This window comes from Lactuca virosa, chromosome 7 (assembly GCF_052849685.1).
Source record: "Lactuca virosa cultivar CGN04683 chromosome 7, Lactuca_virosa_CGN04683_v6, whole genome shotgun sequence".
In the NCBI taxonomy this organism is placed as follows: domain Eukaryota; kingdom Viridiplantae; phylum Streptophyta; class Magnoliopsida; order Asterales; family Asteraceae; genus Lactuca; species Lactuca virosa.
Window position 1 is genome coordinate 114,102,564 of NC_136432.1, and position 72,089 is coordinate 114,174,652.

At 38.8% G+C, this 72,089-nt stretch overlaps 1 protein-coding gene, 1 long non-coding RNA gene and 1 pseudogene across 5 annotated transcripts in view; 2 read left to right on the top strand and 1 right to left on the bottom strand.

Moving 5' to 3' along the window:
• Positions 1–10,078: 10,078 nt before the first annotated feature.
• Positions 10,079–12,098, bottom strand: LOC145125266 (S-adenosyl-L-methionine:benzoic acid/salicylic acid carboxyl methyltransferase 3-like; annotated as a pseudogene). The gene is made up of 4 exons (XR_013715904.1): positions 11,807–12,098; positions 11,272–11,694; positions 10,597–10,851; positions 10,079–10,521 (listed from the first exon to the last, which is right to left on the bottom strand). The product of XR_013715904.1 is annotated as an S-adenosyl-L-methionine:benzoic acid/salicylic acid carboxyl methyltransferase 3-like (transcript).
• Positions 12,099–28,827: 16,729 nt separating this feature from the next.
• LOC145125975 (uncharacterized) lies at positions 28,828–36,532 on the top strand. Of its 3 annotated transcripts, XR_013716237.1 has the most exons (7): positions 28,828–29,142; positions 29,728–30,369; positions 30,482–30,778; positions 34,435–34,504; positions 34,589–34,642; positions 35,698–35,832; positions 36,345–36,532. It is a non-coding gene; the product is annotated as an uncharacterized LOC145125975 (long non-coding RNA). The 3 variants fall into 3 exon arrangements; XR_013716236.1 differs by lacking the exons at positions 29,728–30,369; positions 30,482–30,778 and having other exon boundaries at positions 28,830–29,142; XR_013716235.1 differs by lacking the exons at positions 29,728–30,369; positions 30,482–30,778; positions 34,435–34,504 and having other exon boundaries at positions 28,831–29,142.
• Positions 36,533–68,803: 32,271 nt separating this feature from the next.
• LOC145124218 (Tetratricopeptide repeat (TPR)-like superfamily protein) overlaps positions 68,804–72,089 on the top strand; it is a 3,858-nt gene continuing 572 nt past the window's right edge. Inside the window, exon 1 of the mRNA XM_079059480.1 lies at positions 68,804–71,745. Within this exon, the coding sequence (XP_078915606.1) occupies positions 69,048–71,600 (2,553 nt within the window). The 5' untranslated portion in view covers positions 68,804–69,047 and the 3' untranslated portion in view covers positions 71,601–71,745. The remainder of the gene's footprint in view (positions 71,746–72,089) is intronic.

Sequence of the window (72,089 nt, forward strand, 5' to 3'; positions counted from 1 at the left end):
CCAATTGTAAAATATTTGAAGGTAGGTAAATGACGATTTACCAATTTTCACCATGAAAAACGAAAATGAAGATTAGGTTTAAATGAATTGAAATTCCTAGATTCTTTGAGATTCATTGAATCTTTTCAATGGCATGTTTAAATCTCGATTATGCCCTTCAAGTTTGTGACTGGGATACCGAGGATCACAAACAAGGTGTGAATAACCATGTAAATGTGCTTGGTACTCTTAATGTTACATATCACTTGATCAATGTACTGGTTAACCACACACGCTCCATTGATCCATGATTAACATCAAGCTACCCTTTGCCACCCTTGCTAGTCCCAAATTAGTGTGCCGGTTAACCACACACGCTCCACTAACGACTTAGCAAGGTGCAAAGTGCAATTTCCATGGACTAGCACCATTTTCACATTTTTCCTAAAGTAACTAAGATTGAGAATTTATAAAAGTTTAGTTACTTTATAATATCATTATACTTATTAATGAGGATTAATGTCCTATCCTACCCGTTCGACTAATGACCCTTCACTAGTCAAGAGTGCGGTGGGTAAGAGTGGATACCCAATGGCGGTCATATTATAGGCCGCTTCCTTAAACACCCCTTATAGACTAGCTTCGTGAATGAGGCCTACTAACGGTAAGACTGACTTTTCTTATATATATATATATATATATATATATATATATATATATATATATATATATATATATATATATATATAAGAATTAAACTTTAATATTATAATACTATAGGGTTGAATTTTAAACTTTTAAAATTCTAGGGTTTGAAATTAAAGTTTCATAAATGAGACTTTTCAAATTCCAAAACTTGAGGGCAAGTTTTGAAACTCTTCAAAACCTCTTGAGTTTTAGGATTTATGTTACATAAATGAGACTTTCCAAGTTCCATAACTTGAGGACAAGTTATGAAACTCTTCAAGACCTTTGGAATTCTATAACTTAAAAAGTTAATGTTTCATGAATGAGATTTTTCATATTCTATAACTTGAGGACAAGTTATGAAACTTTTCAAGAAACATTTAGATCAAATTTTAACTAATACAATTATCATATAATTTATCATTTACCAGTTTGACCTAATACTAGTCTTATAGCAAGATAATTTCAAATTTTACAAATAATTAGTTTTTCATATAAACTATCAATTATCTTAAAATTTTAACAATTATCTTTTAATTAAGATGAGGATAATTATTTTCACAACACAAAAAACGAATTTTTTTTACCAACAAAACAATTTATAGTAATTATCCAAATCCAAATTAAGCCAAGAAGTCCGAAATCTGCCATCAGATGCATCACCACGTCGTGGCAAGCATTGCCACGTCGTGGTGATCATGCAGTTGCGAAATTGACAAATTTTCCAGCTTTGAAAATAATACCAGTGCATCAATATAATAGAAAACACCCATGGCTCTGATACCACAGATGAGTTTTATGTACTCTAACATTCCTATGGTGCATATACAACCCTAATGCCTTGGATCTAAGTTTTCTCTAATTATACATGCAATATTCATTTTCCAGAGCATGAATCCTAACTAGCATGCAAAGGTGATATATGAATCATAAAAACTAGTTAGAAGATTACCTTGTGTAGTAGCTTGTAGAATCTTGGCCTTAAAAGAGCTTAGCACCTCAAGTGTGATGCCTCAAACAAGTCACAAACACCAATAAACAACTAGATGAATATGAGAGAGGTTTTGGAGACACAAAATCGGTTATACTCTTCTTGGAATACAAAGGGTAACCGATTTTAGAGCTTAGGGTATACATTTATAGTGTAGAATTCCAAGAGTCATATGTAACCCTAATTCTTACACTTAAGCTTATGATTCAACACTTTGATTTGGACTAACACTTCATGGGCTATCTCATAAGATTAGTCCATCACAAATCAATCATGGATCATTAGCCCAAACCATATGTATCACCGATTTACATAATCAGTCCCTGTTAATTTAATTAGTCTTCTTTGATCATTAAATTAATTCCAAATTAATTCTTGATCAATACCAATTAAATAATATGATTTCTCAATTAATATATTATTCTTATAATATATTAATAAATCACAAATAACCTCTTTCTCAAATATCCATCCTATCAGATTGTTCTGGTGAAGGCAACCCGAAATGGACCATGCTACTATCGGGTCAAGTACATACCAATTATAGTTATGGGCTTAGACACCTAATCCAATAGTTAAGACATAAAGGTGCAAACTTTATGCCATTGGAGCCTCATGCAAGCCTTAAGGATGTTATTATGGTCTTTTAAGCCCCAAAAGGCCATGCATGGAAGTAAAGTCTGAGACTTTACGTGTTCATTGGGTGTCTAGGGCCTAGATCTTGATTTTCATGCTTTGGGTTGGAGTAATAAGGCTTGTGGACAAAGATCTATGTCTTAATGAACTAGGGTTTTAGCTAAACCGATTAAGGAGGATTATTAGTGGGTAAAGTTTGAAACTTTACCCTTAAAGGGGCATTTACAGTGTGTAGAGGAAGTATGGACCTTTGATTTGGAGAGTAGAGGCTTAATCTGTTAAGATGGCCAAGCAGACATAGGAACTCGTCGAGTCCATAGAGGAACTCGACGAGTTGGATTGTGTTGTCTCGTTTTAGCTTAAGGTAGTACTCGACGATTAGGTGAAAGGACTCGACGAGTTGATTCGATAAATCGCGACTATGAGTAGCCTGGGAACTCGGCGAGTCGGGGGGAGACTCGACGAGTTAGATCGCGATTTCAGGATTCTAGGACTCGACGGGTTGATGGAGCAACTCGACAAGTTGGGTCAACCAGAAGATTGACTTTGACCAGGGGGTAAATGGTCATTTTACCCTAAGGAGAATTATCAGGTTTTGACTAAGTGTTATTGTGATAATAATAGTCGGGGAGTATTGGGAGCAGCCGTCAGAGATTCCTCACTCGATATTTCAGCAGTCAACTTTGCGAGGTGAGTTTCCTTCAGTAGGAACGGGTCTACGACACCAAGGTCGGCCCGTATATGTGATATGTTAGTAGATGAGTATGGGCGGGGCCTGAATCTCATAGTAGCCGAGTGTGGGCGGGGCCCGAATCTCGTAGTATTATTTGAGTATAGATATGTGACTGATTGATAGGAATAGATATACTTGTTGTCTTTGTGATAATTGTATGCATGTTAGTAGCGGAGTGTGGTCGAGGCCCGAATCTCCTAGACAACGGAGTGTGGGCGGGGCCCGAATCTCCTAGACAGCGAAGTGTGGGCGGGGCCCGAATCTCCATGAGAGTGGGCGGGTCCCGTATCTCCTAGTTGCATGTTATGTGTATGGTATGTGGTAGTTTGGGGAGACTCACTAAGCTTCATGCTTACGGTTTTCAGTTTTGGTTTCAGGTACTTCCACTAGCAAGGGGAAGAGGTCGAGATGACTGCATGACACACACCACAATTTATAGCCTGGGATGTTTTAGACTCTGATGTTTTGACACATGGTTTTGATATAGGATTTTGATATGATGTTTTGGGAATACATAACTTGTGATTTTATTATGATGTTGATGAATTATGGTTTTCTTAAATGATTTTAAAACGGAATTTTTGGACCGTATTTTTGGGATGTTTCACATTACGTGTAAATTCATGTAAAAGGTAATATAACTTATTAAGACCTGATTCAACTTTTTTTCCCCTAAAAGATATTATATCTTAATACAATATAAAGAACAATTATTATTTCGGGGCATATTAACCGAATCTGTTTTCAACACTTAACACTTAAATGAAAATTTGTTATCATCATTTGAATTTCATTCCTTGATAAGAAAAGCATTATTTCTTTGTTTTTCAATAATTGTGTTATTGTAATTTAATACATAAATGACATTAACACAAAACAATAGATGCATCTGATTTAGTCTTTAATAATTAGTTTGAATGTTTTTTTTATATAATATATAGTCTAGACATGATATGATATGATTATTTTAGTCATTTAATTTACTAAATACAATTTAAATATTATAATCTTATTTAATTTAGTTTGATAAGTATCAATTGAGTGTCATGAAAAAACCTCTTTTGTGGTAGTGGTTTATTTCTAACTTTAATTGGAATTTGAAAAGTTAGAATATTAAAAAAACTTCAATGTAATTAATAATTTTTCATCACATTAGTATGGTTAAAAATATATATTTTAATTACTCTTACCAATACTCACTTAAATAATCACCATTTATATGACCCTTATACAAATAATCTTATATAAATAATACACATAGAATATTGGATGCACATAATTAATTATTTAATAAAAGGTTATGATGTTTTTGGTAGAATATTTGATATACACATTAGATGGTCATCTTATTCTTTTAATTGACGAAACACAATTTCAATATTATTTAACTAATTCTTATAAGTATCGAGCCACCCTTTTTCTATTTAGAGATGAACGAAAATTGTCTTTTGATGTCTTTTTCATGGCTTCTGTAGATTAACACAAATTGTTTTTTTATGGCTTTTGTTGACATTGTTATTCAGTCGTCTTGCTCATCAAAACAAAATCGAAGTTCAAATAAGAAGCATATGCTTAGGCATCGATAACGTTAGACCATCTCCAACCCACCTCTATTTTTTCCCAAAAAAATGGAGTAAAAAATAGGGTAAATAGTGTTTCATCTCCAACCCTACTTCATTTTACCCTATTTTTTACCCCAAAAAATATATTCCTAGTATATTCCATTCTTCCAACTTACATAAATTGTCAAACATACTATTTCTACTAATTTAGTTTTTAACAAAAATATAATCTATATATTTTTCATTACAATAATATTAAATAAACAAGATTATATTTATAATACACTTATAAATAAATATTATACATGCATTTATAAAAATAAATATTATACATGCTTTTGTAAATACGTTATGGTGTTTCATGATTTTAATATGTATTTAAATTTTTATATGAATTTGATAAATAAAAAAAAATTATATTTATGATTAATTAATATAATTTATTATATAACAAAATATTATAAATATTAAATATTATATTTAAATTAAAATTAATAGATAAAATAACCTAGAAATGTATAAATATATAAAACAAGGGATTAAACCCGACAACTGAAAATTCATCATCATATTTTGAGAAACGAATAGTATTACTCTATATATATGGGGTAATACTATTCATATCTCCAAATATAGGGGAGGAAATGAGGTAGGGTTTGAGAAGAATGAGGGAGGAAATGAAGGAAAAAATGTCATTTGGAGGTGGATTGGAGATACCCTTAAAGAACTAAGATTTCAAAATAAAAAGAGTGTACTCATCGGTGAATTGATTTAAAGGGTATGTGGGATTCAGGATTGTTAATTAAATCAAATGTATCGAATAGTATAAATAAGAAATTTTAGAAATCTTTCAATTATGTTCAAATTTTCACAAATATGGATTTTCTTTTTTACTTCTCAAATTAGGCTTAACCAGCAGGAAACACCTATTTTGACAATCTTTGTTTATTTTATTTAATTTATAATTATCATTTTATAATTTAATAATTTAACTCATTTTTATATCATAGATTTTAATATATAAAGTTTGGTATATCGGAATATGTTGTTAAGACCATTTAATTTTTATCAATCTTCTATTACAATCTAACATAAACAAACGACATATTCAAAATTTCTTGTTGTATCCCTTCTGACCAAGGGCCTGTTTTGGTAAGTCATCATTCACTATGGGCTCAAATTTATGGACCATTATATTATTTTCTAATTTCTATATATGGTTCACAACAAGAAATAAGTCATTTAATGACGACAGCTTTAGCGACGACGACTGACTTTAGCGGCGACATTAGAAAATGTCGTCGCTAAAAGATGTTGTCGTCGCTAAAGGGATTCCACTGGCGATCATCTTGTGCCACACGCCATTTAATCATGACCGTAGGCTGCTATAGTGATTCATCGGTTAGGGTTTCATCTGGTGGGAAGTAATAGCGGCGACACCAATTGCGACGACATGTTGCCGCTATTGATAGCAATCCACGTGAATGTCATCGTGACCCTTCAATTGTTTTTAGATCGGACGGCTACTAGGCACCAAAGAATGGCGCATGTTCTTCCCTCCAGCTTGTAGCCGCAATTGGTCGGGCGTCGCCGCTAAAGGGGTCGCCACTAAAGGGATCGTCCTTTTGACTACCCCTTCGTCCCAGACGACTCACTTTTCTGCCTACCACTCCCTCTCGCAAACTTCGGCGACCATCGTATTCTGTTGCGTTTTTCCGTCAATTTCCGGCGTACTTCACCAACACAAACCACCACTCCTTCTAGGCTTTCATTTTCCGTCAATTTCCAGCAATTTCCGGCCATTTCCGGCGAATTCTGAGTTCTCCGGCGAGATTAAAACTCCGGTAAGGTGTGTTTTGCTCTTCCCTTTTATCTTTCTCTTGTTTTCTGACCTATATTTAAACATTATTTCATTTTTTTGTGATTTTAAGTAAACTCTGGTGGTGGCACCACCGTTCTCACAATTTTCCGGCGGCTAGAAGAATTTTCCGGCGACATTCCCTTTTCCGGCAACAGCAGGTTCTACTTCTTTATTATTATTATTATTATTATTTCTATTGATAATATATGTGAAATGTATATATTTTGGTATGTGAAATGTGTATATTTTGGTATGTGAAATCTAGATGAAATATATGAATGTATATGTAAAGTGTATATGCAAATATGTATGTGTGAATATGTATGAAAAAAAAATGTGTATGTATGAAAAAATGTATATGTATGTGTATTTATGAAAAAATGTATATGAAAAATGTGTGTATAAATGTATTTCTATGTGAAATATATGTGTATGTGAAAAAATATATGTATATGAAATGTAGGCATTTTTATGTGAAAAAATGTATGTGAAAATATATGTGAATAAATAGGTATTTATATGAAATGTATGAAAAATATATGTGAAAATATAGGTATTTGAAAATATAGGCATTTTTATATGAAATGTATGAAAAATGTATGTGAAAATATAGGTATTTATATAGGGTTGTCACGGGCTAACTTTAGACTTATGAAATATTTATTATTATTAGCTTGTATATTAATATTAATTATGGGTAACAATTTTGAAGATGTTATCTTCAATAAACAAATATAAACTTGTTTTTTTTTAATGAAAACTTTATTTAAAATCATCAAATAAATTATATTTTTAAATATTTAATAACATATAACGTTATAGTATCCATAAAGAAATAGTAATAGCTTACTATTTTAAATAAAACAAAATAAAAATAAAATAAAAGACATATGTAATAACTAAGAGACACTAAAAATGAAAAATGTTATATCTTAAAAATATGCAATTGGTTGATTTGATGACGTGGGTTCTTAAAAGTACCTCGAAAATCTACTAAAGTGACGGTGCTAAATATGAAAAAAAAATGATATATATAACAAATATATAATATCGTTTAAAGTACAATATTATAAGAAAAAATAAAAATGAAAAATTAAGACGCTAAATCTACTAAGTTATAATTACTCAAAATAGAAAAATAAAAACAAAAATAAGTTGGGATTAAAGATCAAAATATGGAAAAAAAGATGATATAAATAACAAATATATAATATTCGACATAAATACTAACATGCCGATTGGGGAGGTGTATGAATGTTTCATTCGGGAGGTTGGGAGTTATATGTGGCGGGACATCGGTTTTCATAAAGACACATAGAATGATGTTTCTGAAGCCGAAAGGGTTGGCATGTTCCAATATCTTTCGGTAAATTATTTATAAAGTTATATATTTAATATTGTTTAATTTGATTTATTTTTAATTTCTCAATTTTTTTTGTAAAGATGGTTTGATTTTGGAGCGATTACAATTCATCCCATGGCTCCAACTTATTGGGCGTCACTGAACAATCGGATATGTGCACGATATAGAGGCCGCAAAAATATTGCATAAAACCGTTTGACTGATTTTGCAGGGAATGTGGAGGCAGCAAGGGCTCATGCCCCTACGGGTATGGATCAGCAGCGTTGGAATGCTGCTATTGACCATTTCTTAACAGAAAAACATCAAAAACGATCCGCTCGAAACAAAGAATGCCGGAAGAAGTAAGTAGTGAAGAATCGTGGAGGGACGTGCAGCTACGGTAGTGCTTGTTTCAAGAAAGTAAGTTACAATAATGCTTATTCAGTTATAACATATTTTGTAATGTTAAACAGAATTTGAATAGACTTGAAGTATTTCATCGTGCGCATGTGAATAAAAAAGGAGAATTTGTTGATCCTTTGGTTGAAGAGCAATATGTAAGTTATTATTACTTAAAAATGAAGTAGATTGCTGGGTTTTTTTTGTGTTAGTTTTAACGTATATTAACAATCTTTGTGAAATACAGAATGCCTTAGTTGCTGAGGTTGCTTTATAGACTCATGACTCATCACATAGCCGACTCTGGTGGTGATCCAGACACCATTGATTGGATCGCAATATTTGAGAAGGTGTTGGGTACACGAAGGGGGCATGTGAGAGGCATTGGGCCTAAACCTTCTTCAGCTGCGGGTACAAGTGCTCCATCTCAATGGCAGTCACAGTCACAAGCACCGCAACCAACACAGGTACTTGTTAAATTCTTAAAGAGTTTGGTAGCTTTGTTATATTGTTAAGAACTTGACGTATTTGTAGTATTTTTTTGTAGCTAGGTAGTTTGTTAAATTGTTAAAGACTTAATTGATTTGGTCGTTTAATAGTTTGTTAAATTGTTAAATCTTAATTCAATTGGTGCTTTGATGGTTTGATAGTTTGTTGAATTGTTAATGACTTAATGTGCTTGTGACTTAATTGTAGGATGTTGATGTGAATGCTTTTCTTCAAAACCCGACATTTGTGACGGCCATTGGAGACATTATCCGCTCCTTTAAAAACCAAGTCAACAACGAGGAAAACAATTATTATTATTATTATTGTTTTTGTTATTATTATTAATATTATTACATTTTTTCGAGCGTTTTATATATTGAAAACCGTATTATTATTAAAAAAAACATATAAATCGCATAAAAATGTATTTTAACATATATATTAGGTATATATGTATTTATTTTTTATAAAAACATATCGATGCAGTTTATCTGTATGAGAAACTTTTTTATACATCTAAATATGTATAACATCGTTATTTAGATGTGAAAAATATTATTTATATGTATAAAAACATTTTTATACATATATAAACATATAGAGATATTTTTGAATGTATTTATACGTATAAAAATATTTTTTTATACATATAAAATGTATAGACATTTTAAACATATTTTATATGGTATTTTTATATATTATACATATAAATACCTATATATAGGTATTTATATTTAAAAAAGTAATTATACATTCTAATATAGATATTTATATTGAAAATAATAAATGCATGTATTTAACTACCTATGATACAAAAAAATATATGAATTTATATTGAAAATACGAAAAAAAATACGTGATAATTTAAAAAAATACCTATTTATTTTGAAAATACGAAAAAAAAATATTTATAGTGTAAATTCAAAAAAATACCTATTTATATTGAAAATAATAAATAAATAATAATAATCAAAATGAAAAGCAATTTAACTTGTTTCCGTGATATACATTATATTTATATCTTCAGGTAATAAGTCACGAAGACCAATGTAGCTCAGTGGTAAACCTTTGCATTTGTGAGTTTGAAGTGGCAGGTTCGAACCCTGCTCACCTTATTTCCTTTTTTTTAAAGAATTTTTGTGAAGCCTTTTATATAAAAACACAGTCAGCAAATGCGTGGCTGACACGTCAGCAAAAGTATCCCAATCAGCGCATACGTGGCTGCCACATTTACAAATGACCGGTTTAATATGTTAAAGGGGCAAAACTGAAAAAAAAAATTGGAAGTTTGCGGCAAAGACGAACATAAATTTCAACTTTGGGCAAAACCGAAAAAAACTTGAAAACTTAAGGGTTTTTATGACATTAACCCTATATATAAAACTTTATGAAGGTTTGATGATGCATGTATTAAAAAGATTACAACGGAAGACCTGAAAACAACCAAGAGAGCAACTTGAGCATGTTAATAGTTCACTTTCTACACAATGAGATGACTATATTATAGTATCTTGTTTTCTTCTTAGCAAGCTGTAGTGCAACATATTTTTTAAACTTATCGAATAAGATGTCTATTATGGAATTTCCAAAATGAGACGTCAACAATGGTTCCATAACAGCTCTAAGAGCTTTTGCTGCGTTTTCCCCGTGGATATGGCTAGACGCATCAAAATCTTTCGTACTTGTATAATCTGTATCATGTGGATCCCAGTTGACTTGAAAAACATTTAACATATTAAGAGAAAATGATCCCTCATTTTAAATAACGTTCCTAACTTCATCTTCACATGGATTATAGTATGGCATATTGAATGAGTTAAAGGCCGATTCTTGGATAAGTCCATGAATTAAGCAAATACTAATCATTAATCGCCAAAACAAATCTGAAACTTTCTATAATTCAAAACCTTATAATACCTCTTTGAGCATGTCGTAAAGTGACTGGGCTAGTAACTCCCAGATAATGCAACAGTCATCACTGGTTGGATCAGAAATACTTCGGCCAACGATTGTTAACACCATGCATCCACCTTGTACTAATTCCTCAGAACGCATTTGTAAAAACTTTCGAAAATCTATATCAAATTGCTTCTGATATGCTTCTAACACATTCGGTGGACTTGATTTGGACATGTATATATTATATATGTTGTTTTCAACGCCTTCAGGTACCTATAACATGTTCCAGGGACTATATATAATATAGTTTGCGAAAGAGCATGTATCAAATATATGTAGAAGTTTGAGATTACCTAAAGATATACCTTGATTGGTTAGTTGGTTTGGAGTCCGGTATATAGACACATGTACCCAAACATATTTAATTCTTGGAACTTGTTTTCTTCAATTATAAAGTGATATATATCTTGATTTGAAATGGTACAATAAGATTTATAAATACACCAACTTGAGTTTTTGCTTAGTAAATGCGCTCATGAAACTTGAATCTCACTCAAATAAGCTTGAATACTACTTATATGGTATTTAGGTGGTGTTTGATTGATTGTCTAAATATTTTTAATATATAAGGAGATTTACTTTTATAAATGTGAAAATCGTTAGAACTAGAAAGGTGGATATAATGCAAATTACCTGAGAAAGCCAATGAAGAGCGTAAAACGAGTGAAAAAGGTGCAAACTTTTGTTCGGAAAGAGTCTACTGTAAAATGAACCAGGAGTAGCTGAAACAAAACAATGGCCAAAATGTTCTCGCTTCTTCTTCTTCTTCTTCTTAAGGTTTGAATAAAATTCAGGTAGCATTTTGAACATGGTATTGAAATCATTTCCAAACAGGTCATTTAAGCACACTTCAAACTGCGGTGATTTATGCTTAGTTTCTTCACAAAGGTCGTGGACCATATCCATAATGGTAGATGCAACCAATAGTGAATTCATGCTAGAGGAGCATCGCAAATCAGCTATCTTGAAACACTGAGTACTGAAGATTACGCTATTATTAGCCATAAACTTGATTGTATGCTTTAAAATCGGAAGTGTTTTCCACATGGCTGTTTCCTGGAATAAAAATATGAGCTCAACAACTCTCCGATTCAAGTTTAACTATACATATATAGGACATATTCAGATATACTTTTAGCATGCAATAATATCAAAGAGTAAGAGAGACCTGAAGAAACGAGTTGCATGCATAGCTTGATTCCCCATCGCCAATATTCATGTGTAGGATGCTTTGTACTTCCATGGCTATCTTTTCTTTGTCTTTAGCCTTCATTTTATTTGTTTAAATAAGTGAACAAGACGTCTTAATCACTTTCTTCATGGCCTTCATTTTGTTGTTTTTAGATAGGCGTATCGGAAAATTCGCAAGTCAATAAGTACAACTTAAGTAAGCACCCTTTCCATGGTCTTCAAATTATTATTTCAAATCGGCCATTGGCATGTAAACAAAACATTTCAAACTTCACAGCTTTTTTTCCTCTGTTTGCAATAATATCTTATGGATGGATCTAGATTTTAAAAGATAATATATTAAAATCTATCATCACTTCACATTGATTATGATTATTTTATTATATCTATATTCTATATTTCCAAGATATCTTTAGGGACAGAGTAAATTACGGTTTTGGCCCTTGTGCTTTATACCTAGCTACAATTTTAGTTCAAACTTTTAATTTTTAATATGGCTTGTTCGTATGATTTTAAAAAGTTGCACTCGTGGCCTTTGAGACTTTTACCAACTTAATTACCATTTATGAGCTCTGCTTACTGCTGTAAATTTACAATATGATCCTCGAATTTTTTAATTTCTTATTTACTCTTTTTTTATTAATTTAAATTAGTTATAAAATAAAAAAAAGCCTTAGCTAGAATCATTTGAGAATTATAAGTATTCTAACAATGTAAAAATCATTGTACATTGTCAGATTGAAAGAATTAATGATCATAAACTAGTCAATACCTTCGGATTGAAAGAATCAAAATTTTTTACTATTCTCATTACAACCTAAAGTTTTCCAAATCCAACCCTCCATATTTGTTCTTTAATTCTCCCAATATATACTTATCGTTCTTATATGATCATAATTAATTAATTATATAATTAGACGTGTGTGACATTCCTAAATTTCTCGGCCAGAAAATATCGATTTAGTTTATGTTTTTAAAATAAAATCAGAATAATCTTTTAAAAGATGTTGCGGAATTTGTTCCCAAAACAAAACATGATAAAAAAATTTATCAAAACATTTCCTAAAGAAATATATATTATCATTATATATCAAAACCTCGGGATGTCATTTTCCGATAGACCAAAAGCATAAACAGTACATTATAAGTCTTACAACAGATATTTACATTTATTGGCCTATAATCCAAAAATCTCACGTCATCATTCAACTATGCTCTGAGTCCACTACCTGTAATATAAAAAGCTGAGTGAGTCAGGCTTAGGAGCCTGGTGAGCATATAAGGTTTTCAACCCACAAATAATAATAAATTTATTAAATTCATCAACCAAAAATAAATTTATTAATTTCATCAACCAACAATAACCCTGATTACCCATTTCCGTTATCCTCACTTCACGTCCCTAAACACCTATCATAAGGGACCTAGTCTAAGGATTTTCATCGGGGTGACAACACTGCTTTAAGGATTCCTCAGCAATTTATGTCAAATAAGGCAACCATGAGGGGGATGGAGTACACCAATGAACATATAGTTCACCAACACCTACAGGTTGCGAACCTGCTAGCGTTCCACTAGACTGTCTAGAAAGGTATGTGGTCGTCATCTATACTCCGCTAGATGACTACAACACAACAACAACAACATCGAGGCCTCTCATCATTTTAACACACATCAACTATTTCATCTACCCATGTTTTACCCAACATATTTGTAGATAAAAATAAATATACAGTTTAAAACATGTATAAAAAATCTATTCAACACCCATCTCAAATAAACAAATAATATAATTACACTGTGACATCCCCATTTTCACGGCCAGAAAAGACCGATTTTGTTTATGCTTTATAAAAATCAGAGTACCTCTTTTAATAAAAATGTTGCGGAATTTGTTTCCAGAAAAACATGATAAATACGTTATCAAAGCATTTCCGAATAAATGTAATTTAATCCATTTTAAAACATTTCGAATGTCTTCGTCAATACAGAAACATAAGCATAAACAGAACTTACATTCATTTACACTAGTGATCTACATCTCTTTTAAATCTCTCAGTGCAATGTAACTTCATATAGACACCTGTGATACAAATAAACTGAGTGGGTCAGGTTGGGAAACCTGGTGAGTACATAGGGTTTTCAACCCACAATAATATAATTATTATGTTTAAACATCAAACAATCAACCCAATTACTCATCCCCATTATCTTCTTTACTCTCAAGGATCTACCCTAAGAATCGACTATTCCTCGTTAATTCATTCCTAAGGATCATCCTAAGGAAACGACACGAAATCCATCGTTGCCACAGTTGTCAAGCACAGCTGCTAATATTATCACTTAGGTGCAGTTGCCAGAATTGTGACATTCTCTATGAGGCGCTTCTGCCGGTATTGTCCTTTAAACGCTACTGTCACGGTTATAATGTCCTCTATTAGGCGCAGCTGCCGATACTATCCTTAGAGCGCAGCTGCTAGGATATTTAGAGTACCTCATAGATCCAAAAACATCTACATGTTATGGCGCATCTGCCAATGCTCATCTATAGGGTACTAGGTCCATTGCTGCCAATGTCCACCTATATGGCACTATGTCCACACTACCAATGTTCCTCTATATCATCTTTCGTCCCTCATCATTCATCTACCCATGTTATACCCAACATATTTGTAGATATAAAATACATATACATTTTAAATCATTTAAAACATGTATAAAAATCTTTCACCCAGCATAGGCAACAAGTATTCAAACAATATGCACACATAGCACGTAATTTAAATACAATACTTCATATCTATATGTAAGGTGAAAGTAACTATGCACTCACCTGATAAGGTGGTGACTCGGTACTCGGACAACGCTTCGTTTACTTAAAACAGCTTCGTTCGACAAAACCTAGTATCATTGCCATTAGGGTTTAGTTTAATATTCACCGAGACTAATTAATAGTCTAGCTATTATTACTATTATATAAGCGTTAAACAACACTCTTATATAACTCATAATAATATCCCAAATAATTATTTTAAGGTCCTAATAACATTACTATATTGAATCATAAGCTATACTAAAGATAGGTTAAGCGTAGCTCACTTACAGCGGGTTTTCTCGAAAACCGGGCTTCGCCGGAGCCGAAAGGCTCTTTTCTCGGGACTCCGAGAGCCTCGAGGCTTCCTTCGGGTGCTAGGGTGGTTCCCTAGGCTTTTTTGGGGGTTTAGGGGCTAGAGAGAGGTTCTAGAGAGAGAGAGAGAAGAGGTTGGAATGGTGTGAAGAATTAGGGAACCCGGCACCTCTATTTATAGGCTGGAAAACAGCTCTACTCGTCGAGTAGGTCCTCCTACTCGTCGAGTCCATGCCACATGTCACCTTCTGGTGGCTTGCCTTGGGGAGAAAGCCTTATCCCATAATCAGTCACGTCACCCGATTTCGCACAGCACCCTGCCGACTTCTAAACCCCGTAACTTTCGCATACGAGCTCCGTTTTCGACGTTCTTTATATCCACGCGTAGGTAAAAACAAGATCTACAACTTTCATTTTGACTCTATCGGCTAATTCTCAACCGATCTTACATTTAACAGTAGGAGGAGATTAGATTGTTAAATGACCGCGAAGAATTCGTAACTCCTTCATACGGACTCCGTTTTCATCTGTCTTTTTACCGTTGAGTTCCTATTAATGAGATCTTCAACTCTCATTTAGGTCGCGTAGGCCAAAAACCGGTCGAACTAAAATTCGAGTTTCGGGTTGTGCACTGCTAAGCCAAATCTTAGAAAAATCATAACTTCCTCATACGAAGTCAGATTTGGGCGTTCTTTTTATGGATGTTATAGGTTTAACATATACTACAACTTTGGTTTAGATTACTAAGGCCAAAAAGTCTTCTATCATAAATTCACTATTTACGCTTCCCGGTGCCGTGCCGGTTTTGCCGTAAAACTTCGACGGGCCATAACTTCTTCGTTATAACTCGGATTTCGGCGTTCTTTATATGTACGGAACCCTTGTAACATATACTACCACTTGGAAAATATTAATCCTTCTAAATAATCTTCCATCAAAAACTCATTTTTGATGCTTATTGTCTCTAAATTAGTAGTCCGGATCTGCGGGCGTTACATACACATAGCACGTATTTTATTGAAAATACTTCATATCTATGTGTAAGATGAAAGTGACTACACACTGACTTGATTTAAAGATAATCGGACAGGACTTCGTTTCTTAAAACGACCGTTTCCGATGAAACCGAGAGCTTTAATGAAAACCGGGCCTTGCGAGGGTTGAGCTTCAAACCGAAAAGATAAATTTCTCGGGGTCTTCGGACACTTCGGGACGTTCTTCGGGTGTTGGATATGATACCGGGGCTTCAGGGGGTTGTAAGGAAGTTTAGGGAGGTGAAAGAAGTGAAAATGGATGAAAAATGGTGTAAAAGTGGTGTAGGAACTGGGAGGGTTCGCACCTCCTTTTATACCCTGCGAGGGTTCGGACCGAAAGGGGAAGGGAGGGCACGCGTCGGACAGGTGGCGAGGCCGAGACACGCGCCAGCAGCGAAGGCGAGGACACGCGTCAGCTTCGGACTAGACCTCGCTTCGGACGAATCAGCAGGCGGACACGGGGCACGCTCGCATGCGAGGCGGCGTGGCTGATTCCGAGCCATGCATGCGAAATTTCTCGGATTTTGTGCCCAAACTTCAAAAATTCATAACTTTCGCATATGAGCTCTGTTTTCGATGTTCTTTATATGCACGCGTAGGCGAGATTATACTCTACAACTTTCGTTTAGACTCCGTTGGCTAATTTTGACTTTATTTTTAATATTATTATTTTTAACAGACCGGGACAGGAAAATCCGTTAAAAATTCATAACTTCTTCATCCGACGTCCATTTTCGTCTGTCTTTTTACCGTTGTACTACTATTGACGAGACCTTCGATTCTTGTTTAGGTTGTGTCGGCTAAAAATCACTCGATCTAAAATTCGAGTTTTTAGTTGTCTATTGTTAAGCTGAAACTTAGAAAAATCATAACTTCCTCATACGAAGTCAGATTTGGGCATTCTTTTTATGCATGCTCTCGGTTTAACGAACACTACGACTTTCGTTTAGATCGCTAAGGCGAAAAAGTATTTTATCGAAAATTCACTTTTTACGTCACACAGCGTCATGCTGGTTCTGTCGCGAAACTTCGACAGGTCATAACTTCTTCGTTATAACTCGGATTTCGGTACTCTTTATATCTCCGGAATCCTTGTTTCAACCACTAAAACTTTCTTCATAGATATTGGGTTTATCTAAAATTTATTGTCGACGCTTATTTTTATCCTTAATTCATTAAATTATAATAATTAAGCATAAAACACATAATAATCAAATAATACATCTTATTATTTCAAAACAAATTACAAAGGTTGGCCTAGACTATTACATCATCATTAATGTCTAGCCTAGAAACACGAGCGTTACAATTCTCTCCCCCTTAGGATATTCCGTCCCCGGAATCACACATCAACAAACAAATGTGGATAGCGACTCATCGTGTCACTCTCCGTTTCCCATATGAGATTTGGCCCATTCGTATGTTTCCATCGCACAAGCACTAAATTGACCATCTTGCGTCGCAACTTCTTAGTCTTACGGTCAACGATTGCCTCCGGTTCTCCGATTAACCTCTTGTTTCATCCAACCTTAATTCAGAAATTGGAATTATGTCGGGTACATCTGTCCCACCCCCAAACCAGAACGGCGGAAACGTTCGGGGGCGGAGGACTTTAGGTAAGTATCACAACACATGCAATATAGTAATCAAAGTACAAACACCCATTGTATTAATAAGTATAAGTTTTACATAAGTGTTCAAACATTACATATTCAAACACTGAAGTAGGTACAGCAGAAGACAATAGTCGCGGTACGGTACTAGGTAGTCTTCTCAAAAGCTTCGGGAGTGTACCTGTCTACTGGATTCCTGAGAATACAAGTTATTTGAAAAGAGTAGATCATCATTTAAGCTGGTGAGTTCATAAGTATTTTAGTTCTGTTAAGTATACCCTAAGTTCTTTGAATAAGTTCACTGGTTTCTCCAGGAAATCCTATATTTCCTGAGGTGATTAACTGATAACCTCAATAGTTTCCCTCTGTAATTACTTAGTTTATACTGATTATATATAACACAATATCGAATGGACAGTCAAATGGGTGTATCTGCCCTAAGCCCACAACCAAACAAGGAACAGGAAGTAAGGTGGAAGTCACACATTTCACTGTCAATCGGATATTACTTATGTACAACTCTGATGTAATAACTAAGGAATTATAGAATTAACCACTAAAGGTTTTTTATGTTATACTAGTTTACAGAGATTGAATGACTAAGTTTCATTTGATGAGTGGTTTAAACCCATAAACCGTTTCCTTTGTATAAGTGGTTTCATCCCATAAACCGTTTCATTTGTAACAGTGGTTTAATCCCATAAACCGTTTCATTTGTAAAAGTGTTCTTAGTTATATCTGTTCTACAGTAAAAACCTTAGTATTAATCCTGGAGAGTATTGTATTATCCATAATACTGCCTTGTGGTTTTAAATGTTCAAAACCATAAGTACAATACTTGATTTCATGATACGTAGCTCTTATTGTAAGTAAAAGCTACTGAAGGTATATCTGGTCGGGATATAATTAACTTTTCTTACTGTTATAAGAGAATTATATTACTTTGTAATTTACTCGTTGTTTTATCCATGTGAGTCATACTAACCATACTAATATGACGGAAATGCATGCAGCGACGTTCTTCAGGCGTCGGAACTGGAATGATATTTGACACCCTAGGCCTGCCGGCCAAACTGTAGCGAACAGTAGAGGTGCGGGATTGTCAGTCCCATATAGATCTATACACAAATTCACGCTCTCCCTACAAGAGATTCTGGATAATAGTTCAGGACTTAAAAAGGGTCGTACTTAGATAAGTACATCGTGAAGGGTCTCACAAATTTATTGTTTCAACGAGATTTCCGATGTATTATTATTATTACCCGATGAATGCTAACTCTGGTACTTTGTATCGTACCCTTGGTTAATGCAAACCCGGTAAGATGTATTATTACCTCGAGTTTGCTAACTCGGGTACTCTGTATAGTACCTTTGCTAATGCAAACCCGGCAGAATGTATTATTACCTCGTGTTTGCTAACTCGGGTACTCTGTATAGTACCTTTGCTAATGCAAACTCGGCAGGGTGTATTATTACCTCGTGTTTGCTAACTCGGGCACTCTGTATAGTACCTTTGCTAATGCAAACCCGGCATTACCAAGTGTTTGCTAACCCTGGTACTCTGTATAGTACCTTTGTTAATGCAAACTAGGTATGATGTATCTTTACTTCTTTAATATGTTGTTCGTATATTAAAGGTATTATACATATCTTGGTATAGTTGAATGAATTTTGGTAATTTCCTTGGAAAGTATACAGTTGTGAATCATACTTGTATCTTTAGTTTTGAATCATAAATTATACCTATTATAATTTATATGTTCTATCTGATTAGCATGGTTTCTCATGGATGAACACCTTTGCTTAGCCTGATACAAAGGTGATGATACCAAAAGGAGTAACCTTTTGTACTCATATATGTATAATATATATATAATTAAGAAGGAAATGACCTTCGGACAAACAATACAACCCTAATTCTACATCCAAACAAGGAAAAGGATGTAGGATAATTCATTAGTCCTAAGCCCTTCAAATCTTATTTATATATTTATACATATATAAACATGATTTTGGCATTTATACTTTGAAATAGCTTATAAAACATTTTTCAAATAATTTTAACGGAGTTTTTACATGACTTTAAAGATTTAACATGGCTTCACGTTATTTTGAAAGTATTTGATAATTCTTAAAAGCATACGAAAACATTTGTGTGATTATTATCACATACAGTTATTAACACAATTTAATATTGTGTTAAACTTGTATTCCCCCCTAAAAAGCATTTAAAAACCATTGAAAAGGTAAATTATAGGGGTATGAACTCACCTTGATAGGCGGTGATTCGGGAAGGGTTTCGTTTCCCGGAAAGAGTTTATTTAACGAGAAACCGGCTCCAATCGGGCAGAGTTTCGTTTCCCGGAAATAGTTTGTTTGACGAAAAACCGGCTCAAATCGGGCAGCGTTTCGACAGGAGAGAGGATGAATTCTCGAGAATTCCGGGGCTCCGGGGCTTGCTTCGGGCTTTAGACGTGATACCGGGACGTTCGGGGTTGTTTGTGAAGTTATGGAAGTGAGAGGAGTGAAAAAGGGCCAAAAATGGGGTGAAAAACCCTTCCATCTGAGAAGGCTCGCACCCTTTATATAGGGGTGCGAGGATTCGGCCGAGGAGGACAGGTGGCGAGGCGAGGGGTGAGTCAGCAGGACACGCGGCAGCTCCTGCGAAGGCGGCTCGGATTCGGACCATGTGTGAGGCACGTGTTTCGGACAGGTGGGCTCTTCGGACTGGACCGGACTTCGGTCCAATGAGAGACTGACACACATGCGAAGGGGGTGTCTCTGGGGTGTCCGATGCGAGGCTGTTCGCTTCTTAGTGGACCTCGGATGCGGTCCAATCAGAAGGTGCCACGCATGGCTTCGATCCACTCAGCAGCTGCCACGTGCGAGGTGACGTGTCACATGCGAAATTGCCCGGTTTTCCTATTTTTCTTTATTTTTGTGCCAAAACTTGCGAAAATCATAACTTTCGCATACGAGCTCCGTTTTTAGCGTTCTTTATATGCACGCGTAGGTAAAATCATACTCTACGACTTTCGTTTAGACTTCGTCGGCCGGTTTTGACTTTATTTTCAATATTATTATTTTAAACAGACCGGGTCGGGAATCCGTTAAAAATTCATAACTTCTTCATCCGACGTCCGTTTTCGTCTGTCTTTTTACCGTTGTGCTACTTTTGACGAGACCTTCGATTCTCGTTTAAGTTGCGTCGGCTAAATATCGATTAATTTATATTTCGAATTTTTAGTTGTCTACTGCTAAACCGAAACTTCGAAAAATCATAACTTCCTCATACGAAGTCATATTTTTACGTTCTTTTTATGAACGTTCTCGGTTTAACATAATCTACAACTTTTATTTAGATTGTTAAGGCTAAAAAGCCTTTTATCGAAAATTCACTTTTTACACTGAACAGTGTTTTGCCGGTTTTATCGCAGATTTTCGATTGGTCATAACTTCTTCGTTATAACTCGGATTTCAGTGTTCTTTATGTTTTTTGAAACCTTGTTACAAACTCTACCACCTGGTTCATCCCAATTACGACTATTGATCAATTTATTTTTGACCAAAACTTGACTGGTGTCACAACATCTCCCGTGAACTTCCTCAAATAACACACATGGAAAGTGTTATGAATATTATCTAGTTCTTCTGGTAGTTCTAGCTTGTAAGCTTGGTTCCCAATCCTCTGAAGAACTTTAAACGGTCCAATAAACATTGGACTCAACTTTCCCCTTTTACCAAATCTTATAAGTCCCTTCCACGGCGAGAATTTAAGTAAAACCGAATCTCCAACTTCGAATGTTATCGGTTGTCTTTTCTTGTCAGCATAGCTCTTTTGACGACCATGAGCTGCTAACATCCTTTCCCTAATCACTTTCAACTTTTCAGCAGTCTGATGAACTATCTCAGGTCCCATAAACTGCTTTTCTCCAGCTTCAAGCCAACATGATGACGTTCGACACTTTTGTCCATACAAAGCTTGATAAGGTGCCATCTTGATGCTCGAGTGGAAACTATTATTGTAGGAAAATTCTACCAGAGGTAAATGTTTATCCCAGTTACCTTGGAATTCCAAGGTACATGCTCGTAGCATATCCTCCTATGTTTGAATCGTTCGTTCGCTCTGACCATCGGTTTGCGGATGGTAAGTTGTACTTAAACTTAATTTCGTACCCAATTCCTCTTGTAGACTTCTCCAAAACCTTGACGTGAAACGACTATCGCGATCTGACACAATCGTCAGGGGAACACCATGAGCTTTCACTGTCTCTTTCACGTAAACCTTTGCAAGTTTTTCCATAGACCACTTCTCATTGGATGCTATGAAATGTGCACTTTTTGTAAACCGATCAACAACCACCCAAATCATGTCGTGACCGCTTTTCGTTCTGGGCAGTTTAGTCACGAAATCCATGGTGATGTCTTCCCATTTACCCATGGGTACAGGTAAAGTTTCTAAACTCTCATATGGTTTCTGATGTTGTGCCTTAACCCTTGCACATGTCACACACTCGGCCACATACTTTGTAACATCGAGCTTCATCGTCGGCCACCAGTAGTAGGGTTTCAGATCCCTATACATTTTCATGCTGTCGGGATGAATCGAGTACATGGTCTTGCGAGCTTCTTCCATCAGAAGATCTCTTATTCCTCCTGTCTTAGGTACCCAAATCCTATCTTAGAATACCTTCAGTCCTTGACCGTTTGTATCGAAAACTAACGTTTTGCCTAAATGTTCTTCCTTTCGGTCATTTTTCTCTAAAGCTTCTTCCTGAGCTTTCTTGATACTTTCTACAATCGTCGAGACAACTTTAATTCTTAATGCTCTCGCCCTTTTCTTTTCAAGGCTCACTTTTCTGCTTAAAATCATCGGCTACACCATTTTCTTTACCAGGGTGGTAAAGGATTTCACAATCGTAATCCTTAAGCAACTCTAGCCAACGTCGTTGTCTCATGTTTAATTCCTTTTGATTAAAGAGATACTGGAGACTCTTATGATCATTGAAAAGTTTGCACTTTGTGCCATAAAGATAATGCCTCCATATCTTTAGGGCGAACACTACCGCTGTCAACTCCAAATCATGAGTGAGGTAGTTCTTTTGATGTTCTTTCAATTGCCTCGATGCATATGCTATCACCTTATCCCTTTGGGTCAGAACACAACCTAACCCAACTCCAGATGCATCGCTATAAACTGCGAAGTCATCAACTCCTTCTGGTAAAGAAAGAATCGGTTCTTCACACAATTTCTTCTTTAGCTTCTCAAAGGCTTCCTTATGATTCTCACTCCAAGTATAAGTAGCTCCTCTGTGGGTTAAAGTTGTCAATGGAGCAGCTATCGAAGAAAAGCCTTGAATAAATCTTCGGTGATATCCAGCTAATCCTAGAAAGCTTCGGATCTCCGTAGGACTCTTCGGTTGTTCCCACTTCATCACAACTTCAATCTTTGCTGGGTCAACCATTATTCCTTCTTGGTTAACCACATGACCCAAAAATTGGACTTCTTGAATCCAAAATTCACATTTAGAGAACTTTTCATACAGCTTCTCCTTTTTCAGAACTTCTAACACTTCTCGCAGATGCTTGTCATGCTCCTGCTTGCTTTTTGAATAAATCAAAATATCATTTATGACCACTATCACGGATTTATCGAGGAATGGTTTACAAACCCTGTTCATCAAATCCATGAATGCTGCTGGAGCATTGGTTAGTCCAAACGACATAACCAAGAACTCGTAGTGTCCATATCTTGTTATGAATGCAGTCTTCTCAATATCTTGCTCTCTCGCCTTTAGCTGATGATATCCTGACCTAAGATCGATCTTCAAGAAATATCTCGAACCTTGCTGCTGATCGAACAGGTCATCAATTCTTGGCAACGGGTACTTGTTCTTTATTGTTGCCTTGTTCAGCTCTCTGTAATCTATGCACATTCTCATGCTCCCATCTTTCTTCTTCACGAATTACACCGGAGCTCCCCATGGCGATGAACTAGGTCTAATGAAACCGTTGTCCAACAACTCTTGAAGTTGCGTCATAAGCTCCTTCATCTCCGTTGGTGTTAATCAATATGGGGCTTTTGCTATTGGTGTTGTTCCTGGTAACAAGTCTATCTAAACTCCACTTGTCTATCAGGGGGCAATCCACGAAGATTTTCGGGAAAAACTTTCGGATATGCACACACCACTGGTATACTTTGCACATCCTTTTTCTCCTTCTTAGCATCGATCACGAATGCCAAGTATGAGGTGCATCCTTTAGATAAACATTTTCTGGCTTTCATTAGGGAAATGATTCTAGAATTTACTTTGCGCTTATCTCCGTATACCATAAACGACTCTTTTCCAGGCGGGTTTACCCTCACTATCTTTTTCTTGCACAGTATCTCGACATCATTGGCGCTAAGCCAATCCATCCCTAGAACGATGTCGAAACCATTCAACTCAATGGGTAACAGCTTCTCAAGGAATTCTTTTCCGTTCAGGTAGATGGCGATATTCCTACTACAATCGCTAACAGGTATGAATTTGCCACTAGCAACTTCTACAATTAGGGCATCATCAAGTTTTTCTATAGGCATTGCTAGTCTTTCACCAAATTTATGTGATATAAAGGAGTAATTCGCTCCGGAATCAAACAATAAATTGGCAGGTAATCCATTTACAAGAAAGGTACCTGATGCGACATCCACTGCATCCTTTGCAGCTTCCAGTGTCATCTGGAAAGCTCTGGCTTTTGGCTTTGGTGGAAGATTGGGCTTCACTGCCTCTTTCTTCTTCAGGCAGTCCCTCAAAATGTGCCCCTCTTCATTGCACCCATAACATAATTTCTTATTGAAGATGCATTCATTGGAATAATGCCAAAGCTTTCCATATTTGTAGCAAGTGACTTCCTCGCTACATTTCCCAACATGTTTCTTCTTACACTTGTCACACCACTTCGCTTCGGCTCCTCCTCCGAATTTCCTTGAACGCTTCGAGAACCTTCTCTTCTTGTTGGAACCTGAAGCTCCTTCAAACTTTCTCTTTTCGCCAACTTCAACCATGCTGGCGGCTCTCCCCTTAATCATATCTTCAACAGACTTGGCAGCCCACATAGTTGCCTCCAAAGTAAGTGCCTCACGCACTGGCACCGCATACTCCCATGGAAGTCCCTTTGTGTACCTGTCAAATTTTGTCAGCTCATCTGGGACAATACGCAAAGCAAAGTCCATTTTGTCTGTGAAGTTATTGGTGTATTCATTGATGGACATACGTCCCTTCTTTAACGTCAGAAATTGGTTTTCTAGCTCAAGCACATTTTGGGCTGAGCAGTACTTGCGCTTGAATTGCACCAAGAACTCTGCCCAATTCAGTTGCAGTGGCTCATTAGGGCTTAGGGTCTTCCCCAGAGTGTTCCACCAGCGAACAGCGCCACCTCTGAACTGACGCACTGCAAATATGGTTTGTAACTTGCCTTGGCAACCACATGTCATGAAAGCCAATTCCATTTCTGAGATCCAATCCATTACTCCGACGAGATCTTATTTTCCAGTGAAAGTTGATGGCTTGCAAGTCATAAAGTCTTTATACTTGCATCCATTTCTCTCCACTCCGTCCTCGTGGTTATTCCTCCCAACCACAAGCGGTTCAGTTTGACCAACAGATCTACTGTAATTCCCTTCCTCAGACTGACTGTCATTTAATTCAGGTTGTTCAACAGGCATTGAAGGTTCATTCCTGTTGTTCTGCAATAGTTGTCTCATTTCCTCCCTTTGTTCAGCCATCATTGTCTAAATCATGGCTTGTACTCCAACCATTATGATCGGTTCTGGTGCAACTTCTACTATTGGCACCTGTTCCATCACTTGGGGTTAAGGTTGCTGATTTCTATTTGCATTTCCAGCTCCACTTCGAGTTCTTGCCATTTTGATCTATACACCAAATTAGGCGAATTTAGATCTTTATTAACGATAGACGTTTAAATCTTCATTATCACTCCGAAACGTTTACATGCTAGTTCTAATATCGTAGTCGTACGCTTAGAATCCTAAACACATAAGGTTTCCAGATCCGGTTGGCAACAGACCATAGATCCGAACAAATAATGGCATATATGGCAAACATATAGCATTTAGCACATAAAAGCATTTTAGGCATCTTTCCTAAAATATACTAGTGCTCGTGTCTAAAATATGGTAGACACTTATCTCACGATCATCACTTAGCATTCAAAGTTTAAGTCTAGAAATCCTACAAATTCCTAGTTCGCTTAAACTAATGCTCTGATACCAACTGTGACATCCCCAAATTTCTCAGCCAGAAAAGACCGATTTAGTTTATGCTTTTAAAATAAAATCAGAGTAATCTTTTTAAAAGATGTTGCGGAATTTGTCCCCAAAACAAAACATGATAAAAAAATTTATCAAAACATTTCCTAAAGAAATATATATTATCATTATATATCAAAACCTCGAGATGTCATGTTCCGATACAGACCAAAAGCATAAACAGTACATTATAAGCCTTACAACAGATATTTACATCTACTGGCCTATAATCCAAAAATCCCTCGTCATCATCCAACTATGCTCTAGGTCCACTACCTGTAATATAAAAAGCTGAGTGGGTCAGGCTTGGGAGCCTGGTGAGCATATAGGGTTTTCAACCCACAAATAATAATAAATTTATTAAATTCATAAACCAAAAATAAATTTATTAATTTCATCAACCAACAATAACCCTGATTACCCATTCCCGTTATCCTCACTTTACGTCCCTAAACACCTATCATAAGGGACCTAGTCTAAGGATTTTCATCGGGGTGACAACACTGCTTTAGGGATTCCTCAGCAATTTATGTCAAATAAGGCAACCATGAGGGGGATGGAGTACACCAATGAACATATAGTTCACCAACACCTACAGGTTGCGAACCTGCTAGCGTTCCACTGGACTGTGTAGAAAGGTCTGTGGTCGTCATCTATACTCCGCTAGATGACTACAACAACAACAACAACAACAACATCGAGGCCTCTCATCATTTTAACACACATCAACTATTTCATCTACCCATGTTTTACCCAACATATTTGTAGATAAAAATAAATATACAGTTTAAAACTTGTATAAAACATCTATTCAACACCCATCTCAAATAAACAAATAATATAATTACACATAGCACGTATTTTATTGAAAATACTTCATATCTTTGTGTAAGATGAAAGTGACTACACACTAACTTGATTTAAAGATAATCGGACAGGACTTCGTTTCTTAAAACGACCGTTTCCGATGAAACCGTGAGCTTTAATGAAAACCGGGCCTTGCGAGGGTTGAGCTTCAAACCGAAAAGATAAATTTATCGGGGTCTTCGGACACTTCGGGACGTTATTCGGGTGTTGGATATGATACCGGGGATTCAGGGGGTTGTAAGGAAGTTTAGGGAGGTGAAAGAAGTGAAAAAGGATGAAAAATGGTGTAAAAGTGGTGTAGGAACTGGGAGGGTTCGCACCTCCTTTTATACCCTGCGAGGGTTCGGACCGAAAGGAGAAAGGAGGGCACACGTCGGACAGGTGGCGAGGGCGAGACACGCGCCAGCAGCGAAGGCGAGGACACGCGTCAGCTTCGGACTGGACCTCGCTTCGGACGAATCAGCAGGCGGACACGGGGCAGGCTCGCATGCGAGGTGACGTGGCTGATTCCGAGCCATGCATGCGAAATTTCTCGGATTTTGTGCCCAAACTTCAAAAATTCATAACTTTCGCATACGAGCTCCATTTACGAAGTTATTTATATGCACGCGTAGGCGAGATTATACTCTACAACTTTTGTTTAGACTCTGTTGGCTAATTTTGACTTTATTTTAATATTATTATTTTTAACAGACCGGGACAGGAAAATCCGTTAAAAATTCATAACTTCTTCATCCAACGTCCGTTTTCATCTGTCTTTTTACCGTTGTATTAATATTGACGAGACCTTCGATTCTTGTTTAGGTTGTGTCGGCTAAAAATCACTCGATCTAAAATTCGAGTTTTTAGCTGTTTACTGCTAAGCTGAAACTTAGAAAAATCATAACTTCCTCATACGAAGTCAGATTTGGGCATGATTTTTATGCATGCTCTCGGTTTAACGAACACTATGACTTTCGTTTAGACCGCTAAGGCTAAAAAGTACTTTATAGAAAATTCACTTTTTACGTCACTCAACGTCATGTCGGTTCTGTCACGAAACTTCGACAGGTCATAACTTCTTCGTTATAACTCGGATTTCGGTACTCTTTATATCTCCGGAATCCTTGTTTCAACCACTACAACTTTCTTCATAGATATCGGGTTTAGCTAAAGTTTATTTTCGACGCTTATTTTTATCCTTAATTCATTAAATTATAATAATTAAGCATAAAACACATAATAATCAAATAATACATCTTATTATTTCAAAACAAATTACAAAGGTTGGCCTAGACTATTACATCATCATTAATGTCTAGCCTAGAAACACGGACGTTACAACGTGTGCGTGACAAAGTTTTAGTAACAGGTTATAAATGAATGATTGAATCAAAATTAGCAACAACTATCGATCATTGTTCGGCCTATTTATCACTCTTAGATGATCATATATAAATGATATTTTTACAAGTATTTGAATAGATAGTGATGGAATAATTGACGCTGACACCATCGTTAGTTTGAATTTTCTGCCGCTAAATTTATATGAGGAATCATCATTTATAGCTCATGTATGGATCTCTGGCAATGCTAAATGTTCACCCTCCTCCTTCGTAAGGTGAAAATATAACTTTTGTATCATTTAAGAAAATGGTATTGATCATATTCGAAAAGTTTACTCAAACACTGTTTACACTATGACTATGGTGATTTACAGTTATTTTCTTCCGACACTACAAACAAAATGACATTTAGTGACATACATTTCTAATGTCACATCTTTTTTATGTCACTATAGTATGTTTTTAGTGACATATTTTATATGTCACTGTAAAATCAATAGATTTAATGGCACTTAATAATTTATGTCACTAATATTAATATTTATTGATGGCCTAAAAAGTTAAAATGTCACTAAAGATGTATGTATTGTGTTATATATTATTTTATATGCCACTACAGTATTATTATGTGATTTTATACATTTGTTATTTTTGTGCCACTAGAAAAATTCAATTACCGCTTTGTATTCCCGGCATTTATTGCTAAAATTTAACAATTCCCCAATTTCTTATACCCTATCGATCATATTTTGCAGCTCACAACATCATACATTCGGCCGATGGCGAATGTGCCAAGATCAAATAGGTGATTTTATTGGACACTTATCCATATTACGATCAGCAAAGTCAAATAATAAATCAACAAGATGAGATCATAAATCCTTATTGTGTTATCGCTCTTCTTCGAGCTCCTTCTTTTCGAATCTACTCAACGAGAATGGAGACGAGGAGTTTTCGGATCCTGTAGTCGCCGCCTCAAATCACGAGCTGAAGGAGAGGTTCTTCAAGCAACCAAAGAAATCTGAATATGATTCATGTGAGTTCCTTAACTTTCTAGATTATTAGTTTCCGTCAATGCCTATGCAACATGAAAGCAGAGAAATGTCGATTCAGAACCATGATCTTTTCTAAGAATTAGATTGAGAGTAAAATGTTGAGAAGATATTCATGTTAATGTGTATTGATATTGATGAATTATGAATTACACATATATACAGAGTATAAAAGCTACCTGTCTAACTGTTAACTCTAACTAACATCTAACAGCTATAGTTAAACTAACTGTACATTGGTTAAGCTAACTATGGTGTAACAAACTGAACTGAATTGACACGTGCTGACTTGATCTGAGTTTTAATATGCCCCCCTCAAGTTAAACCTTGGTGAATATCTCTAAGGTTTAACTTGAATAACAAATTCTGAAATTGTGGTTGACATAATGCTTTTGTAAAAATATCAGCAGTCTGCTCCTTTGTTGAAATGTGTTTTGGTCTAACAAATCCCATCTTATATTGATCACGAACCAGATGACAATCAATATCAAGATGCTTCGTCCTTTCATGAAAGATGGGATTTTCTGTAATATGAATTGCTGCCTTATTATCACACCATAATGTCACAGGAATATTCATCTTGATCTTCAAATCTCTGAGGATGTAACTGATCCACAAGAGCTCACAAACTGTTGCTGCTAGGCTCCTATATTCTGCTTCGCATGATGATCTAGACACTGTTTTCTGTTTCTTAGTCTTCCATGAAATTAAAGAAGAACCAAGAAATATACAGTATCCTGTTAGTGACCTTCTAGTATCTTTGCATGAAGCCCAGTCAGAGTCACTATAGGCTGAAATTGTTATGTCTGAAGATTTTTTATCGAAAAACAACCCTTTTGAAGGGGTTCCTTTCAAGTATTTTAGCACCTGTAATGCAGCTTTCCAATGTGTATCTGTTGGTGAATGCAAGAACTGACTTAATTGTTGAACAGCATGACTTATATCTGGTCTTGTAAAGTTCAAATATAGCAATTTTCCAACTAATTTTCTGTACTTCTTTGGTTCCTTCATAAGCACTCCTCCTTCTGTACTTAAATGCATGTTCTTGATTGATGGTGTTGAGGCTGGTTTAGCTCCAATTAATCCAACTTCAGATAATATATCAAGAACATATTTTCTTTGATTAACATATAATCCTTCCTCTGTTTTTAATAGCTCAATACCCAAGAAGTAACTAGCATTTCCAAGGTCTTTTATTGTGAAAGCCTTGTGTAAGTAATCTTTAACTTCATCAATCTTGTCTTGATTAGGTCCAGTTATTAAAACATCATCTACATATACCACTAAAGCAATGAATGATTGATTTTCACCTTTTGTGAATAGGCAATGATCATGTGAAGATTGTTGGAATCCAAAATCCAAGAGTTTGTTACAAAACTCTATATGCCATTGTCTACTTGCCTGTTTGAGACCATAAAGTGACTTATTCAGCTTGCAAACCTCTCCTTTCTTTGCCTTCTCATATCCTTGTGGTGGCTGCAAATACACTTCTTCATCCAGAAAACCATGCAAAAAAGCATTGTTGATATCTAATTGGTGTAAATTCCATCCTTTTGAAGTAGATAAAGCCAATAAGATCCTAACAGTGACCACTTTTGCAACCGGAGAGAAACTATCAAGGTAATCAATTACATAAGTTTGATTGTACCCTTTTGCTACCAGCCGGGCCTTGTATCTCTCTACTGTCCCATCAGGTTGTAATTTGACCTTATAAACCCACTTTGATCCAATTGGTTTCTTGCCCGGTGGTAGGGTTATAATGGTCCAAGTTTGATTTTCTTCCAAAGCTGTAATTTCTTTATTCATAGCATCAACCCATTCTGGATATTGACATGCTTCAACATAATTTGATGGTTCTTTGATTTTTGAAACAGATGTTAGGAAGCTTTTATGGGTTTGAGTTAAAAGGGCAGAATGGTAGTATGGAAAAGTAGGAGGGTAATGAGGAGATGTAAATTTCTTTGAATTTGGAGGTTGGGTAGGTTCTGAACCGTTAGTATCACAATGCATAACATAATCTTTATGACATGATGGTTGTTTTCTTAGTCTTGTTCCTGCTCTGAGATTTTGAACTTCAGGGGTATTATTGTAATTTTCAAAAAATTCTTCAATTTCTTCACTGCTCGTTTCTTCTTCTAATGGTGCTTCAAAATTTTCATTTTCATTGATGAGATCAATATCATCTGAGTTGTAATCATGAGAAGGAATAAAATCTTGAGTTTGAACTTCAAAATCTTGTCCCTGTTCTTGTACCATATTTGGTAATACAATGTTTTCACCCAACACGATTTCCTTTGCATTTTTGTATGGAAAAGAGATTCATAGAAGATGACATCTCTAGACATAATAATCTTCTTTTCTTTCAAATCATATAACTTGTAAGCTTTTTGACCATGATTGTAACCAATGAAGCAACACATGATAGCTCTAGGTTCAAATTTTGTTTTGTGAGGAATAGTATTGGTTGCAAAACATAAACAACCAAATACTTTGAGATTATTGTATGATGGGGTTTTATTGTGAAGTTTCTGAAAAGGTGTTTCCCAATTAAGCACTTGAGTAGGAAGGATATTGATGATGTAGGTGGCCATAAGAATAGCATGACCCCAGAAATGAATGGGTAATTTTGAATGAAACAACAATGACCTGGCAACTTGTAAAAGATGTTGGTGTTTTCTCTAAACTCTTCCATTCTGTTGAGGAGAATAAGAAACAGTCCTTTGATGAACTATTCCTAAAGAAGAGAAAAGGTGTTGACAATTGTGATTGAAGAACTCAGTTCCATTATCTGTTCTTATAACTTTGACAGTTGTTTGGTACTGATTAGAAACATGGCTAAAAAAATCAGATAAGGTTGAATGCACAAAAGTTTTGTCTCTTAGTAGAAAAGTCCATGTTGACCTTGAAAAATCATCAACAATGGTTAAAAAATAAGAAGCCCCTGTAATGGTTTTGGATTTATATGGTCCCCAAAAATCCACATGAATGAGTTGAAAAACAGAAATAGCAAATGAGTCACTACTTGGAAAAGAAAATCTTTGTTGCTTTGCTTGATGGCATGGAACACAAGGAGACATTTCATTGATAGTTTTCATTGGTATAAAACTCAAATGACTCAATACAGACTCAGAACTATGACCCAGTCTTTTATGCCATACATAATAACTATCTTTATTTTTAGCTTTAACAGCATTACACACATTGGAAGCAAAGAAAGACTCTATACTGGTAGAATTTAAACTGGAATTATCTAAAACATATAGATTTCCCATGATTTTGCCACGAGTAACAATTTTAGCAGTTTGAAGGTCCTGCAAAAGACAATAGGTAGGAAGAAAAATGAAAGCAACATGAGCAGAAGTTGCTAAAGCTTTTACAGATAAAAGATTGCATGTGAATTCAGGCACATGTAGAACATTTGTGAGTATCAATCGAGAATTAAGAGTGATTGAGCCAGTATGAGTTACAGATTTGATAGAACCATCAGGTAAAAATATGGGAGTATAAGTGGATACAGGGGTAGAATTATCAATAGAGGATAATTGTGCACACATGTGAGCTGTGGCACCTGTATCCAATATCCATGTTCTATTATTAAACCGATTACTCTTAAGAGAGTTCAAAAGAGATATGTTTATACCTGCAAAATCTCCAAAGTGAGACAGATTTGCAAAGTTAGCATCAGACTTCTGATTCGATTTGATGAACTGGCTGAACTGTTGAAGAAGTTGATTCATAGACTCTTCATTATTCAAGTTTGTATTCACACTTTGATTGATCTCAGCACCATTAACATTCAAAGGATTGTTACTCTGTAGATAGAAAGAATTGAAAGGAACATTGGCCATGTGTGCTGAATTGGAAGTATTCTTCTTCTTTTCTTTGAGTTCCTTGTACCAATCTGGATAGCCGTGTAACTTGAAACACACATCCTTTGTATGTCCAGTAATTTTACAAAAATCACAGTAACGATCACCATTATTTCTTGTTTTTGAATCATTTTTAGACTTTTGCGGAAATGACTTTTTCATGTATTGATTTGAACCAAACGATCTTGCAAGCATTGCAGACATTTCAACAGAGTTTGAAAATTTTATCTGGATTTGATGAGGGGGAGTACCTTAGCAGTAGCTTCCAACAACTTAAGATTGACCTCCTCAAGTGCCAGATATGAATGTTTTATTAATTTCATACTCTTTAGGGTGCTAGTTCCCTTTCTAACAAGCTGACCGGAATAGCGGCCCTCGCTTCTAGTCCCACTTGTAGCCTGATCGGGACTTCTTTCAACACTTAATTCCATGGAGTAAGCTTTGTAAACAGTTGGTAGAGGATCTAAAACAAGAATTTGATTGCGTAGGCCATCATACGAATCATTCAATCCCATAAGGAATTGCATCAATCTTGTAGAAGATGTGAAATCTGAAATAGCCTTAGACGAACCACAGGCACATTGAGGTAATTGAACAAGACAATTCAATTGATCCCAAAGTTGTTTGAGTTTTGTATAATACTTTGATAACGAAGAATCACCTTGAGAAATCGAAGCTATTTGCCATTGTAATTGATAGATGAGAGGACCATTGCTTTCCCCAAAATGTTCTTCCAGTTCATCCCAGAGTTCTTTAGTTGTTGTTGCGAATATGAATGCTCCAACGATTTCTTTTGAAATTGCATTTAATATCCAAGACCTGACCATGCAATCATTGCTTATCCATTCATCAAGCTCTGTTCCTGTTGATTCTGGTCGTTTTGATTCACCATTGATGAATCCAGTCTTCTTCTTAGCTCCAAGTGCAAGTTGGATTGAAAACTTCCACTGCATGTAATTCTCATTGCCATTCAGAAGATTTGAAACTAAAAACATGTTTGAATCATTTCCCTTCGCAGTAGAAGAAGAAATGTTGGTAGGATTAAAAGAGGAAGATGAATTGACATTCATGTCAACGATTGGATCAGAATTCATGATTAGAACAAGAATCAATTAGAAGAGATGGATCGTAACTGCTCTGATACCATTCTAATAATTAGATTGAGAGTAAAATGTTGAGAAGATATTCATGTTAATGTGTATTGATATTGATGAATTATGAATTACACATATATACAGAGTATAAAAGCTACCTGTCTAACTGTTAACTCTAACTAACATCTAACAGCTATAGTTAAACTAACTGTACATTGGTTAAGCTAACTAACTGTCCATCAATGGCTGTGATGCACGACAACAGTTCATAGTGAGTGCCTAACTCTCGTTTACCTTCTTAAATCTCTAAAAGGTTCTGTGAATCGGCCAATTTTCTGCTTCCAATGGATTGCAGATTTGCAGATTCTAGTTTCCTTTTCATGGTAACATGCATTCCTTTGATCTCTAAAGTTGAATTTGTTCATTTTAGATACTATTTAATGTTCCTTGGTTAATTTTGGTTTTAGGCCCCCAATGAAATCGAATTCATGGACATAGATTTGTGTCATTGTATCCACCTGGTATGAATCTTTACTCTCATTGTTTAATTAAGAGATTTGGGGTTTTATTGTCTTAATGCACATTATTTGTTTGTAAAAAGATATGCTCTTATAAATAACCATTTAAGTCTGTTCATTAGAATCAATTATTTTTCCTGATATCAGGTTGTGATGGCTTTATGGTTATAGATATGTACTCCTCAGTCCTCTGTATGTTTATGGTAAACAGACCTGTATATGGCTTCTTTGATGTCAAACAATATTATTGATGGGTGATTATATTGAATGTTGTCCCTCTAGTAGAGTGCTTTGTAGACTTGCAAAACCAGAATCCCTAATAGGGTTAGGGCTTTGCATACCAATTAACAGATATTAAGATCTAAGAGTAAGTAGAAAGTGAAGTAGCTAACTACTATGAAACGTGTTAAAGGTGATAGAGCTATCTTATGCATGTTTCTTACTTGTTTTTAGGCTGTCAAGGGGTGAATTTGGCTAAAACTAAAAGGTCATGAAACCTTGGTTCCACCTATAATCACAAAATTATAGAAATGTATGAAACCTGTGAACTTAGAAAACACATTATATTAACCTTTTTATGGTCATTTATCTATATAGAGTTATTCTTCATTCATCAACTTAATTAAAAAAATGAATTCATATACTCTTTTATCCCAATATATATATATATATATATATATATATATATATATATATATATATATATTATTTTCCTTATTTTAACAATTTGATTCTTTATAAATGAGAGAAAACTCAGAAAAGGTTGATGCTGCTAAGCATGTTGGAGATTTTTTTTGAACTAGTTAACATTCATATTGTTGTTTATATAATTAGGCATTAGTTCTTCGTATGATTACATCAAAATGAAGATAATGTTAATTCAAATACTTACTCACCTTCCAAAGATGCTTTACTTGAAGAAGCCTGCAAAAAGTATGTTGAAGCTATTCATTTAAACCTTGTCCTTCATGATGTGAGAAAAAACTTTATGCGACTTTGATTACACTTTTTCCTCTTAGCATACGTTAATTTTTACCTGTTGTCAAATCCAAATACAGGCTTATCATAACGAGGCTATTGTCCTATATGATAGAACCACACTTCATGGACACACAAAGGAAGCTAAAGAACTATGGAAGCATGCAGCAAATAATTATGAAATAGCCGTTAAACTAAACTAGAACAATCCACAGGTAACTTTAAAAAATATGTAGCTCTATTTCATTTGTAAATTCCGTGCTTCTTGTGTATGGCTTTATGATGAAATTAATTTCAGGCTCTTAACTACGGGGGACTTGCATTACTGGTGCTTCATTTTAATCTTTTTAATACATTCCTTAACGTTTTATATGTTGTATTTATGAATATTGATTAACATCAATAATGGGTGTCATAATTGTTCCGGTCTATGAAAAACGGACAATAGTGAGAAGTGCAATTAGTAAGGTATATGCAAATATTATTAAGATAACATTTTTTTCTTATAAATATTCACCATGAATGACTTATTATTAACCACATTTATTACTTATGAAGTTTCTGCAACAATATAGTTGCAATTTGATTTCTACTGAGCAATTTACAACACTGGCACTAGTTAGTTTATGTAATCTTTTTTCCAATATAATAACCTTGTGTACTATTTAGTGAATTTGATATGTTTGACATGAATACTCTTTTTTTTTTTTTTTTTTTTTTTTTGCAGTATGGATTTGCAAAAGTGTGGAGAAGAAGGTCAACTCCAATTAATTTTAAAGTTTTTTTGTTACTTTTGTTTTGGTATTTTTTTTATTTAGTGTCTATGTGGTTCAACATTTAAATTTACTTGGCGTTGATTTAAAAATATGAAGTTTTTATTATTTTTTACGTATAATAATTTAATGAACTTTTTTATTTTATATTGTAGCCAAACAATTGTCGTTATTAGCAGTTTAATTCTAGAATCACATTAAATACATAAAATACGTGCCACAAAAAGATTTTTATTGTATTGTGGCATATAAAAATGTGTCACTAAAACACCATAAATTCTAGAATTGAATTAGTATTCACTGGCACAATATATATGCCACATAAAACTTATCTTCTATTGTGGCAAATAATGAAGTGCCATTAAAGTCTCAAAATGTTGCAGCGTCACAACCGAAAAGTGCCACTAAAGGGTTTTAGTGGGAGCGCTACTAAAGGGTTTTAGTGGGAGCGCTTCTAGTGACACTTTTTATTTGTGCTGCTGATTATCCGAACAGCCTTTAGTGGCATTTTTTGGGCTTTTAGTGATATTTTTTTTGTGCCACTAAATGACATATTTTTTGTAGTGCGAAAAGTTTGGATAAACCTTAATTTGCCTTTGCAGCTGCTTGATGAATGATTACCTTCTTAAGGGGAAAACATAACTGGAAGGGAATTTAAAGGTAATATTATAATAAATACTGATGTGCAATAATATTCATTAGGTGGATCTAGCTGATGACGTGCCTTTTCACATGATTCATGTTTTGTGTACAGAAATTATATGTCCTCCAAATAAGTTTACAATTATTGGTAACGACGTTAACATATGTGTGTCATGCCCTAAACACATAATTGAATTATTTTAATTTTCTAGAATATATGTGAATAGTTTCTATGAAGATCATATATTGATGAGTATCTATCTCATAATTGTTTATACTGCAAGTGCCAAAATGTTCATACTCATGTAATTAATTAAAATTGTAAATCATATAATAACATATAAATGAGAAAATGACTTAATAGGGTAATATAGTTTTTATTTTGTACACATTTAGTCCGTAATGTTTTTTTGTCCACATTTGACCATTTAACTTGTTTTTTATATATTCAGTACTTATAACCGGCTACTTTAGGTTAAACCGGGAAAAAACGACTTTATAGGGTAATATAATTCTCATTTTGTACACATTTAGGTGTTGTTTGTTTTTTGTCTGTAAATTTTCTTGGCCTTTTCTGTTTCCGTCGCGCGGACCACGCGTAGACATTAGGCTTCGCAGACTATTTATTTTTTTGAAGATTGCAGACCTAAAAAGGTCTACGAGTCCTCTTCTTGACGTAGATGTAGAAATAACATGCTTTGTTGAATCCATGGTAGAAAAAGCTTTAAAATCTTAAAAATTTTGGTAGCAACAAGTTCGGAATATTAGTGACTGGAATGCTTATTCTAGTTTTTCCTTATAAATGTCATATATATAACATTGGACTATAGTAGTGGTCTTAGCCTGCTCCGAAAGGCCCATTCCGGAGAAAGTAGCTACTTTTCAAAGAAAAAATATGGTTATTATTTATAAAACATCCTAAAATATGGTTACATTACTCAATTTCCCTATAATAATAGTTTAAGGAGGGTGGGTCTCCATTTTTTCTGCTAAATAAGAGTCGCATCAACTTTTTGTACTTCTTATTCCATATTTCTCATCTATAAAACCCATGAAAATGGATCTTTCATGATCACATTTGGTATAAATAAAGAAGCACAAAGTACAAGATGAAAGAAGAAGAAAAAGGAAGAGGGAAGTTGTGGAAAAACATCCCGAAGAGGGTTCGAATTAAAAGGCTCGGTAACGGCATACACGATGTGATGTTCCCAGCGAAACCTAACATCCCAAAACTCTTTCTTTAGCATTCCCAAGCGATATCATCCAGCCTAAAATTTAAATACATTTTTCAAAAAAAAAAGATTATCCAAATGAGTAGTTTTAAAATATTCATATATCTTAAAATCGAGGTTTACCTTTTCACGTCGTTTAAAACAAATATTTATCTTGAACTAAATTTATTTAATTTTTTAATACATTAAATTTTTTAATACTTGTCACTCATAACTCATTTACCATGTTCCACGTGACCTCGGTCTGTAAGGTACGTTATGTGCTCTGTAATAGCCACATTTGGATGCTCTAAGGGTACGAATAATGACATACAATTTCTTCCCTATGACCATACCATTTCAATCAATAATCCCTATAATAAGCAACTCTTATACAATATGTATGGACATTTTTTAGCACACACAAACCCCTGTCACTAAATAATATTCTCTTTGAGTGTATTTGGCTTCATTCAGTAGAAACCATGACAATATATGTCTAATATAACCCATCAATAGGTATGTATTTATTCCTACCACTAGTTATCAAGCTAGAAAATCATAATTTTCCCTACGACTCATACCCATCCGAAAGTTTTATTAGCAATCCACTACAATGAGTCTGGACTACTCTCCTCTTTAATCACTTTTGATATTATTAAAGGGTCAAACGTTTTGATGTGTCAGCCTCCTCTTCCATTTTCGTTCCTTTTCCTCCATGTTACTAGAAGTTATACACTTTTTCAAAAAGCATTTTATAAAGAACATATATCAAAAATAGCATTAAGATATCTAAAAATTGGATAACATGTGGACACAAGGTCTAATCGACTAATGTTTTTCATCCATATTCCTAGGTTTTACTCTAATAATAAACATTCCTCTAGGAAATTCATGGAAGAATTTAGCATGGTAATATCACATGGTGTCTAATAGTTTACAATTATACCCATTTTCCAAGTATTTAGTCAGTTCTCTAGATGTTTTAAGCCTCCATAACATTATCTTCATGTGGTTTAAGTATATATACCAAAATCAAGGAACCTGGTTCACTTAAACCACAAATCTGATACCAACTTGTAACATTGAAATCTTGAATGAAGTACATGATGGGTTTTCTAGGTTACATTAAACTTATTTGCACAACAGAATTATCATAAAATCTAGTTATAGGCACATGTAACGTAGAGATCTATGTATTCTCTTATTATAGCAACATACTATTGAAATAATCACAAACCCTAGGTATAATCGAAATTGATAGATTGTAACATCCCAAAAATACAGATCAAAAATTAATTTTTAAAATCATTTAGTAAAAACCATAATCCATCAATATCATAATAAATCACAAATCGTATCTCTCAAAAACATCATGTCAAGTACTGTATCAAGATCATGTAAGAAAAATATCAGAGTCTAAACAATCCCAGGCTAAAACTGTGGTGTGTGCCATGCGATCATCCCGAGCCCTTCCCCTTGCTAGTGGAAGTAACTGAAACCAAAACTGAAAACTGTAAGCACGAAACTTAGTGAGTCTCCCCAAACTACCACATACCATACACATAACATGCAACTAGGAGATACGGGCCTCGCCCACACTCATGGAGATACGGGCCCCGCCCACACTCCGCTAACTGGAAGATACGGGCCCCGCCCACACTCCGCTAACTCTGAGATACGGGCCCTGCCCACTCTCAACTACTACGAGATACGGGCCCCGCCCACACTCGGCTACTATGAGATACGAGCCCCGCCCACACTCAGCTGCTATGAGATACGGGCCCCTCCCACACTCAACTACTAGATATACATACAAGTATCACACAAACAACAAGTATAACTAATCCTATCAATCAGGCATATATCCATAATCAAACTAAGCTGTGAGATACGGTCCCCGCCCACACTGAGCTAACTGGGAGATACGGGCCTCGCCCACACTCAGCTACTAACATAATCATACTATGGGCCGGCCTTGGTGTCGTAGACCCGTTCCTACTGAAGGAAACACACCTTGCAAAGTTGTCTGCAAAAACTCGCGGTGAGGAATATCTGATAGCTGCTCCAACGACTCCCTGACTATCAATATCACAATAATACTTAGTTAAAATCTGATAATCCTTCTCAGGGTGAAATTACCATTTTACCCTTAGTCAAAGTCAACATCCTAGTCAAAGTCAAAGTCAAGGTCAACTCCCAGTCAACCCCAACTCGTCGAGTTCCATGCTACTCAGTCTCATGGTCAACCGTGTCAACTCGGCGAGTCCCTTAACAAACTCGTCGAGTTCTGTCTGCCATAAAATCGGGACATCCCGACTCAACTTCTCGGGTCCCTCCTTGGACTCGTCGAGTTCCTAAACCCTCAAATCCAAAACTATGTCCAGCTCACTGATTCATCTCCTAGACTCAAAGAGTTCACTCATTAACAGAAAAATTGGGGAACCACGACACGACTCGAAGAGTCGCAAGAACAACTCGTCAAGTTCCCCATATGTCAAATCCATACAGTCGATTCTAATCAATTCCTATACCTCCAAATCACAGATCTGGACTCCTTATACTAGCATTACACGTAAAGTTGCTAACTTTACGTGTATGCATGGTGTTATGAAGCTAAAACACCCACCACAAGCTAAAATGGAGGTCCAAGTCATGGAATAGGGCCATGGTTGAATAAAGGCGGCAACTTTGAGCTTCTAAACCTCATGGGTGCCCAGATCTGAAGTCCTTACATCCCCAAGAGTTCAAATCTCGGAAATGACCTTGGAAATGGCCCAAAAGTGACAATATGCAAGCTCAAAAGAAGATCAAAGTGAATAGAAGCCAAGGTATAAGCTTTATACCTCTATCAAGACAGAAATGAGTCCTTAGCTTTGGATCTTCAGCCTTCCTCTTGCAACTCCAAGTTCTTGCTTCCTTCTTCTAGCTTTAAATCATAAAAATGGCAAGAAATAGCTCAAGATCACTCAAGGTTGATTAGGGTTTCGAGATTAGTGTTTGGAGGTGATGGAGGTGTTAGATAAGGTGTCTAAGTCCATAACTATTTCTGGTATGTACTTGACCCGACCCGGCATGGTCCATTTGGGTTGCATGGCACCATGCAATTGGATAAACTAAAATGAGAGAAATAACACTTATGGTTTATTAATATATTATAAGTTCTAATATATTAATAATATTATTTAATTAGTTTGATCAAGAATTAATTTAGAATTAATTAAGTGATCAAAAGATAACTAATTAAATATATGGGTAGATTATGTAAATCTTCCATATCTTATATAGTGGGATAAGAGTCTCCATGGATTATCAAGTTGGGTTCCACCCATAGGATGCTCCATGGATGCTCCATGGGAGTTACAAACCCGTGGGTCATGGAAATGAAGAGTCATGACACATTAGGGTTTACATGGTGTAACCTTAGATGTGTCAACACTATATAAGAAACCCATTCTCCACCAAAATAGGCTACACATAAGAAACAAGAGGGCTAGAGCCGATTTTGTAAGTGTAAGATTCTCTCAAAGTTTACTCCTTTGCATTTGGTGTTGTGTGAAGCATTTGAGGCATCACACTTGGGGTGCTAGGCTCACAAGGTTTCAAGGATCATAATCAACAACAAGGTAAGTTATTCTATCTTTCATTCAAGTTAAAAATGTTCCCCATGTATGCTAGATAGGAATATAACCTTGGAATTCAACTTTGCATGATTATTAGACAAACATAGATCCAAGGTTATTAGGGTTGCATGTACACTTAGGAAGTGTTAGAATGCTCAAAACCCATCAGTGGTATCATAGCCTGGTTCGTTTGTTGTTTTTTTTTGTGTGCAAACAGCTTGAAAAAAAATCGTTTTTCTGTTTTCTGCTCGTATGAAAGTTTGCACATTTGTTGCTGGAAATGGACTAGAAACATTACCCTAAACTGTTTTGATGTTTTAAAGCTTGTTTTAGATGGTGTAATGTTTATGCTAATCCATTTACAATGACAATTATTAAAATTACAAGTTTTTTTTTAAGTGTAATTTTTTATTCTTGAAAGTGTTCATATTCATGTTCTTGAACTTATGAAGATTAGATGATCATAGGAATTGTTTGTAACCTTCATGGTAGTTTAATTCATGATCATAATGTGTTTTAATGGAGTCCATAACTTGTCCTCAAGTTATGGAAAACCAAAAGTCTCACTTTTATTAAAGCCATTAAAAGAACACAAGAGTTATAAAAATGAAGAGTCTTCATTTTTATTACTCAATTAATTCATAAGTTATAAGAAATGAAAAGTTTTGGAAGTTTACAAAACTTGCCCTCAAGTTTTGGAACATGCAAAGTCTTGATTAAAACTTTAGTTCCAACCCTTAGAATTTTAAAAGTTAAAATTCAACCCTTATACTTTATAATATTATAAGTTACTAATATATATATGTATAACGTCAAGTCGTCTTACTGCTAGTACGCCTCATTCACGAAGCCGGTCTATAAGGGGGGTATAAGGTTGTTGCCTATAAAATGGCAACTTAATGGGTGTCCACTCTCACCCACCGCTTCCTTGATCGGTGGAGGGTCGTTAGCCGAACGGGTAAGACAAGGACTTATAAATTCTCATTAAAAGTATGATGAATATTATAAAGTAACTAAATGCTTTTATTAAATTCCCAATCTTAGTTACTTTAGGAAAATGTGAATAAGGTGCTAATCCATGAAATTACACTTTACACTTTGTTTAAGTCGTTGGTGGAGCGTGTGTGGTTAACCGGCACACTAACTTGGACTTAACAAGGTAGGTAAAGGGTGACTTAAGGTTTACCATAGCATCGGTGGAGCGTGTGTGGTTTACCGGCACATCGATTGAGTGATAAACCTTGAGGGTACCAAGTGATTTGCATGGTTACTTCACACCTCGTTTTGTGATCCTCGGTATCCCAGTCACAAAACTTGGAGGGCACACTCGAGATTGAAACATGCCTTTTAAAAGTTCATTGAATCTCAAAAGAATCTAGGAATTTCTAAGAACCAATTAAAAACCTAATATTTATATTTCGTTTTTCATGGTGGAAATTGGTGAATCGTCATTCACCTACCTTTCAAATATGTTATAGCTTGGATTACGGCATACCTCTTCTAAGTTATAATATATTGTGATTGGATCCTAGCCTTAAGATTACATTTGGGTGTTTTATTAAGGACTCTCTTAATATCTAAACTAATCTTGTTCTCTTCTTTCAGATGTCTTCAAACAATGTTGCTTCTGGCTCTAATCCTAATGGCTCCTTTACCCTTATGAACTTGTGTGGGAAAGTCACTTTTGATGGATCCAACTTCAATGAATGGATCAGAAACATCAGGATGATTACCCGCTACGAGGACAAAGAATATGTCCTTGACAAGGAGCTTAAGTAGATTGATGAGACCACTGCAACTCCCCAGGAGATCGCTGACTTCCGGGCACATGAAAGGGATGCTACAAAAGTGGCATGCATCATGTTGGCCACCATGACAGCGGAACTCCAAAAGTCCTATGAGGACTTCTACCCTTTTGAAATGCACCAAGATCTGATGGAAAGATACCATCAAAGTGCACGACAAGAGAGGTATGAAATCATATGCTCTATCATAACAACCATGATGAAGGACGGGGAATCCGTCACGAGCCACATGCAGAAAATGCAAAGGTATGTGGATCGGTTGCTGAAGCTTAATGTGAACTTCCCTGAGGAGCTTGCAATAAATATCATTTTGCACTCCTTACCATTGTGCTATGATCAATTCCGCATGACATATCACATGAATAAGGAAGAGGTCACACTCAGCAAACTTCAGGGACTCCTCAAGACCGCAGAAACAGGTCTTAAGGGTAAGTCGGTTGTTAACACTCCTACTCCAAACTCCGCCTCGGTTTTGGCAATCGGGAAAGGTAGAGGGAAGAAGAGGAAGAGCTCTTCGAAGGGTACCAAGGCTAGGACCCTTGATGACTCTTCTTCAAGTGGATCCAAGAAAGGTTTTGTCACTCCTTCTTCTGACCCTAAAGAGGCTGAATGCTTCTATTGCCATGAAAAGTCACATTGGAAGCGGAACTGCCCAAAGTACCAGCAAGATGTGAAGGATGGGAAAGTTAAACCCAACCATGTAGGTATTTACACTATCTTATCTAATAACTCACCCCATTCTAACTCTTGGGTCCTTGATACCGGTTGTGGTATTCATATCTGTTCTGATTTGCAGGGACTAAGAAGAAGTGAGAATGTGGAGCATGGAAGAATAAACTTAATCATGGGGAATAGGAAAGCTTTACCTGTCACCAAGATTGGAGTTTATACTTTATCGCTAAGTAGTGGGTTTAGTTTAGATTTGAATAAATGTTGTTATTCGCCAGAAATGGCAAGAAATATTATTTCCTTTCATGCATTGTATAAACAAGGTTTCACCTTTTCATTTGATAATGAAGTTGGTTCGATTAATGCTTTCTTTAATAATGTTCTTTATTTTAAAGCATTACCTTGTGATGGTGTGTATGAAACTGTATCTGTGGTTGATAACTTAGGAAATAATGTATTGTGTATTGATTATGTTAATGATAATAACTTGGATAAAGCATCATTATGGCATTGTCGTCTTGGACATATAAGCAAGAAACGCATAGGCCAACTCCAAAAGGATGGAGTATTGGAGTCATTTGACCTAAAGTCAGATGATAGTTGCGAATCATGCTTACTTGGAAAAATGACAAAGTCACCCTTCACAGGTTCTTGTGAGAGGGGTGAAGGTTTGTTGGATCTTATACACACGGATGTGTGTGGGCCCTTCAAACATGCCACAAGGGATGCTAATCGTTATTATTTGACTTTTACTGATGATTACAGTAGATATGGATATGTCTACTTAATCAAGCATAAGTCAGAGACTTTTGAGAGGTTTAAAGAGTTTAAACAGGAAGTCGAGAATCAATTGGGCAGGAAAATTAAGATGCTTCGATCCGATCGAGGTGGTGAGTATCTTAGTTCAGAGTTCCTCGACTATCTTAGGGAATGTGGGATTGTCTCACAATTGACACCTCCCAGGACACCGCAGTTGAATGGTGTAGCTGAGAGGCGTAATCGAACCTTGTTGGATATGGTTTGTTCCATGATGAGTCGAGCTTCGCTACCAATCTCATTTTGGGGGTATGCCTTAGAGACTGCCGCCCATATCCTTAATCTAGTTCCCACAAAGAAAGTTGCCAAAACTCCTCATGAGATGTGGACTGGTAAAGTACCCAAACTAGACCACATTAAGATTTGGGGTTGCGAGGCTTTCGTGAGACGCGAGACTCATGATAAGCTCGAACCTCGAAGTGAGAGGTGTATTTTCATCGGCTACCCACAGAAATCCTTTGGTTACCTCTTCTACAGACCTAGTGAGAATGTGGTCTTTGTAGCTAGGAGGGCTTTCTTTCGAGAGAGAGAGAGAGTTCATAAGCCAAGGAGACAGTGGGAGGCAAGTTGACCTTGAAGAAATTCAAGAGTCAAGTGGTGAAGGAACTTCAAACCCTAGCACTCAACTTGAGGAGGAAACTTCTGTTGAGCCAATTGACAAGTCTGTACCTCTGAGGCGTTCCACAAGGGTTAGGAATGCACCTGAGCATTACTATGGATTCCATATTACTGCGGAAGGTGATACACTTATCAGTGATGAGACACTGATAGGTCTGGATGAACCTAACAGTTACGCGGAAGCCATGGCAGGCCCTGAGTCAGCCAAGTGGAAAGAGGCAATGGACAGCGAGATACAGTCCATGTATGACAATCAAGTTTGGAACTTGGTTGAGAATGTACCAGGTCGTAAGACTGTAGGGTGCAAATGGATCTTCAAGAAGAAGACCGACATGGATGGTAATGTACACACTTATAAGGCACGACTGGTTGCAAAGGGTTTCTCACAAACTCCGGGAGTTGATTATGGTGAGACCTTTTCTCCAGTGGCCAAGATTAAGTCTATTAGGGTTCTGTTAGCCATAGCCGCATTTCATGACTATGAAATATGGCAAATGGATGTCAAAACCGCTTTCCTTAATGGAAAGTTGGGTGAGGATGTTTACATGAGTCAGCCAGAGGGTTTTGTCAACACAGAGTATCCTAATAGAGTGTGTAAGCTTGATAAATCCATTTATGGGTTAAAGCAAGCACCTCGCAGATGGAATCTTTGCTTTGATGAGAAAGTCAAGGAATTTGGCTTTTCTAGGAGTGAAGATGAATCTTGTGTATATGTCAAGGCTAGTGGGAGTATAGTTAGCTTTTTGGTATTGTATGTGGATGACATACTACTCATAGGAAATGACATCCCAACTCTGCAGGAAGTTAAGTCCTGGCTTGGGAAGTGTTTCTCTATGAAGGACCTAGGAGAAGCTGCCTATATTCTAGGGATAAGGATCTTGAGAGACCGGAGTAAAAGACTAATTGGACTTAGTCAGAGTACTTACTTGGATAAGGTGTTGAAGAGATTCGGCATGCAGGACTCCAATAAAGGAGAGTTACCCATCCAGAGTAATGCCAGATTGAGTAAGACACAAAGCCCTAGTACTGAGGCTGAGATAGCAGAAATGAGTCGAATACCTTATGCTTCGACTGTAGGATCGATCATGTATGCTATGACGTGTACTTGACCTGATGTAGCCTTTGCTTTGAGCATGGTTAGCAGGTATCAGGGGAACCCTGGCAAGGCACACTGGACTGCGGTAAAGAATATCCTCAAGTACCTACGGAGGACTAAGGACTGGGTCCTTACCCTCGGTGGGAGTGAAGACTTGAGAGTTGTAGGGTATAGTGATGCTAGCTTTCAGACTGATAGGGATAATTTCCGCTCTCAGTCAGGCTGGGTCTTTACCTTAAATGAAGGAGCAATTTCTAAGAAGAGTTCCAAGCAAGAGACAGTGGCCGATTCAACTTGCGAATCAGAGTATATAGCAGCTAGCGAGGCAGCAAAGGAGGCGATATGGCTGAAGAACTTCATTGGAGACCTTGGAGTTGTACCAGCTATTAAAGAGCCAATGGAAATTTTCTGTGATAGTGAAAGTGCAGTTGCCTTAGCCAAGGAACCAAGGGATCACGGGAGATCCAGACATATCGACAGAAAATACCATTTCATCAGACATCGAATAGAAGAAGGACTCCTCGTGGCAAAGAGGGTATCATCGGATGAGAATCCAGCAGATTCCCTCACGAAGGGACTGACTCGGGTTAAGCATCTCCAACATGCTCGGAGCATAGGGCTGAAGGATGATATTATATTTAGTAGTTAGATAACCTTGAAATTTGTAAAGTGTAATTGACATTAGATGATGAATAAAAGGTGTTTTATTTATGAGTAAAGTGTTGCTATCTCTTGTCGATCGTTTACTATATTTCTTTTGCATGTTTTGACTTCCAGAATAATTATGTGTGGTATATCATATTATTCGAACCTCCACAGTCGGTCATATGTCGGAAGTAGGTATGAATCAAGACTGTCATGATTGGTTGCAGAGGTCTAAGTTGTTGGACATGGCTACAACACTCATGAGTGCTCATAAGTTCTGAGCATTGGACTCAACCCACGCTCACTGGAATCACTTCACGGAATTTATCTCGAGTGATCGTGAGACGGTAATATCATATAAGTCTTCAAACCTAGATATATGATTTGTTACTTATGAGTTGGTTATGCATTGATTGTACGAAAACGCATTGGTAACTCGATGTTATAAAACGTGCTCTTGTGTATAATTCAATGAGTGGTAGAACAAACATATGAGTCGAAGTTTATCTGTTCCTTCTTGGATTAGAAGCTGATATCTGGGCCCCTCGATGATTTTGTTTTGACCTATGTACCGGGCCCGGTCAGAACTAAGTTGATGTGTTCAATTGAGTTCTATGTCAAACAAATCGGAAATCGGGAAACAAACTGCTGGACACAAAGTAAGACACTGTTCCATGTATTTGTCCGGCTGATATCTAGAACAGAGGATTATATGATCACTTATCTTAAATGGCGTATCATCATCTTCTCAGTTCCGAGAGACCTTGAAAGAGCTACGATTGCCGATCGGTTCCTGAAGTATTGCAGTTATAGTTATTAGACTTATCCAAGTGGGAGACTGTTGGATAAGGTGTCTAAGTCCATAACTATTTCTGGTATGTACTTGACCCGACCCGGCATGGTCCATTTGGGTTGCATGGTACCATGCAATTGGATAAACTAAAATGAGAGAAATAACACTTATGGTTTATTAATATATTATAAGTTCTAATATATTAATAATATTATTTAATTAGTTTGATCAAGAATTAATTTAGAATTAATTAAGTGATCAAAAGATAACTAATTAAATATATGGGTAGATTATGTAAATCTTCCATATCTTATATAGTGGGCTAAGAGGCTCCATGGATTATGAAGTTGGGTTCCACCCATAGGATGCTCCATGGATGCTCCATGGGAGTTACAAACCCATGGGTCATGAAAATGAAGAGTCATGACACATTAGGGTTTACATGGTGTAACCCTAGATGTGTCAACACTATATAAGAAACCCATTCTCCACCAAAATAGGCGACACATAAGAAACAAGAGGGCTAGAGCCGATTTTGCAAGTGTAAGATTCTCTCAAAGTTTACTCCTTTGCATTTGGTGTTGTGTGAAGCATTTGAGGCATCACACTTGGGGTGCTAGGCTCACAAGGTTTCAAGGATCATAATCAACAACAAGGTAAGTTATTCTATCTTTCATTCAAGTTAAAAATGTTCCCCATGTATGCTAGATAGGAATATAACCTTGGAATTCAACTTTGCATGATTATTAGACAAACATAGATCCAAGGTTATTAGGGTTGCATGTACACTTAGGAAGTGTTAGAATGCTCAAAACCCATCAGGAGGTTGGGGTGGAGGCCAGATATGATGCTTAAATAGCGTGCAAGCCCTAAAGATTAGGGTTTCATCAAGACTGTCCTACTCATCGAGTCAAGACTTCGACTCGTCGAGTAGCTCACTTAAAACCCGCGCATATTCTGCCTTCTACTCGACGAGTTAGGGTCACCAACTCGTCGAGTATCCCTTTCAAAATGAATAAATAAATAATTTAAGTGCATACCAGGAACCAGACGTTACAATTCTCCCCCACTTGTATTAGACTTCGTCCTCGAAGTCTGCTGCATCTGAAAACAACTCTGGGTAGTGCTCCCTCATCTCCTCCTCGGGCTCCCAAGTCCACTCCGAGCCCTTGCGGTGCTGCCATTGCACCTTTACCAACTCCACCCTCTTGTTCCTCAAATCCTTCGACTTCCTGTCAAGGATAGCTACAGGTCGCTCAATGTAGTTTAGGCTGTCATCAACCTGAATATCATCAAAGGGTACCACTGCTTAATCATATATTAAGCACTTTCGCAACTGAGAAACATGGATGGTGCTGTGGATCTGGCTGAGCTCTGCTGGAAGGTCTAACCGGTAAGCAACCCGACCCACCCGGGCCAAAACCCTAAACGGACCGAAGAATCTGGGGCCCAACTTTCCCCATTTCCGGAACTGAATGACACCCTTCCAGGGTGACACCTTCAGGAGGACCATGTCGCCCACCTGAAACTCTAAATCTGAACGCCTCTTGTCGGCGTAGCTCTTCTGCCGACTCTGAGCAGTCTGAAGCCTGCTTCGGACCTGCTGGATCCGCTCTGTATTCTTGAGTACTACTTTCGTACTCCCTATGACTCTCTGACCGACCTCACCCCAACAGATTGGGGTTCTACACTTCCTCCCATAAAGCATCTCGAAGGGAGGTCGATCTATGTCGGCGTGGTAACTGTTGTTATACGAAAATTATGTTAACGGAAGATACGTATCCCAACTACCACCGAAATCCAAAACACATGCGCGTAGCATGTCCTCGAGAGTATGTATCATCCTCTCGCTTTGTCCATCTGTCTGAGGGTGGAAAGCGGTGTTGAAGTGGAGACGAGTACCCATCTCCTCATGAAACCGCTTCCAAAATCTGGAAGTGAAACGGACATCTCGGTCTGACACCACCGAGACAGGCACCCCATGTCGTGCCACTATCTCACGCATAGATATCTCGGCCAACTTCTCGGACGATATGCTCTCCTGGATCGGGATAAAATGAGCGCTCTTGGTCAACCGATCCATGATGACCCATATCGAATCTACTCCACGTGCGGTCCTGGGAAGCTTGGTAATGAAATCCAAGGTGATATCCTCCCATTTCCACACGGGAATGTCTAGCGGCCGCATCTTGCCGTGTGGTCTCTGGTGCTCAGCCTTGACTTTCCTGCAGGTCAAGCACCTCTCCACATACCACGCTACGTCCCGCTTCATGCAGGGCCACCAGTTTCAAGGCGAAGATCTTGGTACATCTTTGTCGCCCCAGGATGGATGGAGAACCTCGACTTATGGGCCTCATCCATCAGAACCTGCTGTACTCTGCCCCAGTACGGAACCCAGACCCTCCCATGCAGGGTCAACAACCCTTGGGTATCATAATCAAATGAGGCCACCCGGCCTACAATCCTCTCACACTTCTGGCGCTCTTCCTTCAGTCCCTCAACTTGCGCCTCTCTAATCTGCTCCAACAGTGGAGTGATCACTGTCATCCTCAAACATACATCTCTAATCGGGAATGCTACCGCCTTGCGGCTCAGGGCGTCGGCCACCACATTGGCCTTGCCCGGGTGGTAAAGGATCTCACAGTCATAATCCTTTACCACATCTAACCACCGACGCTGCCTCATGTTCAGATTCGGCTGATCCATGAGGTACCTCAAACTCTTGTGGTCCGTGTAAATGGTACCACGGACCCCATAGAGGTAATACCGCCAAATCTTGAGGGCGAACACTACAACCCCCAGCTCTAAATCATGTGTCGGATAGTTAGCCTCGTGAGGCTTTAGCTGCCTCGACGTGTAGGCTATCACATGACCCCTCTGCATCAGAACTGCATCCATGACTGTAATCGACGTGTCACAATACACCACGAAGTCGCCTACTCCCTCGGGCAGAGTCAAGATCGGTGCCTTGCACAACCGCTGTCTGAGAGTCTCAAAGGCCGCCTGCTGGCCCCCAACGGAATGTCACTGACTTCTTGGTCAGTCGGATTAAAGGAATAGCAATCTTGGAGAAATCCTGGATGAATCTCCTATAATAACCCGCTAGACCAAGAAAACTCTGAATCTCAGTTGGAGACCTTGGAACCTCCCACTGCATCACAGCCTCTATATTGGCCGGATCGACCAGAATACCCTTCTGGTTGACGAGATGCCCAAGGAATTGCACCTAGCACAACCAGAACTCACACTTGGAGAACTTCACGAAAAGTCTCCCCCTCCCCAGTGTCTCTATCACCTCCCCTAGGTGCTCCTCGTGCTGCTCCTGAGTCTTGGAATAGACCAAGATATCATCAATGAAAACTATCACAGACCGGTCCAACATCGGTCTGCACACCCTGTTCATGAGGTCCATGAACGCGGCTGGAGCATTGGTGAGCCCAAACGGAATAATCACGAACTCATAGTGCCCATAGCGAGTCCTAAAAGTTATCTTATGGACATCCTTGTCCCTAACTCGCATCTGGTGATAACCTGACCGTAGATCAATCTTGGAGAACCAAGATGCTCCCTGAAGCTGGTCAAACAAATCATCTATCCTCGGGAGTGGGTAACGGTTCTTCATCGTTACCTTGTTCAGCTCCTGGTAGTCTATACACATGTGATGTGACCCGTCCTTCTTCTTCACAAACAGGATCGGGGCTCCCCATGGCGAACTGCTCGGTCTGATGAATCCCTTGTCTAGCAGCTCCTACAGCTGCGTAGACAACTCCTGCATCTCGGGAGGAGCCAACCGATACGGTGCCTTGGCTATCGGAGCCGCACCAGGGACTAGGTCAATCCTGAACTCGACCTGCCTCACCGGAGGTACCCCAGGCAGATCCTCCGGGAATACGTCCGGGTACTCTCGCACCACCAGTACATCATCCACTGTCGCCTTACCCTTATCCTGGGTATCCATAACATAGGCGACATAACCCGCGCATCCCTGCTGAAGGTAGCGCCTCGCCCGCTCTGATGAGCATAGAGTCAATCCACCTTGCGGTCTCTCACCCTGTATCACTAACCCTCCCCCACTAGGAGTCCGAATCCTCACTAGTTGTTGCTCGCAGTCGATCACTTCCCATTGGGGCTCAACCAATCCATACCCACTATAACCTTGTTCCCTCACAGGGGAATAGGAACCAGATCCACTAAAAACTGCTCATCGAATAACTGTAATGTACAACCTCTGTGAACCCTCGCAACCCTAACGGTCCTGTCATCCGCTATCTCTACATCCAGTGGACAATCTAGCTCCCCCGGAGCTCCTACGAATTGCTTGCTGAGCGCGAGCGACACAAAAGATCGGGTTGCACCCGAATCAAACAGTACCAAAGCTGATATACCGTTCACTAACGATCCTATAACAAAGACATAAACATAAGTAATAATCAAGATAAATAAAGAGATAGGGAGAAGATACATAACCGTAACGACATCAGGAGCTGCTCGTGCCTCCTATGCTGTCAACTGGAAAGCACTGCTCTTCGCCACCGGCGCCTCGGTCCGGCCCTGACGGCCGTCTGTAATCCTCAATGTAGCAGGGGCGGGTGCCGCCACATTCCCTGCTGCTGCCAAACTCGGATATTGGGACCTCTTGTGGCCCCTCTGATTGCACTGAAAGCAAATCAGATCAGATAATGTGGTGGTAGAAGCAGCAGTATAATCCCTGCTCACATGTCCAGTTCGGCCGCACTTGAAGCATCATGAACTACCCGACATGCACGTCCCCTCGTGTGACTTGCCACACTTGCCGCAGCGGCCTCGGCCCTGCTGGCCCTTCCCTCGGGAATCTACCTTGGGTTTTTTGCCCGAACCCTCCATGCCAGACACCGACTCTGGCTTCCTCTTCCTCTCCATCTTTAAATCAATCTCCCTCTTACGAGCCCTAGCAATCATGTCCTCCAACGTCTTGCAGCTGGAGCGGCTCACAAACCGGTGGATATCACTCTGCAACATCTCATGATATCGGGCCTTCTTCATTTCCTCGTCCGCCACATACTGCGGAACGAGAAGGGCCCTCTCCCTAAACTTGGCGGTGATCTCCGCCACAGTCTTTTTCGTCTACTCCAAATCCTGGAACTCCCTCGCTAACTGTTGCACCTCTATCACAGGTGCAAACTCGGCCTTGAACCTGGTCGAAAAGTCACCCCGGGTCATCGCATCCAAAACTGCATCATCTCCAATAGCTCTCCCAACCTCTTCCCACCAGTCACGTGCCTTGTCCTTCAGGAGACAGGACGCAAGTCTAACCTTGTCCCCTTCGGGACATCTGCTAGTGTGGAATGCGTTGGCGACATCTACCAACCATCTGGTGCTAGCAATGGGGTCCCGAGCCCCATGGTAATCGGGAGCTCCACAAGCCCTGAACTCCCTAAAAGTCAGCGTGCACGACCCCATCATGGCCGCCACCTCAGTGCGGAAGGCGCTCAGCTTCTCATCCAGAAGCTCCAAAATACCTGCATTAACCGAACCAAAGATCACAGGAGTTTGGTCTAGAATAGTACATGTGATATCAGACAAGATGAACTCCCTCGTATGCTCATCAAGCTGCCCGGCTCCAGATCCCGAGCCTGATCCTTCACCAGTGCCTAAAGTGACAGCTGGTCTAGTGCGTAGCGTCACCATACTGAAAATACACCATAACAAACATCAGTATACTCATCATATCTCGAGTGATCTAACATTCTACAAGTTTCTTGGATTCATCTCAGCCTTCCTTGATTCGAGTACGGATCCTCTGCTTTCAGTAGTACGGGCCCATACTACCTTCCATATCTATCCGTACTTTCCTCAAGAACTGCCTTGACTCCACCAAGTCCCTTTTACTACTACTGCTGATCTCATACTAAACTCTTCCTAGGCTTGCCCTAGGGTAATCACCAATCCACCCTCCGCTATCAGCTGCATAAGAAGTCCCTGCTACCTCCCCCTAACTAGCTCGTGAATACTATTACATATCACTAAGACTAGATAATTCTTTGAATGAGAGACCCTACCCTACAACGGTTGGACTCAAACAAGAGTTGTACAATAGAGCTAGACCTAACCTTCTGAAATTATTTAATCCTCGCAATATGTAACGTAACATATTCATTTACTAGTTAGTAAAAGGTAACTAGAACTCCTAAAAGCACAAAGCAAGCAACATTCAAGCATCGAGTAAACATAATCAAACATATCTCTCTCAGGCTATCCCTGACTAATCTGTACTAGCATGCAGTTCATAAAGATGAGATACATATAACAGGAACATAAGGCATCCTTCCTAGATCCTTAGCCCTAAACTAGCATGCAATTCTCATGAAGCTGATACACATATAATAGGCACATAAGGCATCCTTCCTAGATCCTTAGTCCTAATTTATCATGTAATTCTCATGAACATATCATAACATAACTTGTATGGGTAATTTGGGAGTACTTACTTGAGTTCGGCTGATTGCATGCACCACACCCTTTTTCTCTTTTCAAAGTTCTTTTCTCTTTTAAAAATTCTTTTTGTACAAATGATTTTATTTTGAAAATTTTCATACCAATTCCTTAGTTGGAGTTCAGACACACCCGAGACTATGCCTGAATCCCTCAAACCAAGGCTCTGATACCAACTTGTAACATCCCAAAAATACAGACCAAAAATTTCTTTATAAATCATTTAGTAAAAACCATAATCCATCAATATCATAATAAATCACAAATCGTATCTCTGAAAAACATCATGTCAAGTACTGTATCAAGATCATGTAAGAAAAATATCAGAGTCTAAACAATCCCAGGCTAAAACGGTGGTGTGTGCCATGTGATCATCCCGAGACCTTCCCCTTGCTAGTGGAAACACCTGAAACCAAAACTGAAAACTGTAAGCACGAAGCTTAGTGAGTCTCCCCAAACTACCACATATCATAAACATAACATGCAACTAGGAGATACGAGCCTCGCCCACACTCATGGAGATACGGGCCCCACCCACACTCCACTAACTGGAAGATACGGGCCCCGCCCACACTCCGTTGACTCTGAGATACGGGCCCCGCCCACTCTCAGCTACTACGAGATACGGGCCCCGCCCACACTCGGCTACTATGAGATACGGGCCCCACCCACACTCAGCTGCTATGAGATACGGGCCCCGCCCACACTCAACTACTAGACATACATACAAGTATCACACAGACAACAAGTATAACTAATCCTATGAATCAGGCCTATATCCATAATCAAACTAAGCTATGAGATACGGGCCCCGCCTACACTCAGCTAACTGGGAGATACGGGCCCCGCCCACACTCAGCTACTAACATAATCATACTGCAGGCCGGCCTTGGTGTCGTAGACCCATTCCTACTGAAGGAAACCCACCTCGCAAAGCTGTCTACAAAAATTCGTGGTGAGGAATCTCTGATAGTTGCTCCAACGACTCCCCGGCTATCAATATCACAATAATACTTAGTTAAAATCTGATAATCCTTCTCTGGATAAAATGACCATTTTACCCTTGGTCGAAGTCAACATCATGGTCAAAGTCAAAGTCAAGGTCAACTCCAAGTCAACCCCAACTCGTCGATTTCCATGCTACTCAGTCTCGTGGTCAACTGTGTTAACTCGGCGAGTCCCTTAACAAACTCGTCGAAGACTGTCTGCCATAAAATCGGGACATCCCGAATCAACTCGTCGAGTCCATGCTTGGACTCGTCGAGTTCCTAAACCCTCAAATCCAAAACTATGTCCAGCTCACTGAGTCATCTCCTAGATTCAACGAGTTCACTCATTAACAGAAAAATTAGGGAACCACGACCCGACTCGCCGAGTCGCAAGAACAATTCGTCGAGTCCCCCATATGTCAAATCCATACAGTCGATTCTAATCAATTCCTATACCTCCAACTCATAGATCTGGACTCCTTAGACTATCATTACACGTAAAGTTGCTAACTTTACGTGCATGCATGGTGTTATGAAGCTAAAACACCCACCACAAGCTAAAACGGAGGTCCAAGTCATGGAATAGGGCCATGGATGAATAAAGGTGGCAACTTTGAGATTCTAAAGCTCATGAGTGCCCAGATCTGAAGTCCTTATATCCCCAAGAGTTCAAATCTCGGAAATGACCTTGGAAATGGCCCAAAAGTGACAATATGCAAGCTCAAAAGAAGATCTTAGTGAATAGAAGCCAAGGTATAAGCTTTATACATCTATCAAGACAGAAATGAGTCCTTAGCTCTGGATCTTCAGTCTTCCTCCTGCAACTCCAAGTTCTTGCTTCCTTCTTCTAGCTTTAATTCACAAAATGGCAAGAAATAGCTCAAGATCACTCAAGGTTGATTATGGTTTCGAGATTAGGGTTTGGAGGTGATGGAGGCTGGGGTGGAGGTCAGATATGATGCTTAAATAGGGTGCAAGCCCTAAAGATTAGGGTTTCATCCAGACTGTCCTACTCGTCGAGTCAATACTTCGACTCGTCGAGTAGCTCACTTAAAACCCGCGCTTATTCTGCCTTCTACTCGACGAGTTAGGGCCACAAACTCATCGTGTAGCCCTTCTAAAATGAATAAATAAATAATTTAAGTGCATACCAGGAACCATGCGTTACATAGATTGAAATACATACCTTTGTGTTATAATCATATATAGCACTCTTGAATCCTTAGATCTGCTTCAAAAAGCTAGCACCAAAAGTATAGTTGTCTCTAATCGCTCACACCCAAAACCCTAGAACACAAGAAATCAAGAGGCGAGAGGAGAAGACTTGTGAATTTCATTTTCCACTTTGTGAAAGGTGAGAACCATGAAATATGATACCCAAAGGAGGTATTTATATCTAAGGTATCTCCAAGATAAACCCTGATTTGAATATTAAAAAAATCAGATTTTATCTATTCAAGACAGTTATCCTTATTTGCAATTAGTGGCGAGCCTAGAATAGAAACCCACGTGGTTCACTAACTAGGGTCGGTTCAAGAAAAAAAAATCGGGTTCAACTAGAAAAATAACCGATTTAGCATGTATAAGAACTAATGGTGAGAGGACCGAGTCCAAACCAATCATTCCTTCAATTTTTTTTTTGACTAAAATCAATTTAAATTTAGAATAAAACCAGTCTATTAAATTAATCATATATGATGTATTTTTTTAATGTGTAGATAATTACTTACACATATTTAAAAAATTAAACATGTATAAGCAACCTTTCATGTTTTACCGATACATTATTGTTGTGGTGAAAAATCAACTAAGTGGAATCTAACCAAATTGTATGAGAGGTTGTGGTGTTCGTGGTAAAACGAGTAAGAAATGATAATCAAAGTGACACAAGTAGGTTACAAGGAAAGCCCTTGATCCTTGATAAGATCTCCGACATAAAACATTGGGAGGTGATAATGATCACATGCCTTAATGATTTTATTGATATAAAATGTTGATTTACAGAGATGAATGTGTAAATGTAAGTACAAGTATCGTGGATGAGCTTAGTGTCTCCCTAGTGTGCTAGTTACATGTGCTATTTTATAGTCTAATGCTAATAAAAAGAAGTCCGATAATTCCGGGATCCTTCAGAATCAGCATATGAACATTATTTTACTTGGTATTCCAGGTTTTTTTTCCTGGTTGAGATGACTCTCCGTTGAGAATGAGTGTAACACCCCGACTCGCGGGTACAAACTTCCAGTCTTATATTTCCATTGAAAAGGTCGACTCGACGAGTTGGATGCCCTAACTCGTCGAGTAGGCACGGTTTTGGGCGCGGGTCTTAAGTGACCGACTTGACGAGTCGGAGGATAGACTCGACGAGTTGGAGTTGGAATGAGAAAACCCTAATTTCAGTAGGCTTAGATGTACCTGAAACAAACCAACAACCTGTAAGCGAAATACTTAGTGAGTCCCCCAGAGCATACCACACACAATACACATACACATATCATGTTAGCTAATTAAAGCTACATACATATCACATAAGCCATGCATACATAAAACATGTAAGAATGCCATGGGCTACCCCACATGGTCTTTACCTAGGACTGCCATGGGCTACCCCACATGGTCTTACATCCAACGCCATGGGCTCCCCCACATGGTCTTTACCTAGGACTGCCATGGGCTACCCCACATAGTCTTACATCCAATGTCATGGGCTACTCCACATGGTCTTGACCTAGGACTGCCATGGGCTACCCCACATGGTCTTACATCCAAAACATGTCATCACATATCATATCAAACCACAGAATGACTAATACATAAATCATAATCACATAATGGGCCAGCCTTGGTGCCTTAGACCCATGGGTATGGTGAGAAGACTCACCTCTGCCTGCTGAATACAAAAGTTGTTCTCCTAACGGTCTGTAACCCCCCGTGCTGAATAGTAATATTAAACAATGTTAGGACTTTAGTTATTCAAAGGAAACCCAACTCCAAACCCTTCCATAAGGCCCAATTATCTATCCATTGCTAATGGGCCCAAAGTCCAAGTCCAAAATCCCTAATGGGCCTCTTGGCCCAATCAATATGTCCATGGCCCATAATAGATGATATGACCCATAATTCTCAGAATACCACCATGCCCAAAATCAAATGAGGCCCAATTAGCTCTAAGGCCCAAGACGAATTCGGCCCAACTGTGATGCGTACGCTTAGCGTACCATCCTGGTACGCACAGCGTACTGGGGTTCTAGGGCTTACGCGCAGCGTACACTAGGTTACGCCCAGTGTACTAACAGATTAAGCATTTTTCCCATTAAGTGCTTAATACTTGATCCTTTTACGTCCAGAAGTCAGATCCAACCCCATTAAGACGACCTAAGGCATAAAGTTGGAAACTTTATGCCTTTGCATGTCTCAACTGCTCCCAACACCCTCATTAAGTCATGTGTAAAGCTCTTAGCCCATGCATGAGGTCAAAATACCCATCAAGACTCCATTTTTATGTTGAAAAAGGACTAAGGGACCTCAGATCTGTCATTTCCATCCTTGGAGTTGCTTAACTCACCAATGGAGATCCAAACTCAACCAAAAAGGGGACAAACTAGAAAACCCTAGCTAGATCTAGAGATTAAGAAGGAAAGGTCCAAGATTTTTACCTCCAGAAGCTCCTCAAGGTCGAAAATAGTCAGATCCTTGAAGCCAAATGACACTCCTAGATTCCTTGGCAATTTCTTCTTCTTGGATGAACACTAAAAGAACCACCAATGCACTCTTAAGCTCAAGCTGCTTTTGGGTGTTACAACTCTCCCCCACTTGAACTAGACTTCGTCCTCGAAGTCCGTTGCTGTAAACAATTCGGGGTAATGTTCCCGCATCTCCTCCTCGGGCTCCCAAGTCCATTCGGAACCCTTCATGTGCTGTCATTGTACCTTTACCAACTTCACTTCTTTGTTCCGAAGACCCTTCGTCTTTCTATCTAAGATGGCGACCGGATTTTCGATATAATTTAAACTCCCATCCACCTGAATGTCATCCAAAGAAACAACCGCCGACTCGTCGGCAACACACTTCCGAAGCTGGGACACGTGGAAAGTATTGTGAATCTGACTAAGCTCCTCAGGGAGTTCTAAGCGATATGCCACCTTGCCCACCCAGGCCGTGATCCTGAACGGGCCTATGAACCGAGGCCCCAACATGCCCCTCTTTCGAAACCTGATAACCCCTTTCCAGGGTGACACCTTCAGTAATACAAAATCCCCCACCTGAAACTCGAGATCCGAACGTCGTCGGTCAGCATAACTTTTCTGACGGCTTTGCGCGACTCGCAACCGGTTGCGCACCTGCTGAATCAGCCCGGTAGTCTTGAGCACTACCTCAGTGCTTCCCATGACCCGGTGCCCAACCTCGTCCCAACACACCGGGGTCCTGCACCTCCGACCATATAACATCTCGAATGGATCTCAGTCAATACTGGCATGATAACTATTATTATATGAGAACTCTGCCAGTGGGAGGTATGTATCCCAACTCCCTCCAAAATCCAGCACGCATGCTCGAAGCATATCCTCCAGTGTCTGGATCGTCCTCTCACTCTGACCGTCAGTCTGAGGATGGTACGCCGTACTAAAATGTAGCTGAGTGCCCAGTTCCTCGTGGAACTTCTTCCAAAACCTGGAAGTAAGCCGGACATCCCTGTCGGAGACCACAGACACGGGCACCCCGTGTCTAGCCACTACCTCACGCACATAAATATCTGCCAACTTCTCCGCAAATATACTCTCTGAAATCGGAATAAAGTGGGCACTCTTCGTCAGTCTGTCTACGATCACCCATATAGCGTCCACTCCCCTTGTCGTCCTAGGAAAATTTGTGATGAAGTCCATAGTGATCTCTTCCCACTTCCACATGGGAATGGGTAGTGGCTGAACCTTGCCATGAGGCCGCTGGTGCTCGGCCTTGACCTTCCTGCAGGTCAAACATCGCTCCACGAACCAGGCAATCTCCCACTTCATGCAGGGCCACCAATATCCCAGCCTCAAGTCTCTATACATTTTCGTAGCTCCAGGGTGTATAGAGAACTTGGACTTGTGCGCCTCCTCTAATAGTCTTTGTCTCACTCCCCCTGCCACTGGTACCCATACTCAACCACATTGCGTTAGAAATCCGCGGCTATCCTTCACAAACAAAGGATACTGCCCCCGAATCCACTCGACCTTCCAATTCTCCTTCTTCACCCCCTCAACCTGAGCCACTTTGATCATATCCAACAAAGGAGAAGTCATCGTCATCCGCATACAAATGTCCCTAATCGGGGACCCCGCCGTCTTACGGCTCAATGCATCAGCCACCACGTTGTCTTTCCGTGGGTGGTATATAATCTCGCAATCATAATCCTTCAGCACATCCAGCCACCTCCTCTGCCGTATGTTAAGGTTCTGTTGATCCATCAAATACTTCAGACTCTTGTGATCGGTATAGATAGTAAACCACACTCCATATAAATAGTGCCTCCAAATCTTGAGGGCAAACACCACTACCCCCAACTCCAGGTCATGGGTGGGGTAATTCGCCTCATGAGGCTTCAACTGCCTCGAGGCGTAAACTATCACGTGTCCCCTCTGCATCAATACCGCACCTAACCCTAAAATCGACGCGTCGGAGTAAACCACCAGATCATCTAACCCCTCAGGTAGTACTAGAATCGAAGCCTCGCATACCCTCTGTCTCAGGGTCTCAAAATCCATCTGCTGGTCCGCACCCCACCGAAAAGTCACATTTTTCTTGGTCAATCTTGGTACTTCAACCCGCACAACAATCTTGGAGAAATCCTGGATAAATCTCCGATAGTAACCCGCTAAACCTAAGAAACTACGAATCTCTGATGCATTCCTCGGTACTTCAACCGCATCACAGCCTCCACCTTGGCTGGATCAACCGAAATACCCTCCTGATTGATGACATGCCCCAAGAACTGTACTTCACGCAGCCAGAAGTCATACTTGGAGAACTTCGCATACAGTTTCTCTGCCCTGAGGGTCTCTAATACCTCCCTCAGATGTTGTTCATGCTACTCCCTGGTCTTAGAATAGACCAAGATATCATCAATAAAAACGATCACCGACCGATCCAGCATCGGCCTGCATACCATGTTCATAAGATCCATGAACGCTGCTGGGGCATTGGTGAGCCCAAACGGCATCACCACAAACTCATAATGCCCATACCGAGTCCTGAAAGCCGTCTTCGGTATATCCTCATCCCGAATCCTCATCTAATGGTATCCCGACCGAAGATCAATCTTGGAAAACCACGACGCACCCTGCAGCTGATCAAACAAATCATCGATCCTTGGCAATGGATAATGGTTTTTCATCGTTAGTTTATTCAGCTCCCTATAATCGATGCATATCCTGTGCGATCCATCCTTCTTTTTCACGAAGAGAATAGGTGCTCCCCATGGGGAACTGCTCGGACGAATGAACCCTCGGTCTAGCAGCTCCTAGAGCTGCGTAGATAGCTCTTGCATCTCCGGCGGTGCCAACCGGTAGGGTGCCTTTGCTATCGGAGCGACACCCGTCACCAAGTCAATGAGAAACTCCACCTGCCTCTCCGGAGGCACTCTTGGTAATTCTTCGGGGAAGACGTCCCAAAAATCCTGTACCACCGGCACACTGCCCACATCCATCACGGTCTCTACCCTCGTATCTGTGACATAAGCTAGAAATCTTGTGCAACCCTGCTGTAAAAACCTCCTAGTCCTCACTGTCGAACAGAGGGCCGGTCCCTACGAGGCCCTCTTACCCTGAATAACCAGTTCTCCCCCACTTGGGGTTCGAACCCTGACCAACTGGCGGTCGCAATCGATCATGTCCCCGTGGGCCCCCAACCAATCCATCCCGACAATCACTTTCAACCCTCGTAATGGTATCAGAACTAGATCAACACGGAACCTCTCTCCCAATACATTCAGTACACAATCCCGATATACCCTTGCAGCACTAACGGTGCGGTCGTCTGCAATCTCCACCTCGAGCAGGGAATCCAAGGTCCCCGGCGCGTCTCCGAACTTCTTGCTAAGTGCAAGAGATACGAACGATCGGGTAGCACCCGAGTCAAACAAGACATGTGCCGACATACCATTGACCAAAAAGGTCCCTATATATGCAATATATATATATATATATATATATATATATATATATATATATATGTATATATATATATATATACACATAAGTCATACAATCATAACGAGCAGAGAAATAATAGATACGTACTAGCCACGACGTCCGGAGCTGCCCGAGCCTCCTCGGTAGTCAGCTGAAAAGCACGGCTCTTCACCACCGGGGCATCCGCCTTAGCAGGGCGGCCATCTGTGATCCTCATTGTGGCGGGCGCGGGCGCCACCACTGCTCCTCCCCCTCCCTGCAACCTCGGACAATCGACCTTTTTATGGCCAGTCTGGTTGCAGTGGACACATATCAAACCCTTCTTGGGGCAATCCTTGCTCACGTGGCCCTGCTGACCACAAGAGTAACATCCCGATATCCCAGCTGTCCGACACGCCCCACTATGAAACCTCCCGCACTTGGCACATCGGCCCCAGCCCTGCTGGCCCCTACCTGAAGAATCAGAGGTCTTAGGCTTCTTAGCCTGACCTCCTGCTGCCTGCGCCTGATCAGTCTTCTGCTTCATGAGGGTATCAAACTCCATCTCCCTCTCGCGGGCCTTCTCCACCATCTCATTCAGGGTTTTGCACCCTGTAAAGCTCACAAACTCACGGATATCATCCCTCACCATGAAATGATATCTCGTCCGCCTCATATCCTCATCCGTAGCGTACTGTAGGATCAACAACGCTCGCTCCCGAAACTTGGCGGTGATCTCCGCCACAGTCTCGGTGGTCTGCTGAAGGTCATGAAACTCCCTCACAAGTCGTTGCACCTCAATAGGTGGTGCAAACTCCAAATTAAATCGTCGAACAAACTCGGTCCATGTCATCTCTGCCACCCCGGCTGGCCCCACCTGGCTAGTAATCTCGCCCCACCAATCGCGGGCCCTATCCCTCAACATACACAAATCAAACCCAACCTTTGCCGCATCCGGACAGGAACTCGTGCGCTGGGCGTTCTCGATATCCGCTACCCAGCGTCGGCTAACAATCGGGTCCCTGACCCCGAAAAACTCTGGCGCCCCACACGCCTTGAACTCCCGAAACGAGGGAGTTCGGACCCCAATCTGCCCCACCGCCAACTCAGTCCTGAAAGATCTAAGTCTCTCCTCCATAATCTCCATCATACTCTCCTTGACCATCCCGAAAATGATTGGGGTCGCGTCAAGGATGCCCCTGGTAACCTCGGCTGCAATGAGTTCGCGCAGCCTCTCATTGGCGGCATCAGTAGCATCTCCTGATCCCGCCCCGGATCCAGACCCCAATCCTGATCCTCCTGCTCCAAATCGCGTCATCACCATGCTGGACTGAAATATCATAAATTACAATGATCAGGATTTCCATATAAGGGATCTTCCCATAGCGGTCCTCCTTGAAATCGTCAGATCTAACATTGGTTTGGGTACAGGTCTTGTGCTTTCAGTAGTACGGGCGCAATACTACCTTCCACACCTACATGTACCTTTCCCCAACGCTCTACCTGATAACCCCAATTCGTCCCAAAACATATCCATATTCCACAAACTACCACATACATTGATCTCAGGATGTCCTAAGATTTACTCTACTCATACCAATCAGACCAATCATAACAGGTTGCCTTCATGCATGCAAATTATACACAGAAAAGGATCAAATAGACTTTCGAATAAAATATTCTACCCTAGGACCACAACCAGACAAGGAACAGGAAATACGGCCAAATCAATCATTCTGACGCTATAAGCTCCTAACCGTATACAATTTTAAAAGCATACACATAGCAAGTTCCATGAAATCAACAAACTCATATATCAGTATAGCATGGCTAATATATTTAGGAACTACTTACTTGGCTCGGCTGATCACGCGCATTGCACTCTCATCTTTTCATTCCTTTTTGAAAACCCTTTTAAATTTTTTTTTTTTTTTTTTGAAAACAATTTTCACCGTTTCCTTAGTTTGAGTCCTGACACACTCGAGAGTGTGCCCGAATCCCTCAAACCAAGGCTCTGATACCAACTTGTAACAACCCAAAAATTTTCAAGAAATTTTCGTTTTTAATTAATAAAACACATTCGCATAATCCATGAAATCCCAACATAATTGTTTTCAAATCAGTATTCATTACAACTTATTTGATTCATCAGAGTGTCCCCAAAACATGTCAATAAAAGAGAGATAGAGTCCCCCAGAGCATACCACACACAATACACATACACATATCCTGTTAGCTAATTAAAGCTACACACATATCACATAAGCCATGCATACATAAAACATGTAAGAATGTCATGGGCTACCCCACATGGTCTTTACCTAGGACTGCCATGGGCTCCCCCACATGGTCTTACATCCAACGTCATGGGCTCCCCCACATGGTCTTTACGTAGGACTGCCACGGGATACCCCGCATGGTCTTACATCCAATGTCATGGGCTACCCCACATGGTCTTGACCTAGGACTGCCATGGGCTACCCCACATGGTCTTACATCCAAAACATGCCATTACATATCATATCAAACCACATAATGACTAATACATAAATCATAATCACATAATGGGCCGACCTTGGTGCCTTAGACCCATGGGTATGGTGAGAAGACTCATCTCTGCCTGCTGAATACAAAAGCTGTTCGCCTAACGGTATGTAACCCCCCGTGCTTAATAGTATTATTAAACAATGTTAGGACTTTAGTTATTCAAATGGAACCCAACTCCAAACCCTTCCCTAAGGCCCAATTATCCATCCCTTGCTAATGGGCCCAAAGTCCAAGTCCAAAATCCCTAATGGGCCTCTTGGCCCAATAAGGCCCAATCAATATGTCCATGGCCCATAATAGATGATATGACCCATAATTCTCAAAATACCACCATGCCCAATAATCAAATGAGGCCCAATATGAATTCGGCCCAACTGTGATGCGTACGCTTAGCGTACCATCCTGGTACGTGCAGCGTACTGGGGTTCTAGGGCTTACGTGCAGTGTACACTGGGTTACGCCCAGCGTACTAACAGATTAAGCACTTTTCCCATTAAGTGCTTAATACTTGATCCTTTTACGTCCAGAAGTCAGATCCAACCCCATTAAGACGACCTAAGGCATAAAGTTGGCAACTTTATGCCTTTGCATGTTTCAACTGCTCCCAACACCCCCATTAAGTCATGTGTAAAGCTCTTAGCCCATGCATGAGGTCAAAATACCCATCAAGACTCCATTTTTATGTTGAAAAAGGACTAAGGGACCTCAGATCTGTCATTTCCATCCTTGGAGTTGCTTAACTCACCAATGGAGATCCAAACTCAACCAAAAAGGGGACAAACTAGAAAACCCTAGCTAGATCTAGAGATTAAGAAGGAAAGGTCCAAGCTTTTTACCTTCAGAAGCTCCTCAAGGTCGAAAATAGTCAGATCCTTGAAGCCAAATGACACTCCTAGCTTCCTTGGCAACTTCTTCTTCTTGGATGAACACTAAAAGAACCACCAATGCACTCTTAAGCTCAAGCTGCTTTTGGGTGTTACAAACGAGTTGCTAGCTGCACTCAACGAGTTGGATCAACTTTAACTGTTGACTTTGACTTTGACCAAGGGTGGACCAGTTTGACTCTTGGGGTATTTTGGTAATTTGTAAATTTATGGAAATGGTCTTATGGTAAATATAGGTGGTGGAGTTAGTGGCGGTGGTTCGAGAGTTTGAGCTTATCATTTCAGTTCGACAGTTGTGAGGTGAGTTCTCCTCACTATGCTCAAGGGTCTAAGGCACCAAGGCCGGCCCTTTTTTATTGTTACTCTAATATGTTATGCTAGTATGAGTTGTTAGATTAGCATCCTGGTAGATAGGATTGTATTATGTTGCTATGATTTGTAGATCAGTATCTTGGTAGACAGGATGATGTTATGCTAGTATGATCGGTTAGATCGGTTTGTATGTCTATAGACTATTATGTGATTATCTGATATATGTGCACATGTCGATTGGTGGTTGAGGCTCCTCTGCTTTGTGCGAGAGCCAACAGACCTGGGCATTCCAAACCGATGGTTGTGGGCTGTGAGTATTCCATCCCGAGGATGATTGGACTCGTAATATGAGGGCATTCCAACCCGATGGTTGTGAGCCTGGGGTATTCCATCCCGAGGATGACTGGACCTATAGTATGAGTGACATTCCAACCCGATGGTTGAGGGCCAGGGGTATTCCAACCCGATGGTTGATTGGACCTATTGTATGTTGTTTGTGTTATATGTATGTTGATGTGCGTATGGGTATTTTGGGGGAACTCACTAAGCTTCGGGCTTACAGTTGTTGATTTTGTTTCAGGTACTTCTGATGATCGCGGGAAGGCGAAGGCATGATCGTACACCTCCTGTTGTTTATGATTTGATTCTGGGATATTTTGACACTGAACTATTTTGGAAACAACTTTTGTAATAATCAATGGTTTTGGAATATTTTTAAAAGTTTAAATTTGTCATGATTTTTATGGATGTTACAATGAATATTGTGTTGACTCGTTCTGCACATGTGAGAAAAATAAAGAGAATATAGTCGTTACAAGTGTTAGAAATATTAGTGGTAATAGCAGGATCCTGAGATATGTTTAAGGATCCTGAGGCTTTAGAAGTATTTGAGGATCCTAAATATGAGTCAAGGATCTTGCCCCTAACAATTGCCCTTAAATTATACCTGCGAAATATAACCGTTGGTGTTTTAAATATTTAGAGGTATAATTTTTAAGTAAAACTTGAAGTAAGAATTTCTAACGGATAGGTAATTTGAACTTCAACGGGTAGATTTCTAGTCGTTGGAAAGCTCAAATCACCTTTCTACCTTTCATTGATTCCCATATAAATAAGATATGAAGCTCTTTAATTTCATCTTACTCTTAACTTTTCTTCTGGAGGTTCATTGAACATCATCGAAGGTAGTATTTTTATTCATTTTGTCCTTCGTAGTTTTCTTTTTCTTAAAAATGACCAAAAAAGAAGTTCGTTCTCGTGCAAACATCATAGCTATACGTAATGATGATTTCGTAGATCAGAAGCTCCTTTTCTATGAGGAAACTTTTACCTTCGATGACGATAGTATTGAAGCTTTGAGTTCGAGTGGAACCTTTCCCACTAGTACTGTCTTCAAGCCTTTCGATGTTAGGATCCAATCTGATTTTATTTCTTTTGTTTGGATTTGTTTTCCTGAGTATCCCTTTACCTTAGGCCTTGCATATCCCTTTTCCGGGATTATTTCTGAATTTTTTGAAATCACCAAGATTTCATATATTCAAGCCATGCCAGAGGTTTGGAGGATCATTTATTGGATTGACAATCTGAATTACGACCTTTCTACCTTTGGAAACTCTAACCTTTTGTTGAAGTTAAAATCGACGGATCACCTCTTGTACTAAAATCCAAGCATAACGATGGTGCTTGGAAAGGAAGTTAAGCATTACCACTTTGATTGGGTAAATTTGAAATATGTTCTTTTAGCTATCACATTATAGTTTTATAGTTGCCGATATGTGTCACAATTTAATAATACCGTAACATTTTACTTTTTAAAACAAACATCTTATATATCATTCCAATAATTTTTATATGAAAGAAGAAATACATCTTTCAAATAAACAATATCATTGTTGACAAATCCTGACACTACTCAGGCTCTGTGGCCATGGAGGTTCGTCTGCAGTGACTTGCATAAGACATAGCCTCATGTTAGCAGTTTGATTAGTCGATGCGCGAAAGCTGACCGAATACCTTGTTAGGGAAGTTTTCATTCAAAAAAAAAATCATTGTTAGAACTTCCAAGGATCAAAAGAGTACAATATTGACTTTATAAGAAAAGCAAAAGGATTTTTCAAATTACCCGGATAAATTGGAGCAAAAGGTTGCTACTTGCTAGAAGTGGCTCTCGCACACTCGATTCCTGTATCTCATCCAAATTGCACACACATATGGACACAATCCACAGTTGGAAGACAAGGTCATCTCGACACTCGACTGCCCTTAAACAGCAATCACCTCTTCTTCAATCTTGAGTCACATCCAATCTATACCCAATTCATAAAAACCATCGATTTCTGTCCCCTTTTCTTCCAAAACCCTCAAAGTTTTGATCATCTCCGTACAAAAATGGAGGGCACATTCCTCCCAAACAGACCAGCTCTCCCTCTCCAGTTGACAAAACCTACACAATCAACCCAACAACAAAGACTCGGATTCAATCCAACAACTCTCCCACCACAACCACCGTCGCCGCAATCTTTCCCCATTGATCCTCTCGTCCAGCACCTCATCCACCTCTCTTCACCGCCACCGACCGCCACCCACAAGCAGAAACCTATACGATCAGTAAAATCAAGTAACACCCACATCGAATTCCCTGCTACTCGCAGTTACTCAAAAAAGCATTCCCCCAATCGAACACATTTCAGGAAGCCTTATTCAAGTTCACTCCTTACCCTTGAAGACCCCAAAGTTCAGTTGGCGGGTATTGATGGTGATGGTGATGGGTCGCTTGATTTTCTTTCAATTGAGTGTAAGTCTATGCTGGATTCTATCTTGGAACAGACTTCATCCAGTTTACATTTATTCTTTTATTCCGTTAAGTTCAAGTTGATTGAACTCGATTTGGTTAGCCTATTAAAGGGTTTAGATCGTTCGGGTAACTGGGAAAAAGCCCTTTCTTTGTTCGAATGGGTACTGGAGGATTCAAGGACTAATCAAAGCTTCAATATTGACAACCAAATGATCGAATTAATGGTCAAAATCTTGGGTAGGGAGTCACAACATACGATCATGTCAAAGCTCTTTGATAAGTACGGTGTTGGGGATTATTCTCTAGATGTTCGTGCTTTCACTACTATTATCCATTCCCATTCATGTACAGGAAAGTATGAAAAAGCCATTTACTTGTTTGATCGCATGAAAGCAATTGGACTTTCCCCAAATTTAGTTACTTACAATGTAATGTTGGATGTTTATGGGAAAATGGGTCGTTCTTGGGACAAAATCTTGAATCTGTTAACCGAAATGAAAACCGAAAAGCTTGAATTCGATGAGTTCACTTGTAGTACAGTGATATCCGCATGTGGTAGAGAAGGTTTATTAGAGGAAGCAAAGACATTTTTCGCGAGTCTAAAAGCTCAAGGCTATAAACCAGGAATCTTTACATACAATTCTCTACTCCAAGTGTTTGGGAAGGCCGGAATGTACTTAGAGGCATTAAACATCTTGAAAGAAATGGAGGAAAACAATTGCACACCCGATTTAGTCACTTATAACGAGCTTGTGGCTGCTTATGTGAGAGCAGGGTTCCATGAAAAAGGGGCCGATTTAATCGACACAATGGCTCAAAAGGGTCTAAAACCGAATGCAATCACGTATACAACGGTTATAGATGCATATGGGAAATGTGGAAAAGAAGATAAGGCGTTGAGTCTTTTTAATGTAATGAAGAAATCCGGTTGTGTGCCTAATGTTTGTACTTATAATGCGATTCTTGGAATGTTAGGTCGAAAATCCCGCTCCCAAGAGATGATGGAGATTCTTCTCGATATGAAATCGAATCGAATTTCACCAAATCGTGTCACATGGAACACGATGCTTGCTATGTGTGGGCAAAAGGGTATGCATCTTTATATGAATTGGGTGTTACGTGAGATGAAAAGTTGTGGTTTTGAACCCGATAGAGACACATTCAACACATTGATAAGTGCATATGGGAGGTGTGGTTTGGAAATTGATGCGGGTGAAGTTTATCGGGAGATGATTAAAGTCGGGTTTAATCCGTGTATTACAACTTATAACGCGCTTTTGAACGCCTTGGCTCGTAAAGGGGATTGGAAATCTGGGGAATCGGTGATTCTAGACATGAAAAGTAAAGGGTTTAAGCTTAGTGAAACCTCATATTCTTTGATGCTTCATTGCTACTCAAAAGGGCAAAACTTTAAAGGGTTAGATGCTATGGCAAAAGAGATATACGAAGGGAAGATCTTTCCAAGTTGGATGCTTCTTAGAACCCTAATCCTCGCAAATTTCAAATGTCGATCACTTTCCGGGATGGAAAAAGCATTTCAAGAATTGCAAAAACACGGGTACAAACCGGATCTTGTTATATTCAACTCCATGCTTTCGATTTATGCAAGAAACAAGATTTATGATCGGGCCCGCAAGATTCTTGATTTGATTCATGAAAACGGATTGCAACCGGATCTCGTGACTTTTAACACATTAATGGATATGTATGCAAGAACTGGCGAGTGTTGGGAAGCCGAAGAGATTCTCAAAAGTGTACAAAATTCGGGTAGAAAACCGGATCTTGTGTCATATAATACCGTGATTAAAGCGTTTTGTAGGCAAGGTTTAATGGATGAAGCTAGAAGGGTACTTTCGGAAATGACAAATAACGGGATTCGGCCATGTATTGTTACATATAACACGTTTGTTGCGGGATTTGCGGCTCAGGGTTCGTTTTTAGAAGTAAACGATGTGATTAGTTATATGATTGAGCATGATTGTAAGCCAAATTTGTTAACTTATAAGACAATTGTGGATGGATATTGTAGAGCTAAGAAGTATCAAGAAGCGTTAGAGTTTGTGGGGAATATTAGAAAAATGGATAGTTCGTTTGATGAGCATAGTTTGCAAATGCTTGCTTCTTGTGCTCGGACAAATGTGTTATGACGATTTTGCCCTTGAAATGTTATTCGTTGTTTCACGGGTTGATGTTGCTTTTGAATATATTGCCCTTGCAATGATGAACTTCCATGGTGTTGTTTCAAGATTTGAAGGGCTTGCAACAGAAGGCAAACATTGAAGATCACCAAAGGTACATTTGTGAAAGGGAAAATTGTGGGAAATAGCAATGTTCTTAACTCTTGCTTCCAATGATATGGGCATTGTACTTTATTTCTTACCCATAATAGCAACATACTTATATATCTGTTTGACCTCAAAAGTCAAGCTTCAACTCATTAACTCTTATAAATATGCTATGGAGTAATTGAAAATCTTTATCTTTTTTCCAGTTATTCTGTTACTTCATTCATCAAGTTATATCACTATTGAGTTAAAGATTTCTTATAAATAATAATATAGATCTCATTCTTGTTATGAAACACCTCTGTGAAACTATAAAATTTTCAACGGATTCAAGTAAGGCTGGGTTTGTTA